General features: G+C 36.8%; 1 protein-coding gene, 1 long non-coding RNA gene and 1 pseudogene across 2 annotated transcripts; 1 reads left to right on the top strand and 2 right to left on the bottom strand.

Annotated features, from left to right (window-relative positions):
- Positions 1–1,145: 1,145 nt before the first annotated feature.
- LOC100413906 (M-phase inducer phosphatase 2 pseudogene) lies at positions 1,146–2,863 on the bottom strand (annotated as a pseudogene).
- Positions 2,864–4,734: 1,871 nt separating this feature from the next.
- On the bottom strand, positions 4,735–7,027 carry MAGEB18 (MAGE family member B18). Its single transcript, XM_017968343.4, has 3 exons — positions 6,963–7,027; positions 5,407–6,539; positions 4,735–5,284 (listed from the first exon to the last, which is right to left on the bottom strand). The coding sequence occupies exon 2, from the start codon at positions 6,475–6,477 to the stop codon at positions 5,443–5,445; it is 1,035 nt and encodes a 344-aa protein (XP_017823832.2). The 5' UTR covers positions 6,478–6,539; positions 6,963–7,027; the 3' UTR covers positions 4,735–5,284; positions 5,407–5,442.
- Positions 7,028–29,425: 22,398 nt separating this feature from the next.
- On the top strand, positions 29,426–49,421 carry LOC118150664 (uncharacterized). The gene is made up of 3 exons (XR_004738828.3): positions 29,426–29,509; positions 46,338–46,530; positions 49,112–49,421. It is a non-coding gene; the product is annotated as an uncharacterized LOC118150664 (long non-coding RNA).
- Positions 49,422–72,089: the final 22,668 nt, after the last annotated feature.

Below are 72,089 nucleotides of genomic sequence, written 5' to 3'. Positions count from 1 at the left end.
TTAATTTTTTTCAACTTGCTCAGTGTTTTGTTGAACCAAGGCCCTAAAAGATGACTTAGCAGGTCTTTCAAGTATACCCCTGCCCCCATCTTGAGATTCAGAATCCAGAGGGTGCTCAGTCCTTGGTTTAGCTGCTTCTGTGACATTTCCTCTTGAATAGTTCCAAACCCTAAGTGTAAAGATTTTTGTCCACACAGACACACATATATTCCTGCTACAGGCTGTCATGCTCACCAAAGCGCTCCCACCCAGTTTGGGTGTGCAAGGCATTGCTCATCCATGGCCATCCATCCATCTATCCATCCAAACTTCTATCCATCTGCAACAAGACAGCAGCAAGTTCTGACCAGTCAGTCCCCAGGGTTCACAGCAGTAGGGGCTGGGCTTCCAGCAGGTTCATGGTTCATGTCTTAGTTCTGACCCTGGGAGCGCCCAAGGATAATAACATCCCTTTTTGGGGCAACAAAACTGACCAAGTGGGCAACTGATATTTGACAGGGAAACCTAAACAGCCTATGAAACTGTGCTGAGATGGGTATAAAGCCAAATAGACCACACACACAAGTAACACTGAAAAAGGAAAGAGTAAGAACTTCTGTTTAAACTGGAGGTGCTCTGATGGCAGGACAAGAAAGAGGAAAAGAGAAAGGGGCAATGTGGGAGACATACTGTGGTTCCTACAGACATTAAGGGCAGCTCTGGCCCAGGAAGTACACGGGGCAGAGAGCTGACTCCCAGGCCAGGAAGGAGTTTAGCTCTGACCTATCCTCAGGGACTATGGCTCTCCCCCAGCCTCAGCTGACACACACACACAAAAGCTTTTCAGGACACAGGAAGATGAAGGGTTAACCCTAACAAGGAAGCAAGAAGCTCCTGGAGGACAGAAAATACTGCCTTTAAACTGTTATTAACCCAACTTAACTAACTTAACAAAGTGGGCCCTTCCGGGGTGGGGTGGGGCACCAAGTTAGGGAAAATGATGGGATGACACAGGGGAATCAGAGCTGGGGCAGACAGAACACCCACACCATCATTCCCATAGTCAGCACCCGAGACCTTCAGCAGGTCCTCAGCCTGGCAGGCCGATAGGGAAGCTGGCTCCAGGCCTCAAAAGCAACGGAGGTAGCAGGACTGATGCAGGCCCCTCACTGGTCCTGCAGCCAGAGGCAGAGCTCCCACTGGCTCTGCTCTCCAGCCCAGCTGCATATCTTGAGGAGGAATGTCTTTAGCTCATCCTTGAAGGCCTTGTGGTTCGTGGCTGGTAGTCCTGGGGTTCACAGAAGTTTGGATGCTGAGGGAAGAGCTCCTTCTAGCTGCCTTTCAGGATATACATCTTGGGATAGTAGAAGCTGGGGTAGTCAATGACAGCACGGTCTCATTCCCTGATGAAACAGCACATATGGGGCTTGCACTCAAGTGAGAATTTACAGTGGAAAATGAGAATGACTCTCTTGTCCAGGTTACAGGGTGTGATAGGGGTCTGTAGCAGGAAGCTCTGGACATTGCATTCCAGAAGCAAGTTCACAGCAGTCTTGATATGCCCGCCTTCATACTCATAGGGGTATCTGCAGTCCACAATCACAAATTTATCCATGATGTTGCTGAACTTGCCCATTACCAGGGCCACCATCATTTCTGGTGATGTGTACTTGAGGTCTTGGTGCTTTCGATCTACAGTCTGTAGGAGGAAGGCCTTAGAGTAATCTCCTGTCAGCTCTCATTGGTCACTGTCCAGGAGGTTCTTGATCTCATCACGACACAGTGATTTTGAGCAGAGGACTTGGGCTTTAGATTCCTCAGGCTCCTGCTGCTCCTCCGGATGGGTCAGGCTTCACCTCCGCTTATTCTTTATGGGCATGTCCCTGTCCTGGGGCTGCTCCAGCCTCTTAAGGATGGGCCGGATCACACTGCAGGGCAAGGACGGAGAGCAGAAGAGCCGCTGGCACGTGCTGTACATGCCAATACCCTGCTCCTCTTCCTTTTCTAAGATATTAACCAATGGGGTGCTAATGAGACTCTCCATGCCTGGGGGACTGCATCATCATCCTTTAAGTCACTCTCTAGGATGTCCACACATCCATCATCTTTGATATCACCTTTGCAGGAGTCAGATAGAAGCAATCTAGGGCCAGGGGGCTGAGGTCCTCCATTTCCATCATCTGCTTAGGAGTGAAACACATCAGGTCTAGGGTGAGCTGGACCTCTGGCCACGGATTCTCTGTGGCTGGCCCACTCTATCAGAGCATGGGCAGAGCTGGGATGTGTGGGCTTCCATGGCATCGTTCTCCTTGTCTCCCCTAGGGCTGCTGGCAGCTCCACCACCCACCTTGTTCTTCCTCCTATCATTGGGCACCTGGGAGTTGGTGATGTTCTGAAGCATGGGGCTGTGGCCCAGCAGCCTCACTGGCATAGACTGGAAGCATCTTATGGCAAATTTCTTGTTTCGAATGACCTGGCTGGCTGCCTGGATTACCTGTTTTAATGTCTGCTCCATCATCTGGGGGTCTATAGGGCTGGTGGAACCCATACAGAGAACTTCATCAGAAGATTTGGAGGATTCAGATGACAGGGAGGATTTGGATACCTATCCAGACAAGGATAGGCGCATCAACCAGCTGTGGCTGCAGAAGAGCAGGGTCCCTACCTGACTTTTCAGCATTTGGTTGCCGAGCTTGGCGAGGTCGTACATGGTCTGGGTGAGGGTAGTGACTAGCAAGGAAGGGACCATGCACATAAGGGACCCCAGGAGGCCATGAGATCCCAGCAGGAGGCCCAGGAGGTGGCCAGGATCCTGGATGCCACCACACATGCCTGCTGGACTGAAAGCCAAGCTTGGTGCAGGCTCTAGCTGGGGCACCTCCATCACGGTGGGGCAGGAAGAAGACTGGGTGGAGGGCCAGGTGCAGGGCCACTGCAGATGTTGGCATAGCTGGCTGGGCCAAGGGAGGCAGCAGGAGTGTGATGGCAGGGGAAGTAGGGTGGGGGGAAAGGGAAGGAGGGAGGAAGAGCCACTGGGCTGGGTGCGAGGGAGAAGAGGGATACAGGAGGGTGGGGAGCAAGGGACACAGGACTCAGGCACCATCCTGGGAAGCCTGGAGTCCTTTATTTTTAATTGTAATAGATTTTGCGTTGTGAAAAGACTAGTGAATTAGACAGAAGATCTGCCTCCGATTGGGAGGAGTGAAAAAATGTGAGCTCTAGAATAATTCTGGCCACATTAGACCAGGGGTCTAGTCTGAGGTCTGTCACCTATCAGCCATGTAAGCGTAAAATTAGAAGTTTGGCAAATAATGTCTGATAAGCCCTAACTTGTGGCACTGTTGGAATCTATGTAATGGATATGAAGCACTTAGAAGAATTATAGAAAATATTGGATCTTTAAAGAATGTTAGTTATCATATTATTTTTACAACAGATGATATCACCCTCCCCTCTGAGATTTATTTTTTAATTCAGGAAAATATGCAGCCTTCTAGGACAATTAATATCAAATTAGCCCACTATGTGTTTAGCACGTAAAACTAAATAAAATTTCCCCATTTGAAGATAAGTTACTTAATTTCCACATAGGGAGTCTTCCCCAGTTGACTGAAATACAAAGTCCTAGAATTTGTGTCAAGGACCAACAACTTCCCTCCCAGGGGCTATTCCACCGAAACAATCCCTATTTTCATTAATTTCATCATCATTAAATATGTTCTCCCTTAGAGTTTGCCAAATTACACTGAAGATAACTTAGTTAGAATATCCCTTTAAGATGAGTCTGTGGCTCACACCTGTAATCCTAGCACTTTGGCAGGCTGAGGTGGGTGGATCACTTGAGGTCAGGAGTTCAAGGTCAGCCTTGGCAACAGGGCGAAACCCTGTCTCTGCAAAAATACAAAAAATTAGCTGGGTAGGGTGGTGTGTGACTCTAGTCCCAGCTACTTGAGAGGGTAAAGTTGAAGCATTGCTTGAGCCTGCGAAGTCGAGACTGTAGTGAGCCATGATTGCACCATTGCACTCCAGCCTGGAAAAAAGAGCCAGATCCAGTCTCAAAAATATGTCGTTGGAATACTAGGATCTGGCTCTCTCAGTTCAGAGCAAAGGAGTCAATACAGTAGCTTTTCAGCACCCCACTTTAAGGCCATTTCACTGTTATTTCTCAGAAATTCCCTGGAGATGCTGTGTATAAAATAACTAAACTGTGCTATGTGCTCAATTAAATGTGAACAAGAGCACAGGACACTATCCACTTCTGCCCCAAGAGGTTTTCTTCTGGATTATTGATGTCACCAAAGTAACTCTTAAGTGGAAGTTTTCACTCTAGGGTTTTTTCCTTCAACAATGAAACACACCATCCAAGTGCCTGGCCTCTGCTCTCCAGTCCCACAGCTTCATCTAGCCTGCCACCCAGCTTAAATTAAAACTATATCCCACTGAGAGACTTACAGTTTCCAAAAGTCTAAAAGACCTTTTCTTCGGAGAATTTGCACCTTATCATTTTCAGCCAGATACACTCCAGCAATTTTCCCAAACCCCTCTCTAACTCCTTACCTCCCTTATTCCCTCTTCTTGTCATTTAGGTCATAGAAGTATTTCACCATCTTCCATACATTATTACTGTTCATTAATTGTAAAAGTCTAAGCAGGGGTGGGTGTTTTGTATCCTAGTATTCCCATTTCTAACAAAATTACTTTCAATAAAACATGTTTAATTAATATTGGAGGAATGAATGAGTCGGTAAGCATAGATGCTAGTTCATAAACATTTTATTTCTTCTTACCTTCTTCAGTAAGCTAAGTCAATCCAGGTATGTCTCTTTTATTTTTATATAACAGACTAAAATGGATAAAGAGAACCAAGAGCTGAAAAGTTTTACTCATTTTCACCTATGTTTTGATCTCCAAACTTTTACTGCTAAGTCATTTCACATTTTTTAAAGAAATACCTATTCCATTACTGTGTTTCCTTGTTCTGGCTCATTAAATATGAAAGAATGTTTCCCAATTTGTTTTACAGAACAATAAAGCTCTCACTCTTAAATAGCAATACACATGTAACCCAAGTAATTAATAGATTTAGATTCTAAAGTTATCTATAACTTCTATTAAAAGAAACATTTGAAATATAACACCAAAAAAGAAAGATACCTCTCCAAGTTATTATAGAATATTAACACAAAATGATATATGCTGTGTTCCCTCCAGACCCACCCTGGTCATTCACTACTTAGAATGTTGATTGCTCTTTTCTTCCACAAATAAAACAATCTTCTTCAGACTTCAACATTTGAAATATAACCTAGGGAAAAAAGAAGGAAAAGTAAAACTCTAGTTACCAATATACAATAGGAACACAAAGATGATACACATTTCTTTCTTCCAACCCCACCATGGCCCTCCACTATTAGAACATTGACAGACCTTTTTGACCAAAAAGTGAAGAACCAGCCTCAGATTTCACTTAGCATGGGAGAAGCTGCTAGACGTGGTTCTGGAATGTGCTCTGGCCGTGGCAGCAGTATGAGCCCTGGCTGCAGCTCTGGCTTGGGCTCTCTCTTCCTCATCTCGCAAAGCCTCTTCATAGCAGGATGGGAAGGCAGTAGGGACGGTATCATACATGTTGGCTAAAAACTTCAGGACTTTCATCTTGCTAGTTTCAGCATAAGCTCTTGGACCCCACAGGAATTCATAGCATGGAGGATCACTGTTGGGCACTTGCTGGTACTCCAGGTACTTTAGCTGCACCAGATCTTTGGTGATGACTTTCCTGGGATCCCCATAGAGGAAGTGCTCCGTATCTGCATATATGCCCATCACATTCAGCACTTCCCAGACTGCCTCTTCTGGGGCACGGTTACCATTCATGAAGATCACACTGAGTGCAACCATCAGGAGACCAGTCTTGGGAATATCTTCTTCATCGCTGGTTGTTCCATCATAGGTGAGGTCTAGTTTGTTGAAAATGGCATAGGAGTGCCTGATAGGATCCACTTCCTTCAAATCAACACCAAATGCTAGCTCCATGTGCTCAGAGGCTCTCTTGATGATCTCATTGAAGTGACACTTGTCCTTTTTGATAACAAACTTTATCATCTCTCCCTTTGTAATTGGCTGTTTGTTTTGATACTTCTGAAGCAAGAAATTCACCAGCAAAACTACTTTCCTGTTTAAAGGATCTTTTCTCCAGGCTTCAGCAACACTTGAGAAATTCAGACTTTTCTCATCTTGGCTGCTAGCACCTTCAGTTGAACTGGTGCATGAAACGGGTGCAGTAGTATTACTGGTGGGTGGGACTCCCTGAAGTGCCTCAGGGATGCTAGGTGCCTCTGCAGCAGGCCGATTCTGGGGTCTATCACCAAAGAGATGACAGGCAGAGGAGGGCGATTCTCCTTCTGCCGCTGTGGCCTGAGTAGCTCCCAGATCCTGATTCTCACAATGAGCCTGGCGGCGTTTCTCACGAGCACGGAGCTTACTTTTATGACCTCGAGGCATAATTACTCTTGTCAGGGACTATAGACAATAGTGAAGGCAGTTAGGTTGATGAAGCGGTCACCCTAGAAGATGGAGAATGAGAGAGTATTCACAATCTTGGTAGAGCGAATCTACCCTGGCTCCAAGAATGGCCACCTCTGCTCCTTCTCTTGAGGGTATTGCTTTAGAAACTCATAAGGCAGGAGCGGGGTGGGACTATGTTCTGTGGGGGTTTGTCACATCAGTTCTAACTCAGAATATTAATTTTATTCCTTACCAGTCCTTTGAGTCCTCCCTCCGTTGACTTGAGGCTGCCTCCCTTTAGACCATGACTTCCCATCCCACAGATTCCCAACAGTAAGTAAAGGCGTTAGGACTAACGGCTGTGCTTTGGAACACAGAGAATCGACAGTGTGGGCAGGACAGAGCAGAGCAGGATGGGTTTCTGTACGGCAGCCTCCGTTCTGAAAAGAGTGTGTCTGAAAGGTCGTAACAATAATACTCACCTTGGTACTTGCCGGATCCCGAGATTTATTTCTCTGGCCACATCTTTTAGACCAAGGCATCATCCGTAACAGCTTGATGACGTGGAAGTAAGGTCAACGGAAACACTTCCGGCCACGTCCACCTTGCGCTCCCAGCGTGGTGGTGCTACGTTCCAGGGGAGGGGCAGTTCTTAAAGGGCTACATATATTTCTTTCATTGACTTTGCAGGCCCGGGGACTTCTGTCTTTGCTAAGGTGAATCAGTCAGTCTCAGAAAAAGGATCATTTTTTCTGAATCCAGAGTAGGAAGTAAGGTCGAGCCCGAGCCCAACAGTCATGCCTGGGGCCTCCTAAGATTGACAGGAGGGGCGAGGCTCTGTCAGGGGTCCCTCTTCTTGAGTAGGTAATGCCCTCAGTCATCACTCAGTGTCTTACCTTGACTTTTTTTTTTTTTTTTTTGAGACGAAGTTTCACTCTTGTTACCCAGGCTGGAGTGCAATGCCGTGATCTCGGCTCACCGCAACCTCCGCCTCCTGGGTTCAGGCAATTCTCCTGCCTCAGCCTCCTGAGTAGCTGGGATTACAGGCACGCACCACCGTGTCCAGCTAATTTTTTGTATTTTTAGTAGAGACGGGATTTCACCATGTTGACCAGGATGTCTCGATCTCTTGACCTCGTGATCCACCCGCCTAGGCCTCCCAAAGTGCTGGGATTACAGGCGTGAGCCACTGCAACAGGCCCTTATCTTGACTTTTTATAGGTGCTGGGCCACTTCTCTTCTGACTTGAACCCATCAAGTAAGGTACTAAATTGGTAAATAAAGATAATTAACATCTGTACAATATTATATTCACCATGTATAAACATATTATATTGCTCTACTTAGGCATCTACCTAATTCTATCAGCAAATTTTTATATTTGCTTTGACAGACTGTGTATGTTTTTGTTAATGTTCTTTTTAGGTATATTCTGAATGTTTCTGATCTTTTGGTGGTATTTTTTCATTATATTTTCTTATTTTTAAAGCCCTCTCAAATTTATTAGAATAGATTGTTTTCAGGATGGTACATTAGGAGAAAAATGAGGATGATAGAAACATCAAAGGTTCTTTCATTCAGGCACTAAAAGGAATCCAGAAAATAACTTCTCAGAGAAAAATCTGGAGTAGCTAGGATCCTTTTTTATTTAGAACCATTACTTTCAATTTAAGGCTTTTCATATTACTTTTGTTTTATTTCTACTATGCTGGCTGAGTCAGCTTTGAATTCCTGAAAAGTTTTACTTCTGCCCCTCACATAAGATCCTAATCCAGTTCACAGTGAATTTCAATGACAAAGTCTTGAGGTAGCACAAATGTTTTTATAAGATTCCTTGAGGCTTCTTTTTTTAAGCCTTTATTTTAAGTACAAGAGTATATGTGCAGGTTTGTTATGTAGGTAAACTCATGTCACGTGGGTTCGTTACACAGATTATATTATCACCCAGGTATTAAGTCTAGTACCTATTAGTTATTTTTCCTGATCCTCTCCTTTCTCTCACCCTCCACCTTCCAAAAGGCCCCAGTGTATTGTTCCCCTCTGTGTCCTTATGTTCCCATCATTTAGCTCCCACTTATAAGTGAGAACATGTGATATTTGGTTTTCTGTTTTTATGTTAGTTTCCTAAGAATAACGGCCTCCAGCTCCATCCATGTTTCTGAAAAGGGTATGATGTTTTTTATGGCTACATAGTATTCCATGATGTATATGTGCCACATTTTTATTATCTAGTCTACCTCTGATAGACATTTAGGTTGATTCTATACCTTTACTGTCTTGATTAGTACTGCAATGAATATATGTGTGCATGTACCTTTATGATAGAATAATTTATATTCCTTTGGGTATATACTCAGTCATAGGATTGCTGGGTAGAAGGGTAGCTTTGTTTTCAGCTCTTTGAGGAATCACCACACTGCTTTCCAAAATAGTTTAACTAATTCATACTGCCACCAATGGAGTGTAAGCATTCCTTTTCCTCCACAACTTCTCCAGCACCTGTTACTTTTTTTGACTTTTTGATAATAGTCTTTCTATTTTCTACATTGTTACATTTTCTAATTAGTTATTTGTTGTGAGATGGTATCTCTTGTGATTTTGATTTGCATTTGATCAGTGATGTTGAGCTTTTTTTCATATGCCTGTTGGCCATATGTGTATCTTCTTTTGAAAAGTGTTTGTTCACGTCCTTTGCCAACTTTTTAATGGGATTGCTATTACATTTTCTCTTTTTTTCAACTTTTAAGTTCTGGGGTACATGTGCAGGATGTGCAGGTTTGTCACATAGGTAAACATGTGCCATGGTGGTTTGCTACACAGATCATCCCATCACATAGGTATTAAGTCCAGCATTCATTAGCTAGCATTCATATTCCTGATGCTCTCCATCCCCCACCTCCTGCCCCATTATTATATTTTCTAACTAGTTGTTTGTTTCATGTGGCTAGATTTCTGATTTTACTATAGTGATTTTCTACACAAGTTTACTGTTGTTCTTTATATGTTTGAATATTTTGTGAGCTGATTTCTTTAGAATTTTTAATTAGAGGATCTCTTTCTTTTCATTTTTTGTAAACTTTATCTTGGTATTCATGTGTGTGCCTGTATACTGGCTGTGCAATCCAGTCCATGTTTGACCAGCAGAATTGGTACTGTACCTCTGCATCTGGTTCTGGACTATTGAGAATGCTGGCCACATTTCAAATAGTATGATTGCTATTTGTTTTATGATATGGAAATTCCATTCTAATGTAAGTATACTAAGGATTATTACCATGAATTGGTGTTCCATTATCACCAGTGGCTTTCCTTTACTGCTGCATGTGATCAAATGCTTTCTCTTTCTCTAAGATAGTGAATTCCAATTCACATTTTTCCTATTATGATATGATCTTTGCATTTGTTAGACACAGCCTATTTCCCTACTTCTTCATTGCTTTGTTATTCACTGCTATATTAAATATTCTATAAATTTATTTAGAATATGTGTCTCTATGTGAGTAAATTTGGCTCAAGTGTTCTTTCCTTGGAGTACGATCATCTAATTTTTGCATCAAGTATACCTAGCCTGGCCAGACGCAGTGGCTCAAGCCTGTAATCCCAGCACTTTGGGAGGCCGAGGCGGGTGGATCACGAGATCAAGAGATCGAGACCATTCTGGTCAACATGGTGAAACCCCATCTCTACTAAAAATACAAAAAATTAGCTGGGCATGGTGGCACATTCCTGTAATCCTGGCTACTCAGGAGGCTGAGGCAGGAGAATTGCTTGAACCCACTAGGCGGAGGTTGCGGTGAGCCAAGATCGTGCTGTTGCACTCCAGCCTGGGTAACAAAAGTGAAACTCCATCTAAAAAAAAAAAAAAGTATAGCTAGCCTGCTAAACTAGTTGCATAGCTTCCCATCTTCTTGTATGGTTTGTAAGAGTTTATTTAATGTAGTGATAAACTTTTCCTTCATCATTTCATGGAATGGGCTTCCAAACATGTCTGATCCTGGAAGATTTTGCAGGTGCCCAGAGCTAGACTACAGTTTGTTTGTATTGTCTGAAATAAAGTTTTTATTTTTTTATGAACCTATTGACTTAGATTTCATTAAAAATTGCTCTATTTTATTTGTTTTCCAATTAAAAGTCATGTTATTTATAATAAATCATTTATTATATAAATTATTAACTGTATAGAACATTACAGAAAACAGAATAATAACCCAATATACCTGACATTCAGCATCGTAATCTATGGTCTATAGTTATAGGCAGAAGCTTGTTCAGATTAAGGTTTATTTATTTATTCATCTGTGGGCAAGACCTCCAGAGATGATGCTGTGTATTTCCATTAGGAGATACATAGCAGCTGAGCGTGTTGGCTCATGCCTGTAATCCCAGCACTTTGGGAGTCCGAGGCAGGTGCATCACTTTTGGTCAGGAGTTCAAGACTAGCCTGGCCAACGTGGTAAAACCCTATTTCTACCAAAAATATAAAAAATTTGACGAATGTGGTGGTGCATGCCTGTAATCCCAGCTACTCAGGAAGCTGAGGCAGGAGAATCGCTTGAATCTAGGAGGTGGAATTTGCAGTAAGCCAAGATTGTGCCACTGCACTCCAGCCTTGGCAACAGAACAAGACTCTCTCCGAAAAATAAATAAATAAATAAAAGAAGATACATAGCATGTGTTCATTTTTTGTGGTGATGATACAGTCACTCAGGATCATCACTCTCATTCATCAATTTGTTAGGTGCTGCAGAATTATAGTACTCTAATTCTATCATTTCTTTTGCGATTATTAGCTGAAATAGATATATAGGTAGAAGCTTTTATTAACCTTCATGTCCTATTGGTAAGGTGTGGCTTTTTACTGCCCAGAGGAATAAATAAAAGAAAATCTTTGTCTAATTGGTATCAGAAAACTCTTTAGTCCAAAATCTTTTAATATATATTTATAATTTTGAGTTATAAAAATATTTTACTGGAGAATGAATCTGGTTCATAACTGATTGAATAATTAATCTCTTATTAATGATTATTAGTTAGAAATGTTGGAATAAATAATGTTCAGGCCCTAGTGTTTGTCACATGACATATTACTTATGCCTACAAATAGTTATAATTTTGGAAAACAGAAAATTTTTCTATGATTTCTTCAAAGGTACCTTTCTTTGAAGGTTTCTATGTTGTTTTTGTGTTGTTCCTATATAGCTAGCCAGTCAGTAGGCCAACTGGGTTTTATTTTTATCTTTATAAATTGTAATGTGGATATAGTAAGTGATATGAGTTTTGTTATTATCTTAGCTTGCATGTATGTAGACCTAAAAAACAATTGTGGCATTCTTCCCTCTGGATTCACAAATTCATTCAATTTATGGCTATTCAATGAACTTTATATCAAGACTCTTTTCATTAATGTGGTAAATGCAGAAATATTCATGTATTTGAATAAATATGCTAATACGTTGTCACAATTAATTAAAAGAAATTTTCCAACTTCTCAATTCACCTGTTACTAAATTAAATATTTAGATTGTTCAGTGAATATTTACTTCTTGAGCTTGTAACATTTATGACATGTTTCTGGTTTAATAAGCCTGGAAATGTGGAATGTTATATAGCAAAAATATTCAACTATGAGTAAGGAGTCTTAGGTTATTGTTATGGCTTGAGTGGGTTCCCCAAAGTTCACGTTTTAGAAACTTAGTCCCCAGTACAATAGTGTTGAGATGTGGGACCTTTAAGAGGTAACTAGGTCATGAGGGCCCTGCTCCTATTAATGGATTGCTGCTGTTATCACAGAAGCAGGTTATTTATTATGGAAGTGAGTTCATAATAAAAGGATGAGTTCAGTTCCCTTTCCTCTCTCTTTTGTTTGTGCTTTCTTGCCCTTCTGCCTTCCACTGTGGGATGATGCAGCAAGAAGGCCCTCCCCAGATGCAAGCCCCTTGACCTTGGTCTTTCCTGCCTCATAAATTATAAGAAATACATGTCTTTATATAAGACTCAGTCTATATTTTACAATTATAAGAACACAAAATGGGCTAAGACAAATACAAACCTAGGTTTATCACCATTCAGCTGTTAGATTTGATTTTAGAGCTTTTTATCTACTATAACTTCCCTCTCTCCCTGTTATCTTGTCCATCCTGTAACTTCCTTAATGATATAATAATAACTTCTCAAACAAAAGAAGCCTTCTAGAGTGATCTGGCAAAAAACTTTAGCCTTTCAGTGTGGTTGAAGACTTTGTTCACTTTTACTTGATTCTGCTCCAGTCTTACTTGTACTGACTCATCCTTAAACCTTCTGTTTTCAATACCATTTTAACAATTTCAGTGGCCATGCTGCCAATGAATGACTGAAGTTCTAGTGGCTTCCTTTTCCCTAAGCCTCATTCTTTTGATTACTGAGAATTTTTGGTCCTCCCTTAAATTTTGAAGTCAAAGCAAATGCCTCATTTGCCTCATCCTAGCCCCAGCCCTGGTGAGTGTTAAATCTTTAATCCTAATTCTGGCCACATATTTTAAAAAGCATAATTAATTAATTATATTATTTTTAGTTTGTTTTATTCATTTGTTGTTTACTTTTATTTTCATTTGTTTTATATTTTAGACATAAATTTATCATCTGCCTTTGTGATATTGAGCAATAAAGTTACTCTATATATGTCTTACAAAATTTTTACAGTGGAAAATAAGGATATTGTTTTTACTGTGTTGATGGGAGGGTTAAATTATAATATATATGAGAAAACACTTTGTAAACCTTACAAACTTCTAGGTACTTGAAAATATTTATTGGAATGTAACTTTGAGAAAGTACTAAAAAATTCTTTACCCAATCTTTGAAATACTGAGTATACTAAGTGTTCTATTAATGCATAACAAGTTATCACAAACTTACTGACTTAAAACAACACCCGTTTATTATCTCACGGTTCTGTAGGTCAGTAATTCTGACACAGTTCATTTGTGTTCTCTGCTCAGGTCCTCATTCTCAAAGTGTCTTGTTGACTAGGCAGCATGCTTATCACAGATTTACTTCAAGGATTCAGGCTGTTGGCAGAATCAAGTTGCTTGTGATTGTAGAACTGAGGTCCCCATTTTTTTTTTTTTTTTTTTTTTTTTTTGCTGATGCCAGATGGGGCCATTCTTTGTTTCTGGAAGTTGCCTACATTCCTTGCTATGCGGACCTCTCAATTTTAAAAATCAGCAATGGAGAATCTCCTTCAGGTAGAATCCACAATAATTTTAATCCCTTTCATCAGGAAGGGTCTTGCCACTTTTAAAGGTTCACCTCATTAGGTTGGGTCCACCAAGGGTAATTTCCCTTCTTAAACTCAACTACATCATGTAATATAACCTAATCGTGAGAGTGATATTCTGTCATATTCACAGGTACTTCCTGCACTCAATGGGAGGCAGTTATACAGGGTTGTGGGTCATTGAGGAAAAATCTTAAAGTTCTGCCTATCATACCTAGAAAAAAAATTATTGCAGAATTTCTGACCGTAAGAGTAGCCGGAACTCCCAAGTTGCATACATAGATTATGAAATAAATGGACAGGGAGATAGAGTCATGGGATATAAAAGGATTTAAAATCTCTACTGCCATAGATTTTTAAAGTCTACCTTGAACCAATTGTGCTTAGTGGCTGCTGACATCCATAAAGCAACAATTTCAATGGAATATTTGCTTCAGTAGGCAAAATTCAATCCCCTAATTCCCAAACTGGAAGGCTGAATTTAGCTATTCAACTCTACAGTGTCTGTTGTTTCATCATCAATGTCTTCATGTTGTTTTTTCACCTCAGGGATTACTTTCTTTCTGTTTATCATATATTTAACAAGTATATATACTAAGCACTATGCCAAGAGTGGGTATACAGTACGAATGAGCCTACCCATATGTCTTCAGTGTCCTAAGTTGAAATCAACAGAGTTGACAGCTCATTCATTCTTTCTATTACAGTAACTTTAAATATAAAAAGCAATACATGACACTTACATTCCAGAATTTTTAAAGGCATAGCAATGGTAATAAAACAGATAGGAGTGATACATGGAATACTACATTAGAATCAGGACAACTGGGTTTCAGTGTTGGCTCAGCTTCAGCCTGCCTCTGAACTTGACTATATCTTTACCTGCCTAGGTGTCAGTTTCAATTGGACTAGCCTGTCATGAGTATTGTTTTTTGTCACTAGTGTTTACAAAAAGCAAACAATACATTTAGATGCTGTAGGATATTTATTTATATATAATATAAAAGAAATTTCAAGTGAAGCAGCATTAATTCATTTGGAAAGGAATAATCTGCTAAATGCATATAACAATAACATGTAAATAATAATAATATGGTAAGTTATGACTAGCTAGTGGCTACAATTTTCCTGTGATTAAAAAAAAGGGGGAATCGTAGGAATTTAAGGAAGAATGAAAGGGTGACAACCAAATAAAGAAACAAGTTTAGTAGAAACAAGTTTAATTAATTTAAACACTAGAGGATATATATTTTATAGATGTAAAAGATGTATTGTCAGAAAATGCTAAAAGAAATCAAGAAAAAAAATTGAAAGGGCTACTACCAAGCAAAGGTAAAAGTTTGGTTAATTTAGAAAGTGTTATTTGAAAACTCTGAATCAATACTATGGTATTTTGAGCATTTTAAATCTGATCAGCTAAAAGGTTTTGATTTGTATGTTCATTTGTTTTCTTTTGTTTTAACTTAGTGGAACTAACCCTCTCCATGTACGTGTGTGCACTCATAGGGCAGATAAGAAGGAATGGGAGGGCAAGTTAGCAACAGCTACAATGCAAGTAAGGTGTGTCCTAAGAAAGAAAAAATATTAATTAGCTTAGTTTTTCAGACTTCTTTGTAGATCTAAAGTGTGACTGAATTATGAAATGAGACCCACAGGAATCCTCATTCCATTCTCTGAAACATCTATTATTGAACCATAATAATATGAGGGAAAAGTATAAGGTAGTAGGACAAATATTTTAAAATACAAATAATAGTAACTACTTATTTATTAAGGACCATAATGTTCAAGGAAGTGGATTATGTGCATTTTCCTACTTAGCCTGGGGTTTGGGTTATTAACAGGCCTATATATTCAAAGAAACTGAGGGTCATAAGGATTATGAAGCTTTTATTCATCCATAGAATTTATATTTACTATATCCAGGAAGTTGAATAAAGTCATGAAAAAAGCAAAGGCTTAAACAGAACAAGAGGTAGAGAAGAGGATTGTCAGAAGCCTTTCTGGTCAAATGTGGGAAACATTCCTTGGCAATGTATATGCAATTTTATTTAGTTTGACATATCACCGTCAATCTCATGCGTCACTTTGTTTTAGCCTTTTCTCGTTATTTTTGTAATATTACTCATTACTTTAATAACCAAAATTATTGTTTTAAACTAGTCCAACTATAAACTTAGTATTAAAATTATTATAAGGAAAATTTGCATGATATTTATTGTGAGAATGTTATTCATAGTATAATCTTAAATATTCCGCTGTAAAAACTCAGGAAATATGATTTTAGCTTAGCTCTTTTATTGAAAAGAAACTATGTTGTCTTTAATTGATAGACAATCAGTTGTCTTTTTTGGTCAAGTGAAATGGGATTCTCAAAGTCAGATTTTTATTACCCACAATACTACTGCACATACATAGAAATTAACACTATGTTCCAGAGCTTATGGTTCATAAACATTTTTACTCTTAATTATCAGATATAGTAAGTGCTCATTCAATGTTAATGAGTGAATTAATCCACTTAGAATATTGTTAAGTTAGAAGCATAATGAGGCGATACTAAATAAATACATTATGTAAAGAAGTAAGCCTATGTAATTAATGATTCTAATTTTAGGGCATCTAGAGAATTTTGTTAAATACAAATAAATATGTGGAATTCCATACCACATTTGCTTCAGGAAGAAAACTAATTATCACCATTTGTGAAAGAGCAGAAAGCATATGTTCTGTCGATGGTGGTATCATGTTGCTATGTGAGGGACCACAAATTAAATGCACATTATGATGGCAAAGTAGAATAACTCATTATTAGCTTTTACTAGACTAATTTGTCTTCCTAGTAAAACAAATATTAGCTAGTTTGTTCTAGTTCGATTTCAACTTGAACAGCATTTAAAAATATCAATGTCTACAAGAATAGTGTGATTTTTAAGTGCACCTAAAATCCATTTTTAACGAAGAAAAATGGTTGTGTGCATTGTATTTTTATATAAATGTGAAGTTGGTGGCAAAACTTATTGATAGTAATGCATAATATTTTTCATTTACATTAGAGAGTTCCTTTTCAACTTCCAGTGGTACATAGTTTATGGAGTCTGTGGCAATCATGTTATGTATGATATAAGACACCAGCTGAGCCCTGAGATGATCATGATATGTAAAAATTTATTTTCTCAGAATGAATAAGTAATTTTTAAAGTAATTCTTTCTTGCTTAGTTATAGCTATGCTTTTCCAGAATTTAGTAAACTCTACTCAGGATTATTAATTTCAGGTTTAATTGCATGTGCATTTAATGTTAATCGTGATAACTATTGAGGCATGTGTACATTTATTATCATTTTGATTAGTTATTTATAAAAGACCTTGGATGTTTAAGTGAAAAGAAATATTTTCTATTACATTTTAAATTTAATGTAGGTCTTTAAATGTAAGTTTTGTCTTAGTAACTGGATAGATTTTTAACTGAATATTTTATTTGCCATTTTTAAAAGTATATTCAAATTTAACTAAAAAAGTAAGAAATATCCTCGGTGAACGCACAGAGGGTGAGTCAGGGCCTCATTTCCAGACGGATCTTTGTTGCCCACAGAACGGGGAAATTCCCAGGTATAAAAGAGATGAGGGACGCCAGCGAAGCAGTTTTGGCTGGTGCAGCCGGCGGCCAGTGCAGCCAGTGGCCGGTGCTGCAGTGCAGCGGTGCTCCACAGTGCTCCGCACAAAGCGCACTGGTCTGGGTGCCCTGTGGAACCAGCGATCTGAGACTTGAGAGGGCAGATTGGCATATCCATCTGGTTGAACGGGACTTGGACTTTGAGCCAGGCTAGGAGATTTCAGGGAAACGGCGTTTGGGTCAGGGCAGTGGGACAAACAAAACGGCGATTCCAAATGCTCCAGGTGGAGAGTTTCACTGTGGGCACAGCTGAACCCAGGACGGTGCAGCTCGGTGGGGGAGGGGCGTTTGCCATTACCAAGGCAACCCGCCCCTACTGAGGTACATTCCCATTGCTGACACAGCCTGCTGTTGCCAAGGCAACCTGCCACAACAGAGAGACTTCGCCACAGGGTGTAGCCCGTGGCAGCAGGGCGGAGACCGCAGCAGCAGGGCAGAGCCTGCAGCAACACAGCGGACTTCACACCAGCATGGTGGAGCCTCGGCAGGCAAATAGTGACTAGACTGCCTCCTAGCTGCGCAGGACAGCACAACGGACACATAAAGAAAACCCCAACCCCCCGAGACAGAGCATCTGAGAAAAAAAGGGTTTTTTTTTTAATAAGTTCTGCTATAGCAGAATTAAATGTCACAGCCTAACAGCCCTGAATGAACAACAGAGCTCACAGATCAGCACTTGAGCTCCTATAAAGTACAGACTATCTCCTCAAGCTGATCCCTGACCCCTCTATATCCAGAAGACTGACATATGGCAGGCATCATCCTGGGACAAAGATAGCAGAAAAAGAAACTGGTAGCATCCCTCACTGTTCCACAGCTGCTATAGGTGCACCCCAGACAAGCAGGGCCTGGAGTGGACCTCAGCAGTCGTACAGTGGAGGAGCTAGACTGGTAGAAGGAAAACCAAGTAACAGAAATACTTCATTATCAACAATCTGGGCATCCACTCACAGACCCAATTGAAAAGTCAGCAACTACTCAGACGACAGGTGGATAAATCCACAAAGATGGGAAGAAAGCAGTGCAAAAAAGGAGGAAAACACCTGAAACCAGAACACCGTGACTCCTACAAAGGACCAAAACTCCTCACCAGCAAGGGAACAAAGCTGGATGGAGAATGACTGTGATGAAATGACAGAATTAGACTTCAGAAGGTGGATAATGAGAAACTTTTGTGAGCTAAAACAACATGTTTTAAATCAATGCAAAAAACGAAGAACCTTGAAAAAAGATTTGAAAAAAGATTCGAGGAAATGATAACAAGAATGGACAACTTAGGAATATAAATGAATTGAAGGAGCTGTAAAACACAATACGAGAACTTCGCGAAGCATGCACAAGTTCAAACAGCCTAATTGACCAAACAGAAGAAAGAATATCTGAAGTCGAAGATCAACTCAATGAAATAAAATGAGAAACCAAGATTAGAGAAAAAAGCACAAAAAGGAATGAACAAAGTCTCCAAGAAATGTGGGACTATGTGAAGAGACCTAACCTACGTTTGATAGGTGTACCAGAATGTGATGAAGAGAATGAATCCAAGCTGGAAAATACTCTTCAGGATATTATCCAGGAAAATTTCCCCCACCTAGCAAGGCAGGCCAACACTCAAATGCAGGAAATACAGAGAACACCACAAAGATACTCCGCAAGAAGAGCAACCCCAAGGCACAAAATCATCAGATTCACCAGGGTTGAAATAAAGGAGAAAATACTAAGGGCAGCCAGAGAGAAAGCTCGGGTCAACCACAAAGGGAAGCCCATCAGACTCACAGCAGATCTCTGGGCAGAAACTCTACAAGCCAGAAGAGAGTGGGGGCCAATATTCAACATCCTTAAAGAAAAGAACTTTCAACCCAGAATTTCATATCCAGCCAAACTGAGCTTCATAAGTGAAGGAAAAATAAAATCCTTTGCGAACAAGCAAGTACTCAGAGATTTTGTCACCACCAGGCCTGCTTTACAAGAGCTCCTGAAAGAGGCACTACACATAGAAAGGAACAACCAGCACAAGCCATTCCAAAATCACACTAAATGCTAAAGAGCATCAACATAATGAAGAATCTACATCAACTAATGGGCAAAACAGCCAGCTAGCATCAAAATGGCAGTATCAAATTCACACATAAAAATATTAACCCTAAATGTAAATGGACTAAATGTGTCAATCAAAAGACACAGACTGGCAAATTGGATAAAAATCCAAAACCCATCAGTGTGCTGTATCCAGGAAACCCATCTCACATGCAAGTATACACAAAGGCTCAAAATGAAGGGATGGAGGAAGATTTACCAAGCAAACAGAGAGCAAAAAAACCAGCTGGAGTTGCAATTCTCATCTCTTATAAAATAGACTTTAAAGCAACAAAGATCAAAAGAGACAAAGAAGGCCATTACATAATGGTTAAAGGATCGATACAACAAGAAGAGCTAACAATCCTAAACATATATGGACCCAATTCAGGAGCATCCAGATACATAAGGCAAGTTCTTAATGACTTATGAAAGGACTTAGACTCCCACACAATAATAGTGGGAGACTTGAATACTCCACTGTCAACAATAGACAGATCAACCAGACAGAAAATCAACAAGGATATCCAGGGCTTGAACTCAGACCTGGAACAAGCAAACGTGATAGACATTTACAGAACTCTCCACCCCAAATCCACAGAATATACATTCTTCTCAGCACCACATCACACCTACTCTAAAATTGACCACATAATACGAAGTAAAGCACTCCTCAGCAAATGCAAAACAACTGAAATCATAACAAACAGTCTCTCAGACCATAGTGCAATCAAGTTAGAACTCAGCATTCAGAAACCAATCCAGAACTGTACAGCTTCATGGAAACTGAACAACTGGCTCTTGAATGTTGACTGGATAAACAATGAAATGAAGGCAGAAATAAAGAAGTTCTTCGAAACCAATGAGAACGAAGACACAACATGTCGGAATCTCTGGGACACATTTAAAGCAGTCTCTAGAGGAAAATATATAGCAATAAGTGCCCATATGAGGAGAATGGAGAGATCCAAAATTGATACCCTAACATCAAAATTGAAAGAGCTAGAGGAGCAAGTTCAAAAAATCTCAAAACCTAGCAGAAGACAAGAAATAACTAAGATCAGAGCTGAACTGAAGGAGATAGAGATACGAAAAACCCTTCAAAAAAATCAATAAATCCAAGAGCTGGTTTTTTGAAAAGATCAACAAAATAGACAAACCACTAGCCAGATTGATAAAAAAGAAAACAGAGAACAACCAAAGAGATGCAATAAAAAATGATAAAGGGGAAATCACGACAGATTCCACAGAAATTCAAACCATCATCAGAGAATATTACAAACAACTCTATGCACATAAACTAGTAAACCTGGAAGAAATGGATGAATTCCTGGACTCCTGTGTCCTCCCAAGCCTAAACCAGGAGGAAGCTGAAACTATGAATAGACCAATAACAAGGTCAGAAGTTGAGGAAGCAATTAAGAGCCTACCACACAAAAAAAGCCTAGGTCCAGATGGGTTCACAGCCGAATTCTACCAGACACACAAAGAGAAGCTGGTACCATTCCTTCTGAAACTATTCCAAATAATCCAAAAAGAGGGAATGATTCCCAAATCATTTTATGAGACCAACATCATCCTGATACCAAAACCCGGCAGAGACCCAACAAGAAAAGAAAACTTCAGGCCAATATCCATGATGAACATAGATGTAAAAATCTTCAATAAAATATTGGCAAGCCGATTGCAACAGCAAATCAAAAAACTTATTCATCATGATCAAGGAGGATTCATCCCGGGGATGCAAGGCTGGTTCAACATACACAAGTCTATAAATATAATTCACCACATAAACACAATCAAAAAAAAAAAAAAACATGATTATCTCAATTAACTCAGAGAAGGCATTCGACAAAATTCAACAGCCCTTTATGCTAAAAACCCTCAATAAACTCGGGATCGATGGAACGTATCTCAAAGTAATAAAAGCTATTTATGACAAACCAACAGCCAATATCATACTGAATGGGCAAAAACTGGAAGCATTCCTTTTGAAATCCGGCACTAGACAAGGATGCCCTCTATCACCACTCCTATTCAATGTAGTACTGGAAGTTCTAGCCAGAGCAATCAGGCAAGAAAAAGAAATAAAGGGCATTCAAATAGGAAAGGTGGAAGCCAAATTGTCTCTATTTGCAGACGACATGATAGTATACCTAGTATACCTCAGCCCAAAAACTCCTGAAACTGATAAGCAACTTCAGCAAAGTCTCAGGATATAAAATTAATATGCAAAAATCACAAGCATTCCTCTGCACCAATAACAGACTTAAAGAAAGCCAAATCAAGAACAAACTGCAATTCACAATTGCTACAAAAAGAATAAAATATAGTAATACAACTCACAAGGAACATAAGGGACCTCTTCAAGGAAAACTACAAACCACTGTTCAACGAAATAAGAGAGGGCACAAACAGATGGAGAAACAGTCCATGTTCATGGTTAGGAAGAATTAATATCGTGAAAATGGCTATATTGCCCAAAGTAATTTATAGAATCAATGCTATCCTCATCAAGCTACCACTGACCTTCTTCACAGAACTGGAAAAAACCACCATGAACTTCATATGGAACCAAAAGAGAGCCCACATAGCCAAGTCAATCCTAAGCAAAAAGAACACAGCAGGGGGCATCACACTACCGGATTTTAAACTATACTACAAGGCTACAGTAATCAAAACAGCATGGTACTGGTACCAAAACAGATATAGACCAATGGAACAAAACAAAGGCATTGGAAGCAACACAACATATCTACATCTATACAATCTTTGATAAACCTGACAAAAACAAGCAATGGGGAAAGGATTCCCTGTTTAATAAATGGTGTTGGGAAAACTGGCTAGCCATGTGCAGAAAGCAGAAACTGGACCCCTTCCTGACACCTTACACTAAAATTAACTCCAGATGGATTAAAGACTTAAACATAAGACCTGGTACCATAAAAACCCTTGAAGGAAATCTAGGCAAAACTATCCAGGACATAGGAGTAGGCAAGGACTTCATGAACAAAACGCCAAAAGCATTGGCAACAAAAGCCAAAGTAGACAAATGGGACCTAATGAAACTCCACAGCTTCTGCACGGCAAAAGAAACAGTCACTAGAGTGAATTGGCAACCAACGGAATGGTAAAAATTTTTGCAGTTTACCCATCTGACAAAGGGCTGATATTCAGAATTTACAAAGAACTCAAACAGATTTACAGGAAAAAAACAAACAAACCCATTCAAAAATGGGCAAAGGATATGAACAGACACTTTAAAAAAGAAGACATATATGAGGCCAACAATCATATGAAAAAATGCTCATCATCACTGGTCATTAGAGAGATGCAAATCAAAACCACATTGAGATACCATCTCACGCCAGTTAGAATGGCGATCATTAAAAAATCTGGAGACAACAGATGCTGGAGAGGATGTGGAGAAAAAGGAACACTTTTACACTGTTGGTGGGAGTGTAAATTATTTCAACCATTGTGGAAGACAGTGTGGCGATTCCTCAAGGCCTTAGAAATAGAAATTCCATTTGACCCAGCAATCCCATTATGGGTATATATCCAAAGGACTATAAATCATTCTAACATAAGGACACATGCACACAAATGTTCATTGCAGGACTGTTTACAATAGCAAAGACCTGGAACCAACCCAAATGCCCATTGATGATAGACTGGATTGGGAAAATGTGGCACATATACACCATGGAATATTATGCAGCAATCAGAAATGATGAGTTAGTGTCGTTTGTAGGGACATGGATGAATCTGGAGAACATCATTCTCAGCAAACTGACACAAGAACAGAACATGAAATACCGCATATTCTCACTCATAGGCGGGTGATGAAAAATGAGAACACATGGACACAGGGAGAGGAATACTAAACCCTGGGGTCTATTGGGGGGAAAAGGGGAGGGCCAGTGGGGGGGGAGCTGGGGAGGGATAGCCTGGGGAGAAATGCCAAATGTGGGTGAAGGGGAGAAAGGAAGCAAAACACAGTGCCATGTGTGGACCTATGCAACTGTCTTGCATGTTCTGCACATGTACCCCAAAACCTTAAATGCAATAAAAATTTTTTTTAAAAAGTAAGAAATATCTTAGATACTCAATGGCAGTGAGGTATAGGATATGTAGGTAAAATGCAGACTTGTGTGTTATTCAGAAATCCTATTTTTAAAATCTCAAAAATTATTCTAAGCAATCTATCTTTTTTATGCTTCTACTAAACCAAACTGTTTGCTCTTTGAATGAAACTAATTCTAATTATCTTCCTCTACTTCTTGGACTAATGACTGGATAAATGGGCAAAAGACAAACACCAAGAAAGAAAGGTGTTGGAACAATAACCAAGCCATAGCCAAATCAGACACATCTGCTTCAAACAAAGAAATCATAAAGAAAAATAATGAAGAAAACCAGGTATAACAAAACAATCCGTTTACATATTTTATGAAACTTTTACAACCCTCATGTAAAAAAATCAGTTGCAATAACAATCTGCTCATGACAAGATCTATTTTGGACCCTTTGGACTGTTGTGTAGCGATAAATTCACTTCCAAACAAATCCATAATATCAATCCTAAAATTGAATTAAAAAAATATTTCATACTTAACATTTTTTTCTTGCTTTTGTAAAGAGGAAAGTTTTTTTAATTTATTTGGTCAAATAATATGTAAAAGAGCTATATTACTGAATTTTTCAAAGCCAGTGGCTTGGTTTTGTTTTGTTTTGGTAAGGAGAAAGTTTTATGTGACTCAAAATGCCTCTCCATTTTAAATAAAGAACAAATGACTTACATTACTTAAGTGTTTTCAGACACATAATGTCTTTATCTCAACACTGCAGCATGTGGATATATATTATTATGTCCCCATCTCTTGGATCAAGGAAACTGGGGCACAGAGAAGCTATGTCATCTGCTTAAAGTTGTTAGAACATACATTTTCACTGTGTATAGTGGTAAATGTTTGAATATTTTACTATTCTTTCCTCTTATCCTCAGGAGCAAAATTACTTTAAATTAGAAAGATGAATTTTCTTTTTGTTGGCACTTCATTAAAAATACTGTAGAAACAGAAAGTAGTAAAGAAGAGGTAGAGAAATGGATTGAACAGTAATAATAATAAAACTTCTAGAGATAGCTTAGTACTCTTATTACTCTTAGAAAGAGTATAATAGCTAATTGAGACAACGTGAAAGAAATAAGATGAGGAAAATATGTCTGGAAATTCCCAGATGGATCTTCTTTCCTTTTAGCCTATTGAACTATTGACAACTCCCTGTTTGCATTTGGTTTGGAGATCTAAATGATGCTCACATGTACCCGGTTACTTATAGTAGATATTACTAAGTATTTGTTGAATGTTTGGATGAACATATAATTGTTGGTTGTATTAATCAGGATCCTCCAGAGAAATGGGAATAAAAGGATAGATAGATAGATAGATAGATAGATAGATAGATAGATAGATAGATAGATAGCTAGATAGATAGATACTGGGAATTATCTCATGTGATTATAGAGGAGCAGAATCTTATGACTGCAGGCTAGAAAGCCGGGAAAGCTAGTGGTATAAGGCAGTCCAAAGCTGAAGGCCTGAGAAAAGGTGAGGGACAGGGAGGGGTGATGGTGTAAGTCTCAATCCGAATCTGAAGGCCCAAGAGCCAGAAGTGCCAATGTCCAAGGTCAATAAAAGATGGTTGTCCCACCTCAACAGAGGGAGTGAACAAATTCATCCTTCCTCTGCCTTTTGTTCTGCTTGGTCCCTCAATAGATTGGATAATAACCAACCACATAGGTGAGGATAGTCTTAGCATTGGAATTCTACTGATTCCAGTGCTAATCTCTTCTGGAAACATTCTCATAGACACACCCAGAAATAATGGTGTGATGGTGTGGTTCTGTGTCCCCATCCAAAACTCATGTTGAACTGTAATCACCAATGTTGGGGAGGAACCTGAGTGTGTGGTTTATTCCTTTATTCATATTTAAGAGGTTCCTTTGGCTAGAATGCCTCACAGTCATGAAATCCCTCAGAAAAGCTTCACTTTTAGACCTTCAATTCACTTTCTGAATAGAAAGAATTCTAGCCAGAAGTAAATATGACATCATGCTAGAAAGCTATTCTCTATCAGTCATGTAATAATAAATAACAGCAATAAACATATACAGATACCTGATATATGCCAGTCTCTTTGTACATATCTCTAACTCATTATAAATATCCAAGATAATATTATCTCAGTTTCATAGGTTTGGAAACACATGCCCAGGTGGGCTTTGATTATACTGCATTACCTAACTCAGAAGAGGTAGGGCCACAGCTAAACTTCAGATCTGCTCAACTACAAATTTTCACATTGCCTATATTCGTTTATATTGCATTAAGAGAAAGGAATGATACAAAGGCATGATCTACTGAGGGCAAATTTAGAGTATATCTGCCTATGGTCAAGGCAGATTTTGGGGCCCCAATACTTTTTAAGTTGGGGAGCCCTCTTAAATAAAACAATAATAATATAAACATATAAATGTAAGTCAAGCAAGTACCTCTTAAGCTTAAACTTCACTGGCTTCATGGTAAATCAACTGACACTTGACATACAATAGTTTCTTGGATGTTATACCCCAAAGTGAGCTACAAGAAGTAAACAGGAAAACAAATAAATAGAATACATACAGAAAGTATAAGTAATATGAGGGAAAGCAAATGTAACAAGAATAATGGAAGTAGGTGTAGGATGGCAGTACTGAATCAGTGAAGGCTTCTTTAAATATCTGTGATTTAAGTCAAAACATGGAGACAACAAAGCGTTGGGCTAACAACATTTCAAGCAGGAGGAAAAAACATTTGCATATATCCCGAACCTGGAAGTATTCAAGAAACAGAATGACCAGTGTACTTTCCATTGCATTGAAAAATTAATAAAATCAGTTATGTAAGCATTCTAGGTAAGAGATATGAATTCTTTTTAAACTTCATTTCTTAAGTTTGCAAAAATTGTTCTGGGCTGCACACTTGCATGGCCTTGGGACTGAACACATTTATTTACTATTTGATTATGAATAATATTTTAATACACATGTTTAAGCTCCCAGAAATATAATGGACATTGATTCCTACAAAATATTGCCCACATTTTACCTTTTCATCAATAATGGTTATTTTTCTAGGGAGAGATCTGATTCATTACTCCAGGAACTAAATTATTCAAATAATGACTACATAGCTGGTCCTGGGCTTTCTCTAAGCACAGTTATATCAAAGTGGATAAAAAAATTCAGCTCTTTGTTTACTTCAAAGTATATGTTTTTAATTTTTCTTTTGATTCTTTTTGTCTTACTAGTAGTTCATAAGCCAAGAAGTAAGTCGATAACTCTTCAAGGAAGACTGAGTTTATAGGAATATCTAGACTCAGAAAAATAATTTGATCATTCAGGTGAGAGTGTTCCTTTCTTCCAACATCAAATTTTCAAAAAGGAGTCTAGGTTAAAATGATGCCTAACAGAAAACACTTTATAACTCACTTCCTATGTACAATAAATGTATTATAATCTGCTTTATGATAAAACCTGGGAGTTTCAGAAGGTCCCTGGCTCCTCAGAAGAAAACTACAGCACCAGTAAAGTGTTATATATACACTCAGAACTTCACAGTACAAAACACAGGGAAAATGAAAACTCAGAAATGCAGTTTTACCTAAAAAATCTGTGCTTTATTAAGTAGGTTATCAAGAACTTGGGGGCAACAGTTCTTTGGTGCTTTATTTAAAAGGAATTTTCAAAATTTCCAAAGCCTAGACGACTCAGAAAATTTTCCATGGAGAAAAGAACTTTGCAGAATGAAATTAATTTAACTATTAGGAATACTTTGCTCTTCAACAAGTCTAAATTTACGATCCTTTGTCAGTTTCAGTGGGAGCCATTGGTATCAGAGGGCTTCAAATGGTCTGTTTCATCTGGTTCTAGCCTATTTAATCAAGTTTTGGTCAACTACAACCAGTGTCATCCAGTTTCAGTCAGCTCCAATGAGTCACTGACAATGATCTCCAACCAGGGTTGTGTTTTTTACTGTTATAATGAGCAAAGGGCTACTCTAGGGTGAATTTTTGGAGAGAGTGCCTGCTCATCAGCAGGGAAAATCTCTTGTATTGGTATCTCCAGTGAGCACCTGATAAGTCCCCTTCAGGGTCAGATGAGCCTAACTACAAGGACAGATGTAGCCAATGTAGCCACTGTTATTTTTGCTGTCAGTGTGCGGTGCTGATTATCACTGGGCAGCATCTCCAGGGCTGCTTTTCCCAGGGGGCTCCCTTTTCTGCTCATTTGTGGCTATCTGCCTACTCTAACAAAACAAGCCAGAACCAGATGAAACCACATGAAGCTGCATGAAACAACCTGAAACAGGTTGAAACTAGGCAAACCAAATGAAACCAGCCAAAACTAAATGAAACCTACCTAAACCAGAAGAAATTGGTACTGACAAACTGAAGGTGGCTAAATGTGGCCACCACTAGATAAAACTGTTTGAAGCTCTCTAAGACCAGTTGAAACTGGATGAAGCTGGCTGAAACCGGGTTAACCTAGCTGAAGCTGGTCAAAAGTGGATGAAAACAAATGAAACTGGCCAGAACTGGATGAAACCAGTTGAACCTGGCTGAAATCAGCTGCAAATGTGTGAAATCTGCTGAAACCAGCTGAAACCAGATGGAACAACATGAATTCAGATGAAACCAGCCAAAATTGGATGAGATCAGTAGTGACCAGTTGAATTTGGCTAAAAGTGGCTGAAACTCACTAGAGCTGGGTGAAACCAGTTGAAGTCAGCTAAAACCAGGTGAAACTGATTGAAGCCAGCTGAAACCAGAGGAAACCAGCTGTAGCCAGATGACACCCAATGAGACTATTTGAAACAAGTTGAATCTGGCTGAAACCAGCAGAAATCAGATGAAGCTGAATGAAGCATGATAAAACCAACTGAAACTGGATAAAACCAGGTGGAACTGCATGAAAGCAGAAGAACCTAGATGAGACAAGTTCAAGGTGGCTGAAACCAGAAGAAACCAGATGAAACTGAATGGGACTGGTTGATACTGGCCAAAATCAGCCCAAACTGTATGAAACTGGCTGGAAATGGCCAAAGCCTTAGGAAACTGGATGGAACCAGAGGAAAATAGAGGAAACCAGATGGAACTGGATGAAACTAGCAGTAACTAGCAGGTATAAGCTAAAACTGGCTGAAACCAGAGGAGACTGGATGAATCCAGTAGGAGCCAGCTGAAACAAGCTGCAACCAGCTGCAACCAAATTATATCCAATGAAACCATAGGAACTGGCTGGAACTGGCTGAAACTTGCTCATACCAGTGAAAACTGGATGAATTCCACAAATCCACCTAAAACTTGTTGAGACCAGCTGAATCCTGATGAAACTGTCTGAAACCAGACAAAACCTGTTGGAATCAGCTAACCCTGTATGAAACCATTTGAATCCACCTGAAATTTGGTGAAACCAGCTTCAATCAGATGAAAGTGGTTGAAACTTGCTGAAGCCAGATTAATCCAGTAGAAATCAGCTCACATTGGCTGAAGCATTGTTTTTAACTGTGCACTGTACTCAATTACAAGGGTGTGGCATAATTCAGTTACCCTATGCCCTTTCTTGGGTGTTTACATTGTTTCAGTTTTTTATAAATTTGAGCAATGCTATGATAAGAACCTTTCAGTCTATATTTCCATTCATATATGTATAAGTACAAATATATACATTATTAAATAAATTTAATAATTTGCCAGTAGATTACACAATGCCTATTTCTCTACATTGAAGTCAACATTGGCTTGTTATAGATATAAAATCCATCTAGTCCTTGTTCTAAGATGTGAGAAATGTTTTGAGTTAATCACATAAAACTCATAGTTTGTCTTTGTTTTTGACAGCAGGAACACATTTGCCCCTTAGTCCTGATGAGCATGCAGACCATTATTAGCAAGGAAGCTAGCTTGTTTTTTGCACCAAAGGTAAGACAAATATATGTTGCCAATTTGTGTGTTCTGTTACTACAATGCTCACTAGCAACCTGGTCTCCTTTTTCTAGTCTGATGCTTTGTGACAGTTCAGGCAAGGCAGGTCCATGTTGTCAATGCTTGTTATTTTTCGCCAGTTGGCTTTCATCCCTCTCACTCTGATTTCAAAGCTGCATCATCAGTCATTAACATCACCATATATTTGTTGCTCTCCAGTGGAAAAATAACTCTAATAGCTGACAAAACCTTCCAGTGAGCAAGTTGCATCAACCCTCTGAATGCACTATGGGAGAAATGTCACTTTATATATAAACTAGAAAACTAAGCTGTGTCAAGCCCTTTCTGAGCATCTCTGGCTAGGAATATGGTCTTACATAATAACTCTTCATCAGTAGATATGGCTACTTTTGGTCTGACTTCTTTTTCCTGAGATAAGTAGAATGGAGCCCAGGGGTAGCAATAGCAGATATTACAAGGGAACATTCAGGGAAAGCTGAAACACATAGTCAGATAAGAGACAATATCTGTTTGACACTGATCACAGGCATTGCATTATATCCTTGCTGTTTACGAAAAGGTTATATAGACCAAGCATCATTATTTAGGCCTATAATTCCAGTGCTTTGGGAGGCCAAGGCAGGAAGATTGTTTGAGCCCAGAAGTTTAAGGCCAGTCTGGGCAACATACCCAGTCCCCATCTTTACCAGAAAAAAAAATCATATACTGTATTACTCCATTGCTAATTTATGTAACATTCTTGAAATGGTAAAATTATAAAGATGGAAAACATACATACTAGTGGTTGCCAGGAGTTAAGGACAGGGAAATATGCTGCTATAAAGGGGCGGCACTACTGGGTTCTTTTCTGATTATGAAACTGTGTCATATCGTGATCATGGTTGTGTTTACATGAATCTATATGTGGGGTAAAATTACATAGGACCATATATACACACACAAATGCAGTAAAAACTGGTGACATCTGAATGAGTTTTGAAGTCTTGTTTTGATACTGTACAATAATTATATAGGATGTTACACTGGTGGAAGCTGGATAAATAGTTCATGGCATCTCTCTGTACTATTTTTACAATTTCCTGTGACTGTATTTCAGTTTTTTAAGTTTTAAATATATAATCAAAGCCCTTTCTAATATAGTATAATATTTAGAGTAGAAGAGGTAGTTTGGTTTTTTTTTGTATGGTTTGAGTCAGAGGGTAAACCAAATACCAAGGCATATGCAAGATGAAGAGAAAACATGAATTTCTCCAGTATCCTGCATACCTTTAAAAAAAATTGGACTCCAGGACTAGAAGTAGTGAAACTTTAATATTCAGTTCACTTTTTAAAATATCCTCTGGGAAACCCTCTTGAAATTTCTAGCATAAATAAATTTTTTCTTTCTGTCTTTATTCTCCCATAAGACTGTGTTCCTTTCTCTACCATTGAAAACAAAGTGGTGGTATTTATTTCCCCATATGTTTAACTCCACACTGGACTGAGAACAATGGAAGATTCTGCTCCTCTTTTTCTTCCCCACGATATGGCAATGCAGGAAAGTTTAAGTACTAACAAAATTCTGATTTAAAAAAAACTAACGAAATAACCTGGGTTAAAGCATGAAAAAGCAAGGAGGAGGACTCTCAAATACTATATCAACTTGTAGAATACATATCTGTGTCCTGCAGTCACATGATATTACAGTGTGACTATTGTCTCCCTTTTCATATGTTAATTTGCTATATACTTTCAATGTTTTTTATGTATTGTGATATTCTAGCAAAACATGTGGTAGTGTTGAGGTCAGGGTTGGAATTAAAGCAGTGGGTGAACATAGAGTGTCAGTGAAGAAAGTCAAAGAACTAAATTGTGCTAGGTAGGACTCAGCTTTTTAACAGAGTGATGATAGATTAGCTTGAATTAAACAAGGTAGAAGGTTATTTTTCTGTCAAATGAGAAACAGGCCACAACTGAGTGGTCCAGGCTGGCAGGACAGGATTGCTCCTCGAGCACATTTAGAGACCAGATTTTTTTCATCTTGCTTCATTGTCTACTGAGCTGATGCATCCTCTTCTGGCCTTATTGCTTCCACATCCAAATTCTAGCTTATAGAAAAGAGGAAAACAAATGGCTAGGGCAAGTAGCTTTGCCTCTAAGGAGATGACATGAATAGCTTCATGTTAATGTCTTGAGCCTACCTAATTGCCAAGTAGTCTAGAGAATGTAGTCTGACATGGAGGACCAGATGAAAATTTGGAGATTCTAGACAGTCATGAGGTAATACACAACAGTGAATTTTTACCTGCATTTTAAGATTAATGAGATACATTTACTGAATAACATATTTCATCTTACTCACTATTATATGAGGCCATATTTAAATTCAATTACTAATTACACAACTTACTAGGTAATTTGAACTTGACTCCAAACTTCAGTTGCTTTCCATCCTTAAATGCTTATATAGATCCCTTGCAGGATTGCTATGTGGCAATTATGATAATTAAATAAGATGGTTAACTGTGACAATTCCATGTAATAATAAATGTAAGTTGGTTACCATGATTTCTGTGCTCAAAAATGGTATCTACTATTTTTAGACAGTCACATTTCATTGCAATCTTTTAAAATGTCCACCAGCTCCTCTTATTTGCAAGACTCCTCGTGTGGCAAATAATCTCTGCAGTGCGACAATCTGTGCAGTTTGACAAAACTTGTATTTTGGACTTGCTAGTTGTAGCAGCAGATTAAGGTAAAATTGCTTAACCCAATGCAGAAAATAATAACTCACACATCAGTTACTAGGTGCAGAACCAAATGTTTTAGCAATTAGTATATTTCACATATAAGAAAGGCAGCCACATCTGAGAAATACTTCCAGTAATTTTTGAAGCCTAATGTATTCTTAGATTTTTGTTTGCTTGAATATATATGAGAGAGAGAATATATTCTTGGAAAAATTTGAACTATGCATTAATCATGCTGATGACTTTGCATTCTGCATTTTTGTAAATATATGAGATGGATATAAAGAAAGAAAAATATGGCCACATTTAACATATGACCTAGAAAGTAGGAGACAAATACTGTAATACAGTAATGTACATGTAATTACTATGCATTAATTGAAATATGTATATTTCTGGATTAAAATAATATCTCTAAATTATTTTAATAAATATCTCAGCAAACTGACACAAGAACAGAAAATGAAACACCGCATATTCTCACTCATAGGCGGGTGATGAAAAATGAGAACACATGGACACAGAGAGGGGAGTACTAAACACTGGGGTCTATTGGGGGGGAAAGGGGAGGGCCAGTGGGAGGGGGAGGTGGGGAGGGATAGCCTGGGGAGAAACACCAAATGTGGGTGAAGGGGTGAGAGCAAACAGAACACACTACCATGTGTGTACCTATGCAACTGTATTGCATGCTCTGCACATATACCCCAAAACCTAAAATGCAATAAAAAAAATAAGGAGAAAAAAAAAAGAAAACATTATTCAGTAAAAAGATTTAAAAAATAATAAATAAATAAATAAATAAATAAATATCTGTAATATTCCTCACATTTATATTCAAGTTAAATTCTGGCATATATACAGCTGACTAGATAAGGGGTGAGAAATAGATTATATCTAGCATGCCAAATTCTGATAAATAGCTAGTGGTGGCCTGTTGGATTGTGTTGGTAATGATTATGAGGTCATGTTTGTTATGAGTGGTTAAGAGGTCTGGACTCAGTTAGTGAAAATACATTGAAAGGAGCAGAGGCATTTGTTTTGGGTTCCTGTCATCTTGAGTTATAAAGCAATCTGACTTTTCAATGATGAGTGGGGCGCCTGGAACAAATATGCTAATTGATAATTAGTGGACAAACGAATATCCTTTTACTGATTTCATTTTTACCCAATAATTTATTCTTATGATTTCATTTTAATTGTGAGCTCTCCATTTCTTTTTCTTAGTCCCTAAGGTAATACATGTTTGACATACAAAAATTAATTTGACTTACAAAATAAATATGCTGATTTATAAGATAGACTTTTAGAATTGCAGTGAAATTGACTCTTATTCAGTGATTCAGTTACTGAGTCAGAGCATAAGGTGAAATGTAGGCATAGTTAAATGTACACCTCTGACTAAATATCTATTATACAGTATTGGATATAGAGTCTTGAATAGCAAGGCTGTTTTATCATACTAATTAAGGCTTGGGAATTCCTGAGTTAGACTACCAAGGAAATGAAAAGAAAATCTGTATAGAGATATCTTGATAAACAAACTGTTCTACTTTTAAGATAATGATAAAATACTTAATACCAAATGAAAGAAAGAAGGAGAATGCTAAATTACTGAAAGTCATTTGCAGAGTACTCCATTCTGTATTCCATATTAACAGTACCCCTGTATTATTTTAATTCTTAAGAACAGATTTAGATACTGTCTCGTGGATCAAGTGAGATAGTAGAGTAGTATTTTATAGAAGGCATTAGGTTAGAGAGTCAGTTCCCACTCAGGCTGCTAAGTAGTAATGGGAAATATCATTTACCTCCACAGATTGATCGGTCTACAAATTTATGGATACACACTTCAATTAAGACCTCAAAAACACCTGCAAATCTTATCTTTCCCTAGTCAGCTTTTTCTCTCTCTCACTTCCTTGTCAGAGCTTTTTTTTTTTTTTTTCTTTTGAGATGGAGTCTCACTTTGTTGCTCAGGCTGGAGTGCAGTGGTGAGATCACAGTTCACTGCAACCTCTACTTCCTGTGTTCAAGTGATTCTCCTGCCTTAGCTGCCCGAGCATCTGGGACTACAGACACACACCACCACGTCTGGCTAATTTTTTGTATTTTTAGTAGAGATGGGGTTTCACCATATTGGTTAGGCTGGTCTCAAACTCCTGACCTCATGATCCACCCGCCTTGGCCTCCCAAAGTGCTACAATTACATGCATAAGCCACCTTACCCTGCCTTGCTATTTCAAACTTTCCCTCCTTGTCTTAAACCTTCTCAGTTACTATCTCATTAGTAGAAGTTACCTCCTATGTAATAAAGACAAGCTATCCTAAAAGAAAGTCTCCTATGCATATCTGTTTGTATAAATCTCATCTTGTCTTACCCCATGTCATACATTAGATATCTTTCTCTTTGTCTCTTTTTCAATGTCTTTGGCCTCTGTTGTCTTCAATTCTTAGAAGCCTCATTCCATCGGTAATCCACTCTCACCTGAATCCTTAGCATAACCCACCGAATGACTTATTTCCCTAGCAAGCTTAAAAACTTCTCACTTCTCTTCTGTCTTGAAAACAGATTGCTCAATCCCACTTCCCTTCCAGTTCCCATCCTACACATTTTTTTGTCTCCATGGAGGAAACTTAAAGAAAGTTTTTGCTACACCTCCATTCTTAATTCCTCAAGTCCCATCACTCCATAGCCCACCGTAATCTGGCTTCCACCACTGCAAAGTCACATAAAAATAATTTTTCATATAACACCAAAGTCACCAGTGTTGAAATCTGATGGAAACTTTTCCAGTTATTTTAAATTTAATTTCTAGCCATCATTTGATACCATGAAGCACTACTTCTTTTTTAATGTTCTCTCTTTTGTTGACCTTCATGGCACCACTTTGGGGGGTTTTCTTCTTAATTATCTGACTATTCTCTGTAAGTCTAATCTGTAGACTGTATTTTTTCTGCTAAATCTTTAAATATTGGTGTTTAACCTTTAAATGTTAGTGTTTCTTGGAGTTCTTGCCACTTGATCTTCTAACTCTCTGTACTCTTTTTTTTTCTTAGACTTAGTGCCATAGATTTAAATGTCATATACATTTTGGCAGTGGGGGAAAAACTGATTTTATTGCTTCACTAATGCAGCTGCTCTTCTCAATTTCCTTTATTCCTTTCCACCTTTTACTTTGAAGGCAATAAAATTTAAGGGAAGTCTGCTGGGCAGCTTTTGGATAAAAGCAGAGGAGAACTTGTTGAGACCATTCCTTTCCATTAAGAGGAGTCCTAAAATAAAACCTCTCTTGGAAAAAGAGAAAGAAACCTTAAGAGAGGAAAGTTCTTGGGGTCATTTTTGAGCAATTAAAACAGTGCCTGAAGTTGCCTGCCATCTGCCTTTGGAATTGTTTTTATGTGAGAAAAATAAACCTGTGCTTTATGAGCCACTATCAATTAAATTTTCTGTACTGTGGTGTTAAAGGCCTTCATAAGACAGAAAATCCACATTGCTCCCCTAAACACCAGAACTGAGCTATCTACTCAGCATCTGTATTTGAATGTCTCAGAAATAACTCAAACCAGTATGTCCAGAATGGGTATCATCATCTTCCCCCTGCAAAACTGCTTTTCCTTCTGTATCCTCTCATTAATGAATGGAACTGAAGCTTTAGTGTCATTCTTGCTGACTCACTCCTGCTTTCTTAATCCCACATTAAGATCAGTAAGGATTACTGACTGTTGATACTACCTCCTAAATATCTCTGACTTACTTTAGAACATTTCATTGTATTTTTTAAAATGTGAAATATAAAAATATGTAGATGAGGATATATTAAATAGCTGTACAATAGAATGCATCATTATAAAGCAAACATAGGGCTCCCATTCCTGTCTTCAGTATATTCTCCCTGTGGCAGCCAGAGTTGTATTTCTAGACCGTGAGTAAGATATGTTGTTGCCCATTTTAATGTTTCAAAAGTTTCCCATACTGTGCAGAATAAAGTTCAAACTCTTTAACTGTCTTTACATTACACTTCCTGCACCCTGCTCTGGTGAACTTCTCTTGCCTTCTCTCTGGAAGTGACCTTTCTATCTGCTCAGTACTTTGCACTTAGCCCTTTAACAAACAGAACTTAATAAAGTTGGCTTTACTTTATATCTTCTGTCAGACTCTGACCTTTTGCCAGGCCGAGAAGAAAATCTTATTCACTACTGTATACTCGGGCTTAACACTGCCTGGCTCACAATAAGCATAAATGTATGCTTATTTTATATTCATATAGAATATATGGAAAATTCTGAATAAATGGAAAAACTCCACACTTCTTTAAAATTAGACCTCTATAATTGACTTTATATTTTAAAATCACTGTATTGAATAATCAGTTAATTTAACAATTCATCCTCATCATGCAAAAAATTTAAATACATAAGTAATTCTCCTCTCTTCCTCTTTAATCCTTCTCCAATTCAAAGTAACCACTTATATAACTTTTGTGTGTAAAAAATAACTTTTTGCACATAATACATAGATTATCAGTTTTATTTAGCTACCGTAATAAATCAAGGTAAATTTAGTGGCTTAAAACAACACCCATTTATTAACCTAAATTTCTACAGATCAACAATCTGGCATAGTATGGTTAGATTTTTTATTTAGGGCTTCACAAGTTCAGAATATTGGTCAGATTTGTTCCCACTTGGATCACAGAGTCTTTTTCCAAGTTCGTTTCTGCTATTGACAGTTCCTTGTAGTTGTAGGGGCTGAGGTCCCTGTTAACTTGTGGCTAGAGGCCATGGATCATTCTTAGCTCCTTAAGGCCACGTGCAATCTATCTCATGTGGTATCACCATCTTCAAATCAGCAATTGCACTGTTGAGTCGCTCTCATGATTCAAATCTCTTTAACTTCTTCTGACATCAGCTGGAGAATATTCTCAAGTGATTAGCAGGCCCATCTGGATAATCTTATGTTAAGACTAACCATTCCATATAACATAACATAACTGAAATATATGAAATAATATATTTTATCATAGTCACAGGTTCTGGGAAGATTAGGACAGTATAGCATTGTGAGAGCATAGAAGTTCACAATACATGCCATTTTCCAAATTCCATTCATTTCCACTTACGAAATATCTTAGCAATATTCCCACTGTAATTGCGACAGGGCATTTCATAGTCTATAGTTGATGTAACCAACTTAATAATTTTCATATTGGTGGGAATATCAAGTTTCTAATTTTGTATTATTATACCATGATTACACAGTTGTTAAGACTACAGATTTGGGCATTGCATATACAAAGTATGTTGAAGTATTTGTTCCATAGAAGATATTTTAAGATTATCATCTAGTAAAGTGAATTACTCACTTTTTGAGAAAATTATCAGAAGAGTGACTCATTGAAAGAGAAAAAGATAGATGGTGATAGGGATACAAATCTAAACAGAACATATTTAAAATGGAAAACATTACTGGTTTTTTTTGTTTAAGAGACCAGGGTCTTGCTGTGTTGCTCAAGCTGCACTTGAACTCCTTACCTAAAGCTGTCCTCCCATCTCAGCCTTCTGAGTAGCTGGGGCTACTTGTGTGTGCCACCATGCCTGGTTTAATATTATTAGTTTTCATTTTGATTGTCCAATCAAGATATGTGATTATAGGTCAGAATATCATAAACCCATGATATGAAGCTCCTAGTGATGTTTCCTACAGAATTGTTTAAGAACTTCAAGGAGGATTTCTTTTTCATTTTTGCTTCTGTTTCTGTTACTGTTTATGTGTCTATGTAGCCTACTAGTTTACTTGAGTGTTAAGTATGGTCTCAATTATTTTATTGCCTTCACAGCTTCTGGCACATAGGAGGCATATAGTGTGTTTGTTCCAAACTATATTAAAAAATTAATGGGGAATCTAGTTCCAATAATAATCTAGGCAGGGAAAAGGAGCTCTATGGAGACCAAAGATGAGAATAACAATTAGCTGTTTGCATTTGACCAACCGATCTGCTCTCAGTCTCCAAATAATACATGCTCATTTTACTCTACCTGGCATTGCTTTGCTTCTGTTTCAACTAAGTCTGCCACTTGCTAGTTGTAGATTATTAAGAGTAGTTTTAAAAATATTTTATTGAGAAAATAAATATAGATTTACAGAAAAGTTACAAAGATAGTAGACAATTCCTGTGTACCTTTCATCCAGCTTCCTTTAATATTAACATCATACATAAACATGGCACATTTATTAAAACTAAGATAACATTGGTACAATATTATTAACTCTAGACTTTATTCAGATTTTACCAACTTTTGTTGTCAGCCATTTTATGTTCCAGGATAAAATTCAGGTTACATTGTATTTAGAGCTCAAATCTCCTTAGTCTCTTTTATAAATGTTCTTCAAATATAAATGGGGGAAATATTTATACCAAATTATAGGTTTATTGTGAAAGGTTGGCAAATGACTGTAAGCCAAGCATTTAGGACAGATTATGGCTTATATTGGCTATGTTAGCAAAAGGGATTCTATAAATATTTTATATTTGATTATTTGGGGGCATATGCATTATTTCCTCTAGTTTACATACTTAGAAATGGAATTACTAGATAAAAATTTTATATTTAAAATTTTGAGGTACACAGTCAAATTGCTCTCTAAAATTATATACCAATATGTATTAGAATATTCATTTTTTCATTCCCTTTCCAATAATGTATTGTTATCAATTGTTTTCATTTTTGCCAATTTGATGGGTGAAAAATTATGTCCCCTACTTTTAAAAACTCAAATATCTCTGATTTCTAGTGAGATCATGCATTCTTTTAAAATTGTATTGGCTCTCTGTATTACTTCTTGTGTAAACTATCAGTTCATACTCTTCATATATTTTTCTATTGGGATCTGGTTATGTTTCTTACTGATTTGTAGTTATTTCTATTTTCTGGAAGTTCATATGTCATATGCTTTGCAAATATTTTCTTCCAGTCTGACACTTGAATATTAACTTCATAGTGCTTTTTAAAATCTGTCCATGGCAATATTTATGTAATCAAATTCAATAATTTTAATACTGACCTGAATTGATCTGAAATTATTTTATATATTATATAAAGGAAAGTAGCTTTATTATGTATAAGTAAACTCCCATATGTGCCATGCATTACACTGAATTCCAATATAAGTATACATTTTAAGATTCAGAAGAATTTGTTGTCATATCAGATAATCTAAAACATTATTTCCTTCCATTAACCCTGATCATCAAAGTAGCTACATTTTAAATTTGTACTATTATTATCAATATCCAATGATAAACATACCAAGAAACAGAGAAAGAGTGAGAAAAAGAAAAGAGAAAGGTGGGGCACATTCTGAAAGAAAAATAATCACAAGCAAAATTTTGACCATGGGGTCCAATAATTATTTTCCATTGATATGTAGGTAATTGTGTGCAGTCTCTCTCTCTCTCTTTCTTACACACACACATGCACACACACACATACACACACACACAGACATTTAAACTTTCAGAATAACATAAATAAAATTAAGTGCTCTGATGTATAATATGTTAGGTCATTTTTAATGGTAATTATATATAATCTGTGAATAGAATTAGTTACCTATTAATTTGGAATACTAGAAAACCCAACACAATTCTGATTAAGCCATAAATTAAAACTGTTTCTGATACATAAGCATTCTTATTAATATCACATTAAGATTTAATATGCAAAAAGCAGATTTTATAAGAACTTGATTTTATATTAAAGTAGTAGCACCACACATGCCCATATGATTGTGAAAAGAAAAAATTCTCAGAGCTTCCTCTACCCTTCTCTAGCATCATTTTAAAATTTTTTAAAGTCTCCCTTTGGGCAGTTTCCTTATGGCTTGAGTATAGACAGTACTTTTTTGTTAAATCAGTCTCAGTTCCACTCAAAGGTGCCTGGGCTTGGCTAGGCAAGCATGGGATGAATTTATACCCAACTCTCCCTATAGCCAGATGACCATATGCAGAACTGAACTGCATAACCATATACAATAGTTTCAATGCCCCTGACCCTAGACTCCCATTGTAAACTTTATTAATTCTGCCACTTTGAGGGTAAGACATGATTTCTCCCAAAATCAAATACAGAAACACCACAAAAATTTGTAATTAAAGTAAGTGGCTACTGTCATCCTCCATCAAGACCACCTGACACTAAGTTATCAAGATCTGATAAATTGTTATTGATAATTGATAACATATTCACTCTTATACTGATGGCAATACAGTTATTTATAAAATCAATCAAAGTTAAATTCACCCTTGTAGACATGCTATCCATTAACCACATGTGATTTTGCATCTATTTCCAGATACATTTAAATCCACTAGCCCTTTAGGGTAGACTCTTTAATGCCGTATTTCATGGCTTCCAAAATGTGACTTAAGAATCTCGTGGCTAATTACATGAATGGAATACAAATGATATGGGAAAACTATTGTGGGTCAGTATGAATACTGACTCAACAGGGCACTAAAGAAAGAGGGAGTTTTGTTAATTAGAATTCGGAATTAGAGTTGGTTCTCTAAAATTTAAAGAAAATCTCAAGGGCCAAGAAGCTCTACTTTTGCTGATTGAATATCTATACTGAAGGAGGATTCTAAACAGCTTTTATCAGAGCTCTGTAAGATGGAGCACCACAAAAAAAGCAAAGACAACAACCCAACAAGAGCATTGGTTAGCCTCACCATTATCCTTTCAAAAGATCTGAGGTACATATCAATAAATGTTTGTCGACTATGGGCCTTAGTGGGCAAAATAAATATATTATTCTCACTTCTAGTCTTGACACTAAAATGCATAAAAACTGCTAATACATTAAATAGATATTAACTTCCAGTGATCACAAAGTAGATGTATATTTTTAAATAGATTATGCTTGCATATATGTAGCTTCTTAGTCTTTATGAATTATATATAAAGTTATTCTTTTAGAACCAAACAATATACCTTTCTAGTTGCTTCCTTATGGTAGTGATTTACTATCATGAAAAAATAATTCAATAGTCACATTGTACAAAGCTGGAAGCTTTTAATAAAGAATGGTTAAGATAATAAATGACCATAAAGAATACTGGGCATTATAGTATAGAGTGACAGAAAGGCAAATGGAAACTGGGGCCATCTCCTCTAGTACAGTTTGCTAATGGAGTAAATAGCACAGATTCTAGGTTTTTCTTCTGCTGAAATCTTCTCCAGCAAGGGCTTATCTCATGCAATTAGTCATTGATCCAAAATGTTTTCATTTTTACTTTGTTTATTTTCCAATTTGGATTCGCTCACTATATTTGTTATATAATTTAAAGATCTCTATGCATATTTTTGGCTCACTTTATCTTTGTAATCTTTGATGTATGAAGCAGATGGAGCTTCAATTATCAAATATTTATTGGAAATTTTATTAAAAATATACAATGAGGCCATATTTACTTCTGTTACCATCAATTTAGTATGAATAGATTTTTTTCATATATATATATTGCAATGTATTAGTAGAAGCAAATTTTGATATTATACTTCTGCAAAGGATCACTATCACAATATATGTAGCCATGTGGAATTCTGTCATTCAAAAAGTGTTGAAAGCAATGGAAGATGAGATACGGTATCTTGCAGGTCAAGAAATGGTTGATATACAATGGTAATAAATTTAAATTTATTTTTATGATGAGTTAAAGCCTTTTAATTGCTTTAAAAGGAAGAGGAGAAGGGGAGTAGTATTTTAAAGAACTAACTATGGGACATAAATTGTGCTTATAATATACATATATCATATTAGATAATCCTCACAATTTACTTCATAATGGAAAAAGTATTGCCCTGATGTTACAAATAATATCAGTTTTAGAGAGATCAATACATGCCTAAGATTGCCGACTAAGAGTCAGAGTTTGTTTGACCAAACCTGTTTTCTTCCCCTACCTCTGGTCATTTGAAATTGGTGGAGAAGATGCAGTAGAGGGTAATGAGGTTAAATATATTAAGGAGCTACTGTTGTAGATGAAACTGACATCCTGAACATAAGCTATAGAGGTAGATACCAAGAGAAAATAATGAATTCAAGAAATACATAAGAGAAAAATATCTCGAGACATGCAGAACATGGTAAAGAGAAAAGTCCTCCAATTTCAGCTTGGGTGATGGGATAATGTGATTGTTATCAAGATTTCAAACAATCCAGAAAAATGCATTGTTTTGTACCTTTGTTGCGTGGAGTGGAGGATGATGATTTGATTTATGTTGCTTGTGTTGAATTTAAAGCACCTATTTGACAGCCAGATAGAGACATCTAACATGAAATTGGATACAAGTAAGTAAAGCTGATAAAAAAAAAATAGGATCTCTTATACTGGTGGTAGCTGATTGAGATCAAAAGATTATTGTAGTACCCTGAGAAATGAATATTTAATGCAGGAGTCTTCTCTAAAGGGTATATGAACCCTTTAATGTCTTTAATGTTTTTGTGTGTGGGATATCCCCCATTTTAGAAATGGTGTGTCCTCATTATTAATGAATTTCTAAAATGGATGTTGGGAAAGATAACCCTACATAAACCCTGAGTGTCTGCATATTCTTGTTGAGAATGCCAAGACTGCAAGGTCCTGACCAATCTTTATCCAGGCCATTTGTCAGAGCTAGGTTAACAAGAGAAATACTGAGGAATACGCAGGCTTAGTGCTTGCCAGGAAAAGGAAAATTTCCTAAGCTCCAAGTTCTTCAGTTGCAATGCAAACCAACTGCATATATGATATCAACTGAGCCCTTCCATGTCACCACCCTGAAACTTTTGACAAAGGAGATCTAAAACAAACACACTAATGCTCATAGGTCTTACTGTGCTGCAAAGAATGAACTTCTTTGTTTTTTACTCATGTACCTCAGCATTCCTGAAATACTAAAAAGGCTAATAATAATTTATTAGCCTTTAAGTAAGGTAAAATCAAATCCAGATATGATAATGGATTGTGTTTTTTAAAAATTTGAATGTCAGAAGTGTCAAATTAAAGCTGAATCCATGTATAAACCTGAGAAATGATGAAATATGAGAGCAGTTTTGCAAAAGCGAAGGATATGAAGAGGTATGAAGGAAAAACAAGCAGGAGAGAAGGTAGTCCTCAAAGCTTATAAAGTTCAAGTAAAGATAGATTAAAAAATAATTAGTGAATTTGACAATTAAGTTATTTGAATCTTTGGTGGGAGCCAATTCAGAGAAATGGTGTGGTATATAAACTCTGGAATATCTAGGATGGCGGTTTTCAAACATCTTAGTCTCATGACCCTTTTAGACTTTTAGATTAACATCAAGTTTTGAATTATTAATTGCTGTAAAGTAGCAACAATAAATTAAATACATGTTAATATAAATAACATATTATTTTAAAAACCTATATTTTCCAAAAAAAATAGTAGTGAAGAGTGGCACTGTTTTACATTTTTGTAAATATTTGAAATATCTGGCTCAATAGAAAACAACTTGATTCTCAAACTTATTTCTGCATTCATTTTGCTGTAATATCACATCTTAGGTCCTCTGGAAATTCCAATATACATACATGAGAGAGTGAGTGGAAAAGGTGAATAATGTTTTAGTATCACTATGGAAATAATTTTGACTTTGTGGGCCCCCTAAAAGTTTTTTGGGCATCTCCCCAGGATCTCTGGATTATACCTCAAGATCTGTTGGAATAGAAGAAATCTAGATATTTATATCTGATACATATTAGTATCACCAAACCATAAAACAAAGCATAAAGATGCTGCTACTGGTGCAAAGGAACATGCTGTTCAAAGAATGCTTAATTTGTTTGTTTGCTTGCTTTGATTTTCTATTTTGAAAAATGCTTTCATATGCGGCATAACAAAGTGAGACTATCTGCTGTCAGAATACAGTATAGTGATTATTTTTTAGTCTGTGGGGGAGTGAGTAGAAACTAGAAGGAGGCAAAAAAACAACTTCTGGGGTACTGATACTAGTACTGTTTCTTAATCTCAATGCTAACTCCATGACTGTATTCAGTTAGTAAAAATTAAATGAGTTATATATACTTACTTTCACCTTTATTGTATGTATGCTATACTTCAGTAAAATCATATATTTGTCAAGCATAAATGCCAATCTCATTATCCCTGCTAATGTTTAAAACACAAGTTTGGTCTATCAATGAAGTAAGATAGGTGCATAGTTTGATGAACAGATGATGAATGTGGAAGCATGTAGCAAATGAGTTAAAATTTGTATTTCCAATACAGTGCAAAAAAAACTCTCTAAATTGTGACTAAGCTAAACATTCTTTAGAGTTATTTTTACACTTCCGTTTATTTACAAAGGGAATGTTTCTTAGTTGATGATAGTCATTACTGCATGCTTGAGAGGTAAACCGATTTCATTTCCCAGATCTGCTAGGATGGAATTGTACCCATTCTTTAATTTCCAGTCAACTCCTCAACTCAGTATTTCTACTTCACAAAAGTTTCTTAAAAGGTAGCTATTTGGCTGGCTTAATGATTCTCGTCACATCAGTGTTGTGAAAGGTTATTACTTAGTAGTTCCTATTTGGGTTTGCATCCATTAATTCCAACCTCAGTATGAACATGTTGTTTCGGCACTATGAGAAAGTGCCAAAAATCATTTTTAATATGCACAGAAAAGTATCCAGAGGGATCATTTCCTTTTTCCTGTATGATTCTCACTTAGTCTGGACAATTTGTAGGAAAGTCTCAGTATGTTTTCAGGGCACATATAAAGCTGTAAGTCTGCAGCATTTACGTAAATGTGCTCCTCTGTTAAAGATGGCACATATGTCATAACTAATAGGTATTTGTTGTGGGTTAGCGAGATCAAATATGCTTAAATTTCTTGTGAATGTGTCAAAGAAGTAGTCACTCCAGTTATCTTGGGCATCAAGGCTAATTCCTTAATACCTGTGTGTAATGCAGAACAAGTATTTGATGGCTTGAAACAAAATCGTCATTGTTGAAAGTAAAAGCAACTAATTTAATGACATAACAGTGAAATGAACTATGAGTTATACTGTTGAAAAAGCATTTAAGCAAAGAGCAATTTTCTCTTGTTCAACACTGGGAAAAGCCTTTAAATAACAGCAGACAAATTATTTGAATAATGCAGACTCTTCTTGCCTGGATAGTCCCTTAATCCATTGTTTAGTCTTGGAAGAATACTGGAGACTATGTTAAAATAATAAAAACATTCTAACTACTTTCACGGTAGTAAACTTGCTTATTCTACAATATCACTACCAATGCAGTATAATCATACTTTCATATGATTCCTGTTTACGTTGGAGTTTAAACTGCATTAATCATCACCCCTTATTGAATTGGAAAACACATTAAATCCAGCGAAGAACACCTCCTTGCAGTGATATTTGCTAGCAATAGACTATGGTCTGAAATAGCAGTAAATTGACACACAGAGAAAAGCACAATTTTTAACAGAAACCAGATACCATTTATATTTTACAACAGCGTTGCTAAAGTTAAACAAGGGGCACCTGGGCAAAGAATTAGACGAGAACAAGATTTCGAGTTCAATTTTGTAGAAGCTCTAAGTTAGTGAGGTAATTCCAGTAAGTCAATGATCTTCTTCATATTATAAGCAGCTAATTAAAATTGCTATACAACCTGACGTCTGGTTGTGTGAAATTTCAGTTTAAAATAGCTAAAGTAATGGGGCAGAATTCTTGAATTAGACCAATTGGTATCAAGGGATTTTAAAAGCACACCGAGGACATGTTTTGAAAATTCTTGAATGTCAGGATTATGTGAGTTGGAGGAAAGCCAGGATGCTCTATGGTATTAAACTCCCACCCTTTCTACTTTTTATGGTGTTCTGAGCTATTTGATTATGAAATTAGCAATTATCTCCATGCAGATACACTGGAACAGTGGTCCTTAAATTTTTTCATGCATCAGAATCCCCTGGAGGGCTTGTTAAAACACAAACAGCTGGGCCCCACACCCGGAGTTTCTAATCGGTAGGTTTGAGGCAGGGACTGACAATTTACATTTCTAAGTTACCAGGTGATGCTGATGCTCCTGCTGACACTCCTCACCCAGGGATCACACTTTGAGAACTGCTGCTCTGGATAACAGCAACATCTCCACCAGCATTTCTGAAAATTTAATGTGCGTGCAACTCTCCCGGTTACCCTATTAAATTGCGTGCAAAGCATGTGGGGAACTTAGGAAAATGCAGATTCTTACTTGGTAAGTATGGTGTGCCAATTTTTCTTTTCTGTGGAGCACAATTTGAGAAGGAAGAATCTATAATATCTTCATGTGTGTGAATCTATCATTCCATTTTTTCCCTAACAGGAGAAACTGCAAGGCATGAAAACACTGGCCAGTGAAAGTGAGGGAGTACGGAGAGCATGCTGAGGTTGGGGTTAAGCTCAGAGAGGGTATCACATGGGAGACAAACTAGACCAACTTTATAGTATCTCCTTAGTTAAGCACTTAAAAAATCTTAGTATGAAATACAGTCCTTTTACTGTTTTATATTGCGTGTATTTCACTTTGAAAATTAAGTGTTCAGAGCCCAGTAGATTTAGAACAAAATATTCGAGACTTACCTATATTTTCAGGGTAGTGTTCCTTATTTTTAGAATTGTAAAAGGAAACTCAAAGGTAGCTACATAATTGTTCCTTTTACAGTAAGATCAGTTACCTGTTTTCGTCTTGTCTTTCAAACTTTACAGCCATCAACTTTCTAGCAGTATATACACAGCCTTGAACATATCTCATGATTATAGATGAACTCATGTCTAACTACTGCAGAGGGTAATTAGGCATTTGAGACTATGCTTTCTCAAATCTTACACAAATTATAGTTAGTAAAGTGTAAAGAAAATAACTCATACTTCAAACTCCAAGCTATTGTATACTGTATATAGTCTCTATATTGACATATGTACTGGATTTCCAGTGGAGAGTTTCTCTTTTTAATTATTATTATTTTTTGAGTTGGAGTTTCACTCTTATTGCTCAGGCTTGAGTGCAATGGTACAATCTCAGCTCTCTGCAACCTCTGCCTCCTGGGTTCAAGCAATTCTTCTGCCTCAGCCTCCCAAGTAGCTGAGATTACAGGCATGCACCACCACTCCCGGCTAATTTTGTATTTTTAGTAGAGGTGGGATTTCACCATGTTTGTCAGGCTGGTCTCAAACTTCTCACCTCAAGTTATCCACCTGCCTCGGCCTCCCAAAGTGCTGGGGTAACAGGCTTCAGCCACTGAGCCAAGCCAGTGGAGAGCGTCATGTGCATACATTAATACCTGTTTTATTTTATTCACACATTTTACATGTTATAATTATGTGTTTTTTAAAATATGACAAATTATAGTTTTTTTTTTTTTACTTTTCATGTATTTTGGAAGTAGGGAGGATGTGCCTGTTGATGGGATAAGTGATGTCTTAACATCTGTGGAAACCTACTACACTCTTGCATACTGATAATTTGCTTACCCCATGTTACCCTGGTTATTGTACCTAGACATGGAGCCTAGTGGAAAGAAGATGGTAATTTCGGGAGAGAAATATAATTTAATAGTGAGGCATTGAAAAGATAAAAAGTGCAACAATCAATCCCTAGTAAGAAATAAGACTTTTCCAATAAATGTTGCTATACTTCTAAGAAATTTTTTACATGGCTATTCACATGACTAGCTGAGGTTCAGTATGGATTTCATTATATCATGAGTCATTGTCATTCAGTTAATATGTTATGTTAAGTATTACATTATTATCTAACAGAAGCAATGCCATAAAATCTGAGTTAATATGATTTCCTTTCTTTTTATAGAAATGTAATAAGGTTTTGTTCTTATAGAAATAATGATGTTTGGATTTTAAGTCCCTGTTTTCAAGGTGTAAGGAAAACTAGTGTTCATTACGTTTTTCTTGAAAAAGTGTCAAATGCAAGGGTGTTCCCTCTCACCACTCCTAGTCAATAATCTACTAGAAGTCCTAGCTAAGGCAACAAGGAAATAAAAGGTATAAATATTGAGAAGAAAGAAACAAAAATGTCTCTGTTTACAGATGAGGTTATTATGCAGAAAGTCCTAAAGAATGAAGGGAAATTTCCTGGGACTAATAAGTTATTATAGAAAGTTTGCAGGTTACCGTGTTAATACATGAAGGTCAATTGCTTTCTTATATATTAATTCAGAATTTGAAATTAAAAACACAATACCATTTATATTAGCACTTGAAAAATGAAATGCCAATTTCCTATCACATAGTTGGCATCCATGCCAGAGTCATCTTGATGGCACTTTTTTCCAAGAGGGCTGTTTGCCAGAATGAGGTGATCCAGCAATAAAAAGTCAGAAAGCAAGTGCTCAGAGAGATGACAAAATAAGCCACAAAACACATAGCCCATGAAAGAGTAATGTGTTTTCAAAAACTCTCAAAATAAGTCCTGTGAAAGACCAAGTATTCTACTGCTTTCCATAATAGAGGTCATCCTGGCCAGTTTTGATCAAGAGAGTACTAAAATACCTGAGTTTGTGTAAAGCTATTTGCTCCTCTTCCTCTGACTCTCATTCACTCCAACTGTGACAGGCAGCCCAAAGCAAAACTGGAGAGGAGGCGGAGGAGTGTAAAAGGGACCGTGTTGCTCTCCCTCTCCTAGTACAGTTTCATATGTCTTGTGTCAAACCTGAAAATGAGACAGAAAGGAAGATTAAAGTAGATGTGAGTTTAAAGTTCTAATTTATACAGTATGATTCATGATCAGAAAATGATTAATAAGCATCAAATGAGATTATTCTTATTTCATATGTTTACAGGAAAGCTAAGGGAACCTCCTAAAATGCCATCTATGGGTAGAGAAAGGATCATGGTTGATAACAACAAACAAAAAGGTAAAGCTATTAATAATTTCTACATTGGAATTAAGCTAATTTGACAAACTGGTACACAGTAAATTGTTACAACAAATCAAGGAAAATTACTGAATATGGTTGTGTGCCCTCTGTCAGCCTTCGCTTTTTCACTCTTCTTGGAGAGCAGGTACTATTTCACTTGTGGGAAAGCTATATTAAATAAATTTAGTGTACCTCATATTTTGATTGCTAATTAAAAAGTTAGGATGGAGAATAAATGGGGGAGAAAGGTGAGAAATTGAGTGTCTTTGTTAAAGGGATTACTAGATACCTGTTGTTATTTACCTAATAGTAAATAAATACATGTATGATGAGGCCTGGTAAGGAAATATAACTATTTTTAAAAGCTTGGATAAAAAGGAAATGGAGGAGGTAAAGAGTTACTCATCACCCCAAAATCTAAGTGAAAGTACCCTGAGGGTACATTTAGGTTTAGATCCCCTCCCCTTTGCTGTAAGGAATCATTTTTAAATAGCTATAAATTAAGGCTCATTGCTCACCTTAAATCAGAAGATTGCTACTAAATAGGGGCATATTTACAATAAATGTTTAGCACGACCCCGTGCCAGGTCTTTGATTCGTATATCAGTAACATAACGCAAGCAATGAACCTTGTACATAATGGGGAAGGTTGATTTGTGAATTCATAATTATAATAAAAATTATAATGAGGTCTGAACAAAATACGTCAGAAGTTTAGAAAGAGTAATTGATTAGGGTGATTAATGGCTGGGAAAACAGGAAAATTACAAGAGAAGGTGAACTTCTTGAAAAAAATATACCATGGTTTATTTATTGTTATATCTCCAATGTGTTGCCCAGTGCCAATGAGTTAGAGGTAAATACATGTTGACACATGAATGCATGACACAGTTAATCATGCTGGATTCTCCCCTACTAGGTTGTGTGTCTTTTGCGATAGAACACCATCCTATATGACCAATATAGTATCCCTTACAGCACCTAGCAAAATATCCCATTTATAGTAAAAAGAGATAAAGCAAATTTGTATTTACTGAGTGACTTTTAATAGCTATGCAACAAATGTGCTTTTACCTATGTGTTATGTGCTAGATATAGTTTGTATAAATTTTCTTTTTTTTTTTTGCTAGATTGAAGATCAATTTTATTTATTTATTTTATTTTTATTTTACTTTAGATGCATACTATATCTGGCAATTCTCCCCATGTTATCCCTCCCCAGCCCCTCGCTGTCTCTCCCCTAACCTCCCCAACTGCCCCAGTGTATGATGCTCCTCTCCCTGAGTCCATGTGTTCTCATTATTCAACACCCACCTATGAATGAGAATATACGATGTTTGGCTTTCTGTTCTTGTGTCAGTTTGCTGAGAATGATGGTTTCACATATATTATTTCATTTATGTTTCTTGAGGTGACTTAATGTAGCTTAATGACTGATTAAAAGGTTAAGTTGTCAAGATAACACACTAGGTATAACAAGGAGCTGAAGATATAGTGTATTCATAAATATAGATAGCCACTAGAAAAGATGGAAAGTAGGACTGGTGGAACAGCCTAGTACCCCTCAGCTCTCTTATGCTAGGCCACTCCTAGGTCAGTATGTAATTTTATAAGCCCACAGCTATACTTATTGATTCTCACATGCAAATGCAGTCCCACCTCAATTGTTCAATATTTTGGTCTGAGAGTAAGAAGACCTGCACCCTGCATCAGCCTATAGCCAATGGTGTGAAAGCAAGTATCCTGAGGTTCTTATCTGGCCCTTTTTACTTATTGCCTAGAACATACCAAGTAGGGGGCTGGATAGAAAGCAGGTATAGCCTGAATGTCCATATTAATACTATAGGCAAGCTAACAGGTTCAGATATATTCATAATTGTAATTGAAATTGAATGTAATAATTGTATAGGCTTTACAGCAATACTAGTATGAGAGGGCTTCTGATCATATGACCCATTTTAAAAACAACTGAGTAGATCAGACGTATTCTCACCACAAAACAACAACCACTACAAAATCAGAAACTATGTGAGGTGATGAAAATATTAATTATCTTGATCATGGTACGTTATTAAGCTTAATTTGGATAGGATCAATTGAAAAGGATTTTTAAATATACTAAGTAGAAAAGCATGCTTTTATTAGAGTTTAAAAATATAAAGTAGGAATCTATATCATTACAATTTATCTATAATTTAACTTATAGCTGATGCCTTTTCTTCTTTCAGTTCTTTCTTTATATTGTAATAATGTATACAAAAGTGATACAACTGATTGTCACAAATTGTAAATCAGACTTCAAAATATAACTGCATTGTTTGTTTTTCTCTTTTAAGACTGATCAATTAATCCATTTTGTTTATATTCATTTCATTTTTTTCAATTTTTTTTTTGCAGAATGCAAGGGGTACACGTTATTCTATGAAATACAATAAGGCAGACTATTTGTGCCTGCATTTGTTGTACCAATTACTAAAAGAAAAAAATGCTTTTCTGTTTTTTGATATACATTGGCACTTAGAGGAAAGATTAACAAAAGACTAAATTTTTACTAATCTACTTTTCAGAAAGTTTGTATGAGTAAGATTGAACATTTTTTAGATTTAAACGCTATGTAAAAAGATAATTAGAGAAAATTGGTATCTGTTTTCTGAGCTATAATTTGAAACTTGTTCTAAACAGACCTTTAGGAAATTTATACACACATATACAATATGGTCTTGTGTGTGTGTGTGTGTGTGTGTGTGTGTATATATATGTGTATATACATAAACATGTATATACACATATACATATACACATACATGACATTTTTAACGATTTTGTATTATATATGTATATATATATATATACATATACACACATATAGTATATACTCTATTACAGATGCAACTTTTATTTCATACAAAATTCGAGGCAGGCAAGGTATATGCTTGAAAATTCATATATTATTGATTTATTTCTCTTAAGATATTACAACCTTGCCTGTTAAAACCTCTTCTTGCCAGAACTCTCTTTAATCACATGTTTTCATGTCCCAATCATGCTTGAGTTTTGGAGCCCTCTACGGTATCCCCTATTTGTTACTAGTGAATAAACTAAGAAAAGGAGCATGGAAATTTCTACAGATGTTTTGAAAACCAATCTTTGAAGTAATGTATAGTACTTCCATTTATGTTTCATTGTCCAGAATACATCCACATGGCCACACATAACTGCCAAGGGGTGAGAAAATTGTTTGTCTCAAAAAAAGAGAACATTGATATTAAGGAGAAGTAACATTCTCTGTCACATCTTTTCTACCATGAGGATGTGTACATTATACTTAAGCAATTGACCAAATCCAAAAATTGTATTTTGTCATCTTCTTCAGGAACACAATAATAGCATTTGTTTTTACTTAGATAAATATTTTCAAACACGTAGTTCGACTTTATGCCAATTCTTTCACGCATTTAACTCTGAGGGAATATTTGTCCTAAATCTCTCCACTGAAAATAGGAAAAGAATCTTCTACCATTGTCAATCCCTGACACTTATTTACAATAATAATACTATTTTTCCTTTGATAAACTTTGTATCATGGATTTATAGGGTATATTTTCAAACACGTAGTTCTACTTTATGCCAATTCTTTCATGCATTTAACTCTAAGGGAATATTTGTCCTAAATCTCTCCACTGAAAATATGAAAAGAATCCTCTACCATTGTCAATCCCTGACCCTTATTTACAATAATAATATTTTTCCTTTGATAAACTTTGTATCATGGATTTATAGGGCATTTTTATTATTTTGAACCAACAGTTATTTTTTTAGAAGTGGTTGATATTTTTAATAATTTTGTATTTTTAATTATCTAATAGCAAACACATAACTATCTTGGTTATGCATAGGCTCTGTGCTCAAAGAATGAGAAAGTAACAGAAGTTAAAGGAAAATAGTTTTTATTTTATCTTTTCCTTCACAGAATTCATGTGAATTAAGAGGTGCAGAAATGGTTAGTCATCATGTCACAATCAATGGGTCTCATGTGGAATTTACACACCTGGCTTAGGGCTCATCTTCTATATGAATAATATAACCATTTTACTCTTTTATGCCTTCATCCTATGTTTTAGATCAGATCGGAACTTTGCTATTCTTTTGGAAATAAAGTGTTAATGAAACACAGTCATGTCCATTTGTTTATGTACTGTCTATGGCTTATTTCAAGCTACAATGGCAGAGTTGAATGGCTGTGACAGAGACTGTATGTGGTCCACACCACTGAAAATATTTATTATCTGGCCTGTTCCAGAAAACATTTACCTATCCCTGTTCTAAAGCCTTGGGTATGAACACTAAGTTTCTTTTTATCATTGGAAAGTTTTCATTTTTATGAAAACTGCAGAAAATACTTAAAAAAACCTAAAAGCTATAAAACCCAAATATAACAACTGATTAACAATGTTGGTTGGTTAGTTTTGAAAAGGTTCAAACTGAAATTGAATTAAGGAACACTAGGAAACTTACTGAACAGATTTCTTTGTAATGACTTTCTGCCTGTGGAGGCCAGTTTTGAATGCATTTTATAGTCAATTATAAGTATATGAACACAAAGACAAATTGTCTATAAAATTACAATTTTGGCTTTAGATATTTCCTATCTCAGTGATACAAGTTTTAATTTTTGTAAATAGTTTGACAAGTAAGAATAAGGAGATTTTAAAATGTAACGTAAATCTTACTGCTACCTGCGGCATGTTTTAAATAGTAGGCCTGTAAGAAGTTTCTAAAATATGGCTTTGTATCCTCAAACCTATTTGTGCATTAAATAATGTATAACCAAAGTCTAATTTAAATTGAACATACTAAGGTGCCAAGTTCTATTTTAATCATAAGTATTATATATAATATTTCTTTATTTTAAAACTATCTAAAACAAAATATAATGATATAAGCTGTTCTTATCAAATTACTTCACATATATATATATTATATATACACGTATGTATAATTAACCCCATTAAGGGCAAATGTGCTCTAGTTTCTAAGAGCATTAAAAAGCAGGAAATTATATTTCATTTTTATGGTCTTCCCACTTAACTGGTAAAAATTAATATAAAACAATCATATTTGATGATTGACAACTTCAGATTCACAATTGATAATATTTATTTCACTCAGAGACACATGTAGGTAAAAATTTAAAGCATATTTTTTGAATCTGCCTTGTGAATATGCCGTGATTTATAATACTTTTTTTAACTTTTATATGTATTCTCATAGAGTTCAGTTACTTTAAGGTATGGCCATACAGTCTAAAAGGGACTCTATCAGAAGCCAGCATAGGCCAAACATACAAAATTGGTTTGCCCGCAAAGTTCCTTTCTCCTACCTTAAAATCACATTCCATTTTGAAATTCTCCCCAGCTGTTTATTAGCTTTATACATCAGCCCTTTCTTCCTAGGCAGCATGTCTAAGGGTCCTTTATTAGACCAATCATAACAGACTCAATAGGGGGTGAGAGGTGCTTGTTACAATATACAGATATCTTGGCCAAGTTTCACTCTTACTGTGTAATAATTCTAAGACAGATGGGTCTGGAGTCATGTCCAAACATCATAGAAAGTAGGCTAATGGCAGACAACGCCATAATGTGTTATTTCTCTGATTTAGATGTTGTCATTTAAGAGTATTCTTCATGAGAGAAATAGTTAAACTGGAGGAGAGTATTAAATTGGAAGGAATTCAGGTGAATTGGGAAGATTATATAGATATGTGGGAATTTGGGTTCGTTTTTTCTATTTATGATGTAAAGTGGGTATCCGGAGATTCCATGCTTGCTTCAGCTTTTCATGTGATTTTCACTTTTAGGTTAGATTCTACTATCCTGGGTTGCCCAACAGAAATTATTCCTAGGAAATTTTCTAACGTGGTAGGCAATAGTATATTTGCCTACAAATTTATGCAATATTTTGAAGATTTTACACATTTATCATTTTTAGGAAAACCATGAATGTTAGGTGAGAACATTTCTTACCAACTCAGAATGCAATATTTAAATGACTGGTTTAAATATGTTGTATATTTGGAAAAATGGGCCCTGTGACTTTGGATATGGTTATTTTCTTACATAATTTTTTCAACAAATACAGAGTATCTCTTTAAGGTAAAATATTCAACTACTTTGTTTTTAAGTATTTAAGCCATCCAAAACTAAGAAATCTCTCTATTGTTGATAAGAGTAAAGCCATTTTTGTTTGAAATTGTTTTTAAAGAAAGCTACTTTGGTGTTTACCTATGTAGCAAACCTGTGTGTTCTACACATGAACCCCAGAACTTTAATTTTTTAAAAAAGAAGAAAGTTACTTATGGCTAGGCATGGTGGCTCACACCTGTAATCCCAGCACTTTGAAAGGCTGAGGTAGGTGGATCACCTGAGGTCAGGAGTTCAAGACCAGCCTACCCAACGTAATGAATCCCTGTCTGTACTAAAAATATAGAAATTATCCAGGCATGGTGGAACACACCTATAGTTCCAGCTGCTCAGGAGGCTGAAGCATGAGAATCACTTGCATCCAGGAGGCAGAAGTTTCAGTGAGCCGAGATCACACCACTGTACTCCATCCTGGGTGACAGAGTGAGACTCTGTCTCCAAAAAAAAAAAGCTATTTGCAAACGAGTGAGTACCTATTAAATCTGAAACCTAGACCAGTGTGTTTTATGAGGACAAGAAACAAAACAAAACAAGAGATTTATTATTTTGCTTATAAGAGAGAAATCCTTAGAGCAAATGAGAAAAAAAATGCATTTGAATTGTAATGTTCCCTTTGCAACCTAGAAAATAGGTGAATGGGAAAATAAAAATGGAGGAAAGAATTTTTACATATTGAACATCTGTTCTATGAACTTGATACCTACATAATCTCATGTAGCCTTCATAAAAATACAGGGATCAGCACATGGTTAATTTTATAGTTTGCAAATGATAAAACAGAGGCACAAGTATTAAATCATTTGCCATGCTCTGTATACCATACAGGATGGCTAAACAGTGATGTATAGTCAAGATGAGCAAATGCTAAAGCAAAATCAAACCAACTGCTGAGGAAGTCTGGCATTTCACTAACTGAAATGAAACACAATTTCCTTTGGCTAACTCAGGAGAGTGGATAAGTTAACTGCCAATATAAAAGTAGAATTAAATAATGTAGCAGTTTTGACTTTAAAATTTAGTAATTGTGATATTGTCTCTTTAAAACGAACTAAAGAAACAGCTTAAGAATTTAAGGATAAAATTGGTGCTTTTATTTCCTTTATTACCTTATCTAATTATCATTGTATGTTTTCTTTTAGAGCATAATGGAAAGTTATGAGTTTAATAAAACATATCTTCATTCAAGTCATGATTTCGGTAGAAAAATAATATTTCAAAGACTATTAATATGCTTTACTTTGAATTTTTCTTAATGCTGTCAGAGTGCTCCATTGCTTTATTCCTCAGGGAGTCCTAGGCTATATTTGGAAAGCAAGAGAAAGAGTCATTGTTCACATTTTTAAGTCTAAAAGAGTTTTCAAAAGCCAATATTTAGTAATAAGAGTTGTGAAAATCAGGTCTTCATTTCCAAAGCCAGGCATTTGAGAGAGAAAATTAGAAACCCCAGCTAGATTGAAGATGGAATCTAAACCAGTGAGGGCCTATGATTAATTTCCAAAATTGAACTCTGGGACTGAACACGGTTTCATTTCTAAGGTCAAGATTGGGTTGCTTTGGAATATCAGAGTTGGTAACAGAGGATATGCAGACAAGGATTGTCACTTTATTTACAAATAAGTTTCCATATGCTCCAAGTGAATATGTAAGTGCTATAAAGGCTAGTCAACAGTAGATGATGAAGGATTGAGATAGGATAACCTTTAAGCCAGAAATCGTGGCAGAGATCTGGAAAATCCAAAGCAGGTATTGCAGTGCAAGAGAAGCTGTAGCTTCTATGAAAACCAACATTTAGAGACCAAATGGGAAAGGACTTTTCAGTGGAGGCCACTGGGGTACAACTCTCAGATATTGTTCACCTCTGATGCCATAACAACTTTTTGTCTCAGATATGACCTTTGAAAATAGAAAGGAGAAACCTTGAAATCTGTGTATTTGCCCAGCAGAGATCACATTAACCCAAAAGAGGCTCATATGAAATTGGAGATGACTAAAATGTCAAAGCAGAAATATAGACTAGACAGAGGTCAAGACAAGCACTTGATTCAAAACTGCTGTGGTAGAGAACCTTCAAAAGGAAGCGATTTCTTTATGCAAAGTTACTTGGTGTTCTTATTGGAGCATGGATCAGTGTGAAAAACTACTGGGAGAACAACTTCAACAATTGAAAAGTACTCATACATCTTGTTGGTTTTCAACATTCCTGTAATTTTTTAAATTGGCGAACTCTAGTTTTTGGGGGTACATAGTTGCCACTATCTCCTTCTTGATATTTATTGCTCTTCATATTGTGCAGCAATTATCTGCCTTTATCAGTTCCAAAAACTGCATTTAGGCACACAGGTTCAATGCAAAGTTCATGAGTGAGAAAGCACAGCTTTTTACAAATTTAACTATTAGTGGGAATATCCCATTTTTTCTCACAGGTTAAAATAATAGCTAATGAGCAAAGTAAATTATCTAAAGAAATGTATTTTAAAATTTACATTTCTATGATATCTGAGTCTGTGTCACTATAAATCTTAAAACTGGGCCGGGCGCGGTGGCTCAAGCCTGTAATCAATCCCAGCACTTTGGGAGGCCGAGGTGGGTAGATCACGAGGTCAAGAGATCGAGACCATCCTGGTCAACATGGTGAAACCCCGTCTCTACTAAAAATACAAAAATTAGCTGGGCATGGTGGTGCACGCCTGTAATCCCAGCTACTCGGGAGGCTGAGGCAGGAGGATTGCCTGAACCCAGGAGGCGGAGGTTGCGGTGAGCCGAGATCGCGCCATTGCACTCCAGCCTGGGTAACAAGAGCGAAACTCCGTCTCAAAAAAAAAAAAAAAAAAAAAAAAAAACTGCTACATTTGAAATCATTGTTAACCATATTTTAGTCAAGAATAATTTTGACTTATTTTTCTGGAATAATGAAGCATGAATCGTGATATTTTAGTGCTATATACACCATTGTGTCTGCTAATGTCCAGCATTAAACAATAAATTAACTACATTATAAGAGTATTTAAAAACTTCATTATAGATCACATATGCAATGGCTTTGCTGAACAGACATTTTAGACCAAAATTTGAGAATACATACATACATGCATACACACATGTATGAGAAAGACGGAAAGAGATTATAGCAAATCATTCTCAATTATATTTCTGATGGGAAAATTGAGAGACTTTTTTCACATGCAATTCTGTAATTTTTGTTGTTGTTGTTGTTTGTTTGTTTGTTTTTTTAATTTTTTATTGGATTATAGGTTTTGGGGTACATGAGCAGAGCATGCAAGACAGTTGCGTAGGTACACACATGGCAGTGTGCTTTGCTTTTCTTCTCCCCTTCACCCACATTTGGCATTTCTCCCCAGGCTATCTCTCCCCACCTCCCCCTCCCACTGGCCCTCCCCTTTTCCCCCCAATAGACCCCAGTGTTTAGTACTCCCCTTTCTGTGTCCATGTGTTCTCATTTTTCATCACCCACCTATGAGTGAGAATATGCGGTGTTTCATTTTCTGTTCTTGTGTCAGTTTGCTGAGGATGATGTTCTCCAGATTCATCCATGTCCCTACAAACGACACGAACTCATCATTTCTGATTGCTGCATAATATTCCATGGTGTATATGTGCCACATTTTTCCAATCCAGTCTATTATCAATGGGCATTTGGGTTGATTCCAGGTCTTTGCTATTGTATTCCCCCCCACCAAATGTCATAGAAAAACTTATCTTCTGACTCTTTAAATAATTGAATATTTTGATGTTTTATTGCTTTTTACTAATCATTCAAAGATTTCAAAGTATCTTTAGAAGAAAAGTTTACGTATCAATAGAGTTCATAAATTGCTACTACAAGTGAAAATATTAGGTCATAGAATAACATATATTATTCAACATTATATTTATGTGGACCAAAAATATGGAAAACTAAATAGCATATTTTCAGGGATACAAACAAATGAGACAAAGCTATTTTTAAAATTTAAAGGAAAGAGGCCGTCTGGTGATTTTTACTTCTGGGAAGGAGACTTAGGGAATTATTACCAAGCATCCTGCCGAGGACAATTAAGAGAGTTACATGAACTTTAAAAAATAAATTCCTCAGTGCATAAAATAGGTAACCAGAGAGTAAGAAATTACCAGATAATGATATGAGTTGGGGTGGGTTTGCAAAATCAAGAGAGGGAAACTTGGCACCAAAGTGATGATTTTCCCTCAGGGTATTGCTTTTTGTAAAGAAACAGCTGTGAAACTAAGCTGTAATTTTTAACTGGCCTTATGGGAATAGAGAAAGGCACATAAGAAAGTAAGAGCAAAAAATGTAAGAAACAGTAGAACAGACCACAGAAATCTGAGCAATGTTGAAATTATCAGGGTATAAAATAAGTACATTTTCTTTAGTACATTAAAATAAAGGCTTAAAATATGATCAGTGAATAACCATAAAGTTGACATAATACATATAAAAACAAAAATTAGAATTACTAGAACAGAAAATAATTAAAATCAATGATTGAGTATATGTGATTAACACCAGATTAACACAGCTGAAGAGAAAATTAGTGAACTGGAAGCAAGTCAGTGAATATTTATAAAGAGTACTGGTGAACTGGAAAATATGTCAGAAAAATACTTAGAATAAAGCACATTTAAAAATACAAAACAAGATAAAAATCATGGAGGATACAGTAAGCAGATAGAATATATGGTTAATAGTTAGAAAAAGTGAAAATTGAAGGAGGAAAGGCAATATTTGAATAGAGAATGGCTGAAAAATATTGTAAAACTGATGAAAGATGATATTCCACAGTTCAAGTAACCCAACAAATCTCCATCAATGTTAAATACATATGTGCATGCACACACACATACTCTCACTAGACACATAGTGAAACAATAAAAAATGGAAAGAAAAGAGCCTGCATAGCCAAAATAAGATAGATAATTTAAAAAAAAAGATAATTTTCAAAAGGGAGACAGACTGTAAGTCACAGTAGAATTCAGGAGAAAATAGAATGATTTGTTCAATTTGCCTTTCAAAAAAGTAAAATAAATCCTATATGCCTATCTAGGTAAAACATTTTCCCAGAACTAATGTAAAGGAAACAAAACAAAATGAAGCTAAAACTAGAATTTGCCATCAGAAGACCCAGTAGACCAATAGAAATTATAAAGGTTCAGATTCAGTAGTAAATAAATAAATCTCTGAAAGGAAGAGATTCATGAAGAGTTAAAAATCAAAGAAACTTAAAGTAATGTCTGGTCTTTACATGAACAGAATCAAAATACAATAGAACTAGTCAAAAGATAGCTTATTTTAAAATCGTTTGGGAGGGGGTAAAGGTATCAATTAATGTTATATTATGATAATATTTTTATAACAAGGGAGAAATAAACACAGCATTTAGAATAGTGGTTACCTTTGACAATGAAGCAGGATAAATGTCTAAAATAGAGTCTACAAATAAAAGCAGTATATTACGTTCCAGTTTTTAAGTTGGATGGTGGGTTCTTAGGTACTTACTTTATTGTCATGCTTCTTAATTTTAACACAAAGTACATACATGTTATTATGTATTAATACATACTTACATTTGAAATAAATTAACTATAATATTGGGCAAGAAATGGAAGTTATATTTAATGAAACAGTAGTCTAGAACTGTGGTCCACAACTTTTTACCACCAGGAACCAGTTTTGAGGAAGACAATTTTTCTACAAGCAGTCTTGGTGGGGAAGAAGGGTGGTTTCAGGATGAAACTGTTCCACCCCAGATCATCAGGCATTAGTTAGATTCTCATAAAGAGGATGCAACCTGGATCCCTCACATGCACAGTTTACAATAGGGTTTGCTCTCTCATGAGAATCTAAGGCCTCCACTGATCCCACAGGAGGTGGAGCTCAGGTGGTAATGGTCACTCACCTGCTGCTCACCCACCTGCTGCTCACCTCCTGCTGGGTTGCCCAGTTCCTAACAGGCCATGGTTCACAGCCCAAGGATTGGGGACCGCTGGTCTAGAATACAAAAAGGAGTGAATTAAAAATTGATAATTATGTCAGCAAAATGTTTAAATTATTGTATAACATCTATAACTCAAGCTAATTCATATTTTGATGATTTTGTGAGTGTTTTCATTCCAATTTGATCAATTGTTTTTTTTCTTCAATAGATTGTACTCTCCTTTGCCTAAAAATACATACATCACAGCATTTTTTTCCTATTCCTTTCAGGGCATAACACAATTCTGGAAAGTCATTACATATTATACTTGTATGATTCAGGATTTATTCACCAATGCTACAAATTTAGCACTAAGAAAAATCAGCAAACATAAGTCCTACTACAGATTGGATGGATGCATTAGCAAAAATATGTTCTCATTTGTGAGTAGACATGCTCATGCTAAACAGATATACTGTCATCATTTTCATAAATAAATGTGGACTGGTGGATTTGTGAATTTTTTTCCATTTAATCCTTATAATGACCATTCATTATAAGGATTAAGGATTAAGGAAAAAGCCATTATCATCTCTGTTTTATTGGCAATAAAACCTGAGGCTCCGTGAGGCTAAGGTAATTGTATCACTGCAATACAGCAAGAATGTGGCAAAGCTTGAATTCGACCTCCGCTCTTCTGTTCAAATCTTATGCTCCTTCCTCCCAATAAGCCTCCTCTGTGTCCAGTATTTCATGCCACCAGAGTACTATTGCATGTCTAAAACAGCCTTCCAACTTTTTTCTCTAATAAAATGACAAGGTTCCTCAGCAGAAAGATATTTCAATGGCAAATGGGAAATCTCACACCTGCTGGCATTTCTCTTTGCTCTTTTAATTTAATTCTTTTTTTTTTTTTAATTTTTTATTGGATTGTAGGTTTTGGGGTACATGAGCAGAGCATGCAAGACAGTTGCGTAGGTACACACATGGCAGTGTGCTTTGCTTTTCTTCTCCCCTTCACCCACATTTGGCATTTCTCTTTTTATATATACTTTAAGTTCTGGAGTGCTTGTGCAGATCTTGCAGGACTGTTGCATAAGTAAACACCTGTCATGGTGGTTTGCTGCCTCCATCCCCCCATCACCTACCTCAGGCATTTCTCCCCATGTTATTCCTCCCCAACCCCCCCATCCCACTGTCCCTCCCCTAGCTCCCCCCAACAGACCCCAGTGTGTGATGCTCTTTTCCCCGTGTCCATGTGTTCTCATGGTTCAACACCCACCTATGAGTGAGAACATGGGTGTTTGGTTTTCTGTTCTTGTGTCAGTTTGCTGAGAATTATGGTTTCCAGATTCATCCATATATCTACAAGGGACACGAATTCATCTTTTTATGGCTGCATAGTATTCCATGGTGTATATGTGCCACATTTTCTTTATCCAGTCTATCATTGATGAGCATTTGGGTTGGCTTCAGGTCTTTGCTATTGTAAACAGTACTGTGATGAACATACGTGTGCATGTGTCTTTATGATGGAACAATTTATAATCCTTTGGGTATATACCCAGTAATGGGGTTGCTGGGTCAAATAATCTAGATCCTTAAGGAATTGCCACACTGTCTTCCACAATGGTTGAACTAATTTACACTCCCAACAACAGTGTAAAAGTGTTCCTATTTTTCCACATCCTCTCCAGCATCTGTTGCCTCCCAATTTTTTTAATGATTGCCATTCTATTATAGCTTTTACTGTCACTATCTTTTTTTTTAGACAGAATCTTGCTGTGTTGCCCAGGCTGGAGTGCAGTGGAGGGAACTTGGCTCACTACAACCTTGGGGCAGGGTCTTCTTCCAACTTTGCCCTTCTTTCTGTACTGTCCTTCAGCCAGAGTACCATATAGAGTTTCTTTACATCTTAGTCACCTGTTATCACAGTCTAATAATTCTTTTTATTAATCTTCCCCTCTTTAAGCCACATTGTGATTTCTGTATGCTGATTGGGCTCAGACTGATACAGAGGTGCTCATTGCAATGAGTGCCTCTGAAGAAAGCCTAACATCATTCCCACTTTATAGGAGAAACAAAGGAATGTTGTGTATTACCACAGAGTATATATATATTGAAGTGTGCAACTAGAACTGAGAGGCAATAAATTGATTACTGTCACATTTACTACTCAAATGTTTCTTTCCAAATACCATTACTCCCTGAAAAGAACCAGTCTTCATTGGATAAACAATGGATTGTAGGTCTGAATATGGAAAGAGCAGAGTCTAGAATTTTTTTTGCCAACGACTTGCTCTAATATCAGTGAGAGCATGTCAGCTTAAAAGGGCTTGCACTGGCCACATGTGGTTCAGTTGAGCATCAAATAGAATAGTGAGGCCAGGCACGGTGGCTCACACTTGAAATCCCGGCACTTTGGGAGACCAAGGCGGGCAGATCATTTGAAGTCAGGAGTTTGAGACTAGCTTAGCCAGCATGGCAAGGCCTTGTCTCTACTAAAAATGCAAAAAATATTAGCCAGGCATGGTGGCATGCACTTGTAATCCCAGCTACTCAGGAGGCTGACACATGAGAATCACTTGATCACTTGAACCCAGTAAGTGGGGATTGCAGTGAGCCAAGTTCCCGCCACTGCACTCCAGCCTGGACAATATAGGAAAAAAAAAAATAGTGACAGTAAAATCTATAACATAGAGAATACAATTGAGAAACAAAAATCATCGAATCCATGTTAGTATTCAAAAAGAGGGAACGATAAGAGGAGTGAAAGTTCTTTTTATAAAAGAATGACGGCCAAAATAGAGTGAATAAAACAATTAGAAAGTGACAATTATAAATGAGCAAAGTGATAACTGATTTAGGCAGGGATCGTTAATGGATGCTAAAGCCATTGGGTAAAAGTTTTGGGGAACCTGAACTTTCCACTCTGTCAAAAACAGTCACCCTGGTCCAAGATGGCTGAGTAGAAGCAGCTGCAGTCTATGGCTCTCACAAAGAAGGAAAATGGCAAGTGAATTCTGTACCTTCAATTGAGATATCCAGTTTTTCTCATTGGGACAGACTAGGTGGTTGGCACAACCTACTCAGATCAAGGAAAAGCAGGGTCAGGCAACGCCATGCCCAAGAGTGGCCAGGAACCTGGGGAGACCCCACCTCCAGACAAAGGAGGTGGTAGGTGATTTGCCACCCTGATCAGGAAACCATGCTTTTCCCACAGATCTTTGCAACCGTGGATCAGGCGATCCTCTCATGAGCCCATGCCACCAGGGCCTTGGGTCCAAAGCACTGAGCTGTGTGAACTCTTGGCAGCTCAGGCGGGCTTAGAGACACAGGAGTTTCTGCATACTATGGCCCAGGAATTCCTGTGAGGCAGGAGATCTGACCATTCCCCTAGAGAGGGGGCTGAAGCCAGGGGGCCAAGCAATGCTGCTCAGCGGGCTCCACTCCCACAGCACCTCACAAATTAAGACTCACTAGCTTGGAATTCCAGCTGGCCAGTGGCAGCAGGCTAAAGACTGTCAAAGAGATAACTGAGTTCCCATTGGGGAGGGCAGTCACCATCACTGCAGCTCCAGTGGGTCATTTTCACCTGCCAGCTCTTTGGAGTCTGGGCAATCTGAATCTGGAGGAATTATCCACAGTGCAGCACAGCTACTGTGGCAGATTGTGGCCAGACTGTTTCTTTAAGTGAGAACCATATCCATCCCTTCTCACCAGGTGGGGCCTCCCTGAGGGAATTTCAGCAACTCCAGCCAGGGTATTACAGACAGAACTCTGATCTCCCTGGGATGGAGCCTCTAGGCAAAGGGGCAGCAGTGGTCTCCATGTTTCAGCTGACTTAGTCTTTCCTGCCTGCTGGCTCTGGAGAGTCCAAGTGGTCTGGACAAGGGGGAATTTCCCCTAGTGTAGTGCACCTGCTCTGCCAAGGGGCAGCCAGACTGTTTTTTTAAGGAGGTTCCTGATCCCGTTCCTCCTGACTGGGTGAGACTCCCCACAACAGGGTTCTCCAGACACCTCTTACAGGATCGTTCAGGAGCTTTCAGGTCAGTGACCCTCTGAGATGGAATTCCCAGAGGAAGGAGCAGGCTGCCATATCTGGTGTTTTGCAGCCTTCCCTGGTGATACCTGCAGGTGTGGAAGGGACCCACACGATTAGGGTCTGGAGTGGACCCCCAGTAAACTACAGCAGCCCTATGGAAGAGGGGTCTGACTGTTCAAAGAAAACCAAATAGAAAGCAACAACAACATCAACAGAAAAGACCCCTCCAAAAACCCAATTAAATATCAGCAACGTCAAGGATAGAAAGTAGATAAGCCCACAAAGATGAAGAAGAATCAATGCAAAAATGCTGAAAACTCAAAAAGCCAGAGTGCCTCATCTCCTCCAAATGAGTACAACACCTCTCCAGCAAGGACACAGAACTGGGCTGAGGCTGAGATGGCAGAATTGACAGAAGTAGGCTTCAGAAGGTGAGTAATAACAAACTTCACTGAGCTAATGGAGTATGTTGTAACCCAATGCCAAGAAGCTGAGAATCATGATTAAATAATATAGGAACTAATAACCAGTTTAGAGAAGAACATAACTGACTTGAGCTGAAAAACATGAGAACTTCACAATGCAATCACAAGTATCAATAGTAGGATAGATTAAGTGAAGGAAAGAATCTCAGAGTTTGAAGACTATCCTTCTGAAATAAGATAGGCAGACAAGAATAGAGAAAAGAACTGAAAAGGAATAAACAAAACCTCTGAGAAGTATGAGATTATATAAAGAGACCAAACCTATTACTGATTAGGGTACCTGAAAGAGATGGGGAGAACAGAACCAAGTTGGAAAACATACTTCAGGTTATTGTCCAGGAGAACTTCCCCAACCTACAGAATGGGAGAAAATTTTTGCAATCTATTCTTCTGAAAAAGGTCTAATATCTAGAGTCTACAAGAGACTTAAACAAATTTACAAGAAAAAAATACTCATTAAAAAGTGGGTAAAGGATATGACCAGAAACTTCTCAAAAGAAGACATACATATGTCCCAAAAACATGAAAAAAAAAACTTACCATCACTGATCATTAGAGAAATGCAAATCAAAACTGCAATGAGATATCATCTCACACCAGTCAGAATGGTGATTATTAAAAAGTCAAGAAATAACAGATGCTGATGAGGTTACAGAGAAAAAGGAACAATTACACTGTTGATGGTAGTGAAAATTAGTTCAAGTGTGGAAGACAATGTGGTGAGTCCTCAAAGATCTAGAAGCAGAAATACCATTTGACCCAGGAATCTCATTACTGGGTACAAAACTAAAGAATATAAATCAGGGGCCGGGCGCGGTGGCTCACGCCTGTAATCCCAGCACTTTGGGAGGCCGAGGCGGGTGGATCACGAGGTCAAGAGATCGAGACCATCCTGGTCAACATGGTGAAACCCCGTCTCTACTAAAAATACAAAAAAAAATTAGCTGGGCACGGTGGTGCGTGCCTGTAGTCCCAGCTACTCAGGAGGCTGAGGCAGGAGAATTGCCTGAACCCAGGAGGCGGAGGTTGCGGTGAGCCGAGATCGCGCCATTGCACTCCAGCCTGGGTAACAAGAGCGAAACTCAGTCTCAAAAAATATATATATATATAAATCATTCTGTTATAAAGATACATGCACGCATATGTTCATTTTAGCACTAGTCTCAACAGCAGAGACATGGAACCAACCCAAATGTCCATCAGTGATAGACTGGTAAAGAAAATGTAGTACATACCACTGAATACTATGCAGCCATAAAAAGAATAAGATCATGTCCTTTGCAGGGACATGGATGACAACACACACTGCAGTCTGTTGGGGAGGGCAGGGGAGGAAGAGCATCAGGAAAAATAGGTAATACATGCTTGGCTTAATACCTAGGGGATGGATTTCTCTGTGCAGCATACCACCATGGCCCACGTTTACCTATATAACAAACATGCACATCCTGCACATGTACTCTGGAACTTAAAAGTTGAAGAAAAAATTGTCACCCCACTGATTATGTGTAACTGCAAAAGTAAAAGGGTACCTTTACAAAGGATATTGTGGAGAACCCCAACTTAAGTTGTCTGCAGTGATGACGTAACTGACATTATGTGTCTCCTTGATGTGATGCAAAGGAAAGCATGTATCACCCTTGTAGAAATTTTACCAAACATGTTTAAACAGAATCTGATCATGTGGAAACAATTATAGAAATCTGAATGGTAGGACATTCTATAAAAAATTGATCTAGATGCTTCCAATATGTCAATGTCATGAAGGTGATACACTTCTGAATTAAATGACATTTTAGAAACATGACAAATAAATGAGTGCAGAATCTTGGATTTGTACAATGTTATAAAATCATTATTTGGAATATTGGATAATATGATAACTTATGATAATACTGCTGCATACATAAATTTGTGTGTTTGTGATAATATTATAGTTATATATTTCATTCTTAGGGGATCCATGCTGATATGTATATTATCATATGATATATATGTGAGATATATACATCATAACTTTTAAATGATTCAGAAAAATAAACACATGCATAGAGAGACTTCATACAGTTGTGGTAATTAGTGGCACCAGTGTTAATGAATCAAGGTGATGAAAATACTGTTTTCCTTTTTAACATACAGAAACTCCACTCCCATAACTCCTGCTTGCTTCAGACACAGATGTCAAAATATAAAATATAAAAGTAAATGTGGTAGGCTGAATATATCTAAAGTAAGTATAGATAATTCCATGACTTTTGTTTTTGACGATGGTACAAGAATTTAAAACACAATGTAATGTTTGATTTACTAATAAGAAACTTATCTCCCAGAAGGTTAAATTACACCATGTGTGTTAATTTAAAAATAATACAATCTGTCTACAATAATTTAGAAAATTCTTAACCTACTCGCTAGAAGGGAGAAATTTTCGTTACCTGGAGAATTCAGTTATTTGGTATCTGCTTATTATCCTTGATATGCAAAAAAGGAAACAATTTAGTAAATATTTGGTTGTTTTTCATCCATAACTGTGTAAATTTAAGAAGCTACCACTTTGAAGGAAGCTTACCCCATGCAAATATCATTATCTCCAATGAAGTTTTGGCAATTTCTTCTCTTCCTTGCTTATAGACATTTAAAATTATATTTATTTTTCCCCTCATAGATTACATGGGTTTTGTGGGCACATACCATTTATTATGCTTTAAAAAATAATTTGCAAGACTGTGTATTTCCTGGAACTCTAAAATTTCATAAACAAAGCAAAAGGAAAACTTAAATACTCTAGAATTAACAAATTTACATTCTGAGATATTGCTAATTTTCATAGCTGTTTATAACTGCCAAAATAAAATATCATCACCTTAAAGATATTTTCAGTTCAGAAGATTTTTTATATTTCCCAAACTTTACACGCCAAAATGTCAAAACAGGTGATGTTAGATAGCCCAGTGACAGCTACAAACTCTCACTGGGATTGACAATGGGAGGAAATGTGGTTTTGCAACATATGTATTTCCCTCAGTAGGAATTTACATTGGCTGGTGTAATATGTACAAAATGATTTCACTGTAGTAGGATCAATACTGCTATACTGTAGCATATGTCTTTTCCATTTAATTCCTTTTGTTACACAATTTTTTTCAAGAGGTATCTTTTTGTTTATATTGTTTTTCTCATTGAAATGAAAACCTTCCCTAATTTTTTCCTTTATAACACCTTCACAAATTCGTTTACACATCTCCCATTAAGGAATGAGATATAAGTTTTGTCCCCTTGAATCTGTGCTGGGCTTTGTGACTGACTGAAAAAATAGAATGTGGTGAATGTAACACCTCATGATTTCTGAGGTTAGGTAATTAAAGACAATGCTGCTTCTGCTATACTCAATGGAACATTAACTTTTGGAGCATTGAACTGTCATTAAGAAATCTGACTACCTTGAGATGAGCATGTTCTGAGAAAACCCAGGCCCTATTTATGAATTTTGGTCAACAATCGCAGTTGAAGTCCCAGCTTACAGCTGGTATTAAGTACTAGAAATGGGAGTGAAGACATCTCCAGATAATTTCAGTCCTCAGCCATTGATGTACCTACAGTGTAAAGTCTCCCTCACTTAGGCCCTAGGCATTTTGGAACACAGACAAGCCATCTCACATCACCCTATCCCAATTCCTAAACACAGAATAGCTGAGTATTTTATGATCATTTTAAGCTGTTACATTCTGTGGTAATTTATCCTGTAGTAATGGTACTCAGCTGAGAGGATCAAGTTGATACTTTATCTTGCTGGAGGAATTGGTGACAAGGATCTGATTATATATATATATATATAAAATATAACAAATCAGCAGTTATATATATATATACAGTATATATATACAGATATATATATACAGTATATATATACAGATATATATATACAGTATATATATATATACAGATATATATATACAGTATATATATATATACAGATATATATATATATACAGTATCCTGTAGTAATGTATATATATAGTATATATATATACAGTATCCTATAGTATATATATACAGTATCCTGTAATATATATATACAGTATCTGTATATATATATTCTGTGTATATATATATATAACTGCTTATTTGTCAGCCAAGTTCATATAGGTATATAAGCAGCTTCATAGCAACCAAGTGACAGGTTGCTGATCACTTATACATGTGCCCATGCTTGAACAATCAGCATTGCTGACTGATCTTTGCAATTTCCAAATCATTCTACAAAAACTTTTTTATTAGGTGTTAGCAATATGTAATTGCAAAGGCAATTGTAACTTTTTAGATTTGCCAATGCTTACTATTTGTTGGCTGGTATTTCCAAAGTGATACTCGATAATTTAATTCTTCCTCTACGGTATTTAACTTGCTTATCTGTATCAAAGTCATTTCTTATTTGTCTTGTCCTCCCTAATTAGATTACACACTCCTTGAAAGCAGAGGCTCTTTTTTTCTTTTTTTTTTTTTAATTTTTATTGGATTTTAGGTTTTGGGGTACATGAGCAGAGCATGCAAGACAGTTGCGTAGGTACACACATGGCAGTGTGCTTTGCTTTTCTTCTCCCCTTCACCCACATTTGGCATTTCTCCCCAGGCTATCCCTCCCCACCTCCCCCTCCCACTGGCCCTCCCCTTTTCCCCCCAATAGACCCCAGTGTTTAGTACTCCCCTTTCTGTGTCCATGTGTTCTCATTTTTCATCACCCACCTATGAGTGAGAATATGCGGTGTTTCATTTTCTGTTCTTGTGTCAGTTTGCTGAGGATGATGTTCTCCAGATTCATCCATGTCCCTACAAACGACACGAACTCATCATTTCTGATTGCTGCATAATATTCCATGGTGTATATGTGCCACATTTTTCCAATCCAGTCTATTATCAATGGGCATTTGGGTTGATTCCAGGTCTTTGCTATTGTAAACAGTGCTGCAATGAACATTCGTGTACATGTGTCCTTATAGTAGAACGATTTATAGTCTTTTGGATATATACCCAGTAATGGGATTGCTGGGTCAAATGGAATTTCTATTTCTAAGGCCTTGAGGAATCGCCACACTGTCTTCCACAATGGTTGAACTAATTTACACTCCCACCAACAGTGTAAAAGTGTTCCTTGAAATGCCAAATGTGGGTGAAGGGGAGAAGAAAAGCAAAGCACACTGCCATGTGTGTACCTACGCAACTGTCTCGCATGCTCTGCTCATGTGCCCCAAAACCTATAATCAAATAAAAAATTTAAAAAAAAAAAAAAAAAAAAGAAAAGACTGATTTTATTCCCCACGGAATGGTCATGGCGTCCTGTCAAAGATCAGTTGAGGATATATTTAAAAAAAAAAAAGAAGTGTTCCTTTTTCTCCACATCCTCTCCAGCATCTGTTGTCTCCAGATTTTTTAATGATCGCCATTCTAACTGGTGTGAGATGGTATCTCAATGTGGTTTTGATTTGCATCTCTCTGATGCCCAGTGACGATGAGCATTTTTTCATATGATTGTTGGCCTCATATATGTCTTCTTTCGTAAAGTATCTGTTCATATCCTTTGCCCACTTTTGAATGGGCTTGTTTGTTTTTTTCCTGTAAATCTGTTTGAGTTCTTTGTAAATTCTGGATATCAGCCCTTTTTTTCAATTATAAATCTACATTGTTCATCTAGCTTAGCTCAGCATTTTACTTTAGGTGATCAATCCATAATGGTTAAAGTAAATTCTAAGCAAGAATAGCCTTTGTTGCTGTTGTTATGGGTGTTTGGAAGGGCAAGAGCAAGCCTGTCCCTCACATGGTATACTAAGAAGAAAAGGCTACTTTCTGCTTTACATAGAAAATCTCTTAACAATTTATGCTCATAGGAAAGGTCTAAAAGAATGCATCCAAAGTTTTAAAGGCAAACACTCTTGGGAAGTGAAATTTTGGAGGGAGTCACTGAGAAAAGGATTCGGATTGCAATATATGTATTTTGGTATAATTTGACTTCAAAAATTTTGAGCAAATACATGTTACTTTATAATTTTAAAACAAATAAATATGATCTGCACGGATTAGAATTAAAATTGTCTTTGTATTTCACCATTGAAATGCTAATAATTTTTATTGCAGAGGCTAATATAAATAATTTTATGATAGCTTTTGGCTTTTAATTTTTTTCTTGATTGGAAATTAGAAATCTAGGAAAGTCACTCACTGAAAACTTGGGACTTCCATACT

This window comes from Callithrix jacchus, chromosome X (genome assembly GCF_049354715.1).
Source record: "Callithrix jacchus isolate 240 chromosome X, calJac240_pri, whole genome shotgun sequence".
Classification (NCBI taxonomy): Eukaryota; Metazoa; Chordata; class Mammalia; order Primates; family Cebidae; genus Callithrix; species Callithrix jacchus.
Note: the sequence above shows the minus strand (reverse complement) of the source record. Positions and strands in the feature narration are given on the sequence as shown.

What these genes read in the sequence shown, in the direction of transcription:
- MAGEB18 (XM_017968343.4), bottom strand. Translation starts at nt 6,477, where the DNA reads ATGCCTCGAGGTCATAAAAGTAAGCTCCGTGCTCGTGAGAAACGCCGC.